The following is a 71,735-nucleotide window of genomic DNA, read 5'->3' as shown; positions in this document are numbered from 1 at the left end:
GGCTGGAGCAGCTCTGCTGTGAGCACAGGCTGAGGGAGCTGGGGGGGTGCAGCCTGCAGAGGAGAAGGCTCCAAGAGGACCTCAGAGCTGCCTGCCAGTGCCTGAAAGGATCCTGCAGGAAGGCTGCAAGGGCACTTTTGCTGAGGGAGTCTGGAGACAGGCCAAGGGGGAATGGTTTGGAGCTGAGGCAGAGCAGGGTTAGAATGGAGCTGAGGAAGAAGTTGTTCTGCAGTGTGAGGGTGCTGAGAGTCTGTCCCAGGCTGCCCAGGGAGGCTGTGGCTGCCTCCTTGCTGGGGGTGTTTCAGGCCAGTTTGGATGAGTCCTTGAGCAGTTGAGTCTAGCTGAGAGGTGTCCCTGGGCATGGTGTGGAGGTTGGGATTGGATGAGCTCTGAGGTCCCTTTTCAAACTGAGCCATTCTGTGATTCTTTGATTATACAGTAAAAAAGAAAACTCCAAGCCATAGCTTAAGGTGGCCTTAACCTTCCAGATCTACTGAACTGGACAGGAATGCAGCAAAAGACTCCTAACAATCATTTCAATACTCACATCTCCATGATGCACATCTCCATTAACAGAAGAAGTGGATAACAAGAGGCACACACACATCACTGCAAGCCATTTCCATAGAGACACTTCAGTCCCTCTAAGAAGCAGCAATCCACAACTTCTGCTGATGTCTACATTTCCATGACATTGCTTACCACGACCAGCAAGTGACTTTTGGATCAGGTTATTTGTGTCTGCTGAACCCAAAGTGCAATCAGCTTACAGAGGACATGGAGTGATTCGTTCTTCTAAACTTCATTTCACCTCCTCCAGAGGATGGCACCTCATTTGGAGCTGCATTAATTATTTTCCTCTATGAAATGCCTTCCACTTGACTTTCCTTCCCTTTCTTGCTGACACACCAAAGGCCCTTTGATGTGACCATGGTTAAGAGTTGCAGCTGTGCAGGAGACCCAGTGGGCTTGGAACCCTACTGCACTGTGATGCTTGGCAGTGGCAATGTAACTTCATAGAGCAAAATACAAAAGTTATGGGGAGAGGATCACAGAATCATTCCAGCTGTAAAAGAGCTTTACAATCACCCACTGCAACCATTCTCTAACTCTACCAATTTGGGTGCTAAGTCATGTCCCTCAGCACCGCATCTCTGCCTCTTGGAAACACCTCCAGGGATGGGGATGCAATCACCTTCCTGGGAAGACTGGGCCAGGCTTTCAGAACCATTTCAGTGAAGAACTTTCTACAAATGTCCAACTTAAACCTCCTCTGGCACAACCTGAGACTATTTCACTTCTCCTATCATTTGTTACTAGGGAGAAAAGACCAACCCCTACTTGGGTGAGACCTCCTTTCAGTGAGGTGTAGGGAGCCAGAAGGTCTCTTCACCTCTTTTCCCTCAGACTATATATTTCAGGTGATTTTAAGTCAAAATCACATCTGGAACGAGGAAATTTCTGCCTTAAAATCATAGAATGGTTTAGGTTGGAAGTGACCTCAAAGCTCAGCCAGTTCCAACCCCCTGCCATAGGCAGGGACACCTCCCACTAGAACAGGTCGCTCAAGGCCTCATCCAACCTGGACCTGAACACCTCCAGGGAGGTTGTGGATCACAGAATCACTGAATGTGATCTTTGATCTTTGGTCACATTCAGTGATTCTGTGATCCACAGCTTCCCTGGGCAACCTGTGCCAGTGTCTCACCACCCTCACTGCAAAGAACTTCTTCCTAACATCCAGTTTCCATCTCCCCTCTGCCAGTTTAAACCCATTACTTGCAATGACAGGACAAGGAGACCTTATCAATAGTCCCTCCCCAGCCCTCCTGTAGCTCCCTTCAGATACTGGAAAGCCACTCCATGGTCTCCTCAAAGCTTATTTCATCTTGGATTATGCTCTGATGCATTTCCTAGTTACTTCTCAGAGAGAAGATCTGAGGCTTTAAACAAAACCACAGTTAAAATAAAATACCCAATGTGAAAGATTCTTCCAGCTTTAGAGAAAACCACTAAGGGAGAAGGAAGAAGCTCTGCTGGGTTTCTCAGTTCCAGCCATATCTCCAAGATCCCCTTTTATTTGCTTGTTGATCACCTTTTCCTTCCTCCGTTCAGAGAGCAGCTTGCCCAGCAGGATCTGCATCCATAGCTAAGGTTCCTAGACAGTAATACAGCACAAGCAAAGTCATCAGATCGAGGAGTCCAGCCCTGCAGCAGGACCGAGGACAGCAGTATGCCTGCATTTACTTCTGTTTCTCATCCCACCTTGGTTTTCATTTGACACTTGTCAAGGCATCTTGGCACTTCCTTCCTATCCATCTTTTGGGACACAACAGCTGACACATGGTGAATCATGGGGAAACTAAACTCTAATACTAATCTTAAGCAGCAAAGCAGCAACATTTCTGGAGCTCTCAGCATTTCATCTGTTCACTCTGGTCACCAGCATCTCCACAGAGATGCTGGTGAGAGGCCAGAGTAGGACACAAATGTGATGCTAGGGCTGGAGCAGCTCTGCTGTGAGCACAGGCTGAGGGAGCTGGGGGGGTGCAGCCTGCAGAGGAGAAGGCTCCAGGGGGACCTCAGAGCTGCCTGCCAGTGCCTGAAGGGATCCTGCAGGAAGGCTGCAGAGGAACTTTTGCTGAGGGTGTCTGGAGACAGGCCGAGGGGGAATGGTTTGGAGCTGAGGAAGAAGTTGTTCTGCAGTGTGAGGGTGCTGAGAGTCTGTCCCAGGCTGCCCAGGGAGGCTGTGGCTGCCTTCTTGCTGGGGGTGTTGCAACCCAGGCTGGATGAAGCCTTGAGCAGCTGAGTCTAGCTGAGAAGTGTGCCTGGGCATGGTGTGGAGGTTGGTATTGGATGAGTTCTGAGGTCCCTTCCATCCTGAGCCATTCTGGGATTCTTTGATTATACAGTAAGAAAAAAAAAAAAACCAACCTCTGAGCCATAGCTTAAGGTGGCCTTAACCTTCCAGATCTACTGAACTGGACAGGAAGGCAGTAACAACCATTTCAATACTTCACATCTCCATTAACAACAGGTGTGGATAACACTGTGGGGAAGCTGGAGTTACGTAGTCTCAAGTTCACTTCCAACCTGAGCTGGTCTAGTTGACTGGATAGAGCTGGGGGATAGGTTGGACTGGATGATCTTGGAGGTCTCTTCCAACCTGGTTGATTCTATGATTCTATGAATCTACATCTTAGAATGTCTAAAACTGCTCTAGGTTAATTAAGCAAATTAAAACTACCACTCAGTTAAACATTCAGGCAAAGCTGAACCTGTTGATTCAGTCCCCTCCAAGGCTTTTGTCACCCACTGTCTGCTAAAAACGTGTTTCATAAAGGAGAGATTGATAAGATACTCTGAGGAGAATGTTCCTCTGCTTTCCTAGAACTCAGGATGTTGTTAGGAATTTATCCATGGCTATAACAGGAATTATTTTACCAGAACAAAACATCCAACTCCAATAGACCTTTCATAGAATAAAGAAGATTCTTCAAAGAAGCCCTAAGAGAAACTTGAATATGACTTTTGCAAGCCTACTTCTTACTTTCTCTAGTTACTTCGGTTTTTTTTGAGGTATAGACTCTCCAGATCTTCCTTTCTGTCTTCAAACCCTATGGTGTGCCTGTGCACAAAGGCACAGCAAACAGCATGGCACAGCCATGTCAGTCCTACTGCAGGAGCTGTTGATTTGTGCTACAGGCAGGAGGTTTTCCCTTTCACACACAGCATCTGCTACTCACCAAACTGATTTCACAATAGCAAAAAGCAGCTTTAGCATGAAGAGAGGAGAAAATAAAGGGAAGGAAAACACATAAAAACTATCTTTTGTTGTTGTTTTGAATATTAGCTACACAGGACTCTGCACTTCATCTTCTCTACCCTTCTACAGAGGCTCCATTGGTAGCAAAGGTCACTCGAGGAGGGTAGAAAAGTAAATAACATTTGCAGCTGTTCTCTTGGTTTTGAAAGTCCTGCTGCCTGTGGACACAAAGGACATACCTCAGTGATGCACCAAGAAAGGCCCTGATTATCCTGAAATTCTCTTTCAATTAAGAGGCTGTTTGGGTGAAACTTCCAAAGGTATGAAAGCAGTGAAGGCATCCAAATCTCCCTGGAAATTAATGAGAAGAGGAAAGCTTCAGATACATCTGTGGCTTTGTTACAGCTTTCACCAGCTGACTTCTGTCTCTATAGTGATGTAAGAAAATTAAGCCAGAGCACTAGGGCTGGACAGCAGCTTTACTTACTGAGGGACCCAAGCAGCTTTCACAGAATAAGGATTGCTCACAACTTTCTCTCCATTTTGGGCTGTGCTGCAACTTGGAAGGCAAACCAGATTTTGCTGCAGCATTTACTAATCAGATGAAGCTTCAGTGAACATAGAACTAGAGGTAAACCAACCTCCATTAATTAACAGCAAGGAAAAACATGCATGAAAATCTCAACTGAAACTCAATAAGTTAAGAGAAGGGCAGCTGCTTGCTTTGACCATCCATTTAGATTCTCATCATGTAAACAGAGCAGGCAATCAGCTTATGCAGCTCAGTGAGCACTGGCTGTGACCAGACCTGCCTTAGACAAGTGGAGGAAGCAGCTGGCTGGGTTTAATCTAAAGGATCCCAAATAAGAGTCTGGTAGATGCAAGGATGGCCATGAGCCACCAGTGTGCCCTTGTGGCCAGGAGGTCCAGTGCCATTCTGGGGTGTATTAGAAGGGCTGTGGTTAGTAGGTCAAGGGAGGTTCTCCTGCCCCTCTGCCCTGGTGAGGCCTCATCTGAGGTATTGTGTCCAGTCCTGGGCCCCCCAGATCAAGAGGGACATAGAACTGCTTGAGAGAGTCCAGTGCAGAGCCACAGAAATGATGAAGGAAGTAGAACATCTTCCTTATGAGGAGAGCCTGAGGGAGCTGGGGCTTGTTAGCTTGGAGAGAAGGGGACAAAGAGGTGACCTCTTTCATGTTTATCAATATGTGCAGGGTGAGTGCCAGGAGGCTGGAGCCAGCTCTGCTGGGTGATGCTCAGTGACAGGACAAGGGGCAATGGGTAGAAGTTGAGGCATAGGAGGCTCCATGTGAACCTGAGGAAGATAGGGTGACAGAGCACCGGAACAGGTTGCCCAGAGAGAGTCTCTCCCTCTGGAGATATTCAAATCCCACCTGTGTCATCTGCTCTAGGTGACCCTGCTCTGGCAGGGGAGTTGAATTGGATGAGCTTTGGAGGCCTCTTCCAGCTCCTGACATTCTGTGATTTTAAGACTTCCATTCTCAAGACTGATTTTGTTCATGTAAGACTCCAATTCAGGAGCTCACTCTTTGACTACAGAGGAAAAGGTTTGGCTTAGGATGACGCAAAGATGTTTTCTACAGCCACAGTGACTTTGTAAGTAACGATAACATCCTACCATACAAGTGCATCATGTGCTCATTTTAAGTTCAGCTAAACCAGGTGAACAATGCTTCAGGTCTCCAAGAAGAGTCTTAACTGCTAAATTCAGTTTAATGATGATTTACAGAAGCACAGAATCACACAGGCTGCCATTGGCTCTCTTGGCCATGAAGACTCAGAGGTCTTTTCCAGCCAAACCAATTGGATATGGTGTGTTGGCTTATGTACCAGCAGCTATGTTTTGGGGGCCTGGCTGAAGGCTCTGAATGACTCTACCAATCAAACATAAGACATTTTCACATCATCAACTCTTTTACAGAAAGTTTCAACAGCACAATGTAAAGGGTTTGGTGCTGCTGCTTGTGGTGTGCAGTACTGTAACTACAACTTCAGTGCTCCATCCTGTTACTAGGGGGTGTTGGCCATCAGCATCAGGAGGTCTCAAAGAGGGAGAAGCTCAGAGGGAGGACAATAAGCTGGAAGGGGGTTGGATTAGCTCCTGATTAACTGATCTTCTGGGAGAGAATAAAGCTTGGTGAGAGGCTACAGATTACATGGGGCAAACAAAAGGAGGAGCAGTGCAAAAGCTGAGATTATTTTCCTGTTCTTGTTGAAGAAGTGCTTAAAAATGAACTCATTAGAGGCCTGCACATAAACTGATCGAAGCTCTCTTGTATGTTGAGCTAATCTGCCAAGAAAAGGGTCCAGAGTTAAGCTGTCTTGCAATGGGCCATGTTTCCAACGGGCTAAGACAACCATTGCAGGGTAAAGCTCAGCAGAGACATCAAACATCAAATCCTTTTGAAAATGAGCTAAAGGCAAAAAAAATCTCTTTACCTTTCTGAGTGGTGCACATCATCAGCTTTGCTAATGCCTTACACAAGTTCAGTCTTTGGGAGCCAAGTTATAAATGAATACAATGCAGCAATGTGTTGAGTTAGTGTCAGAAAGTAATAGCAGGGGGAGAAAAAAATCAATTTGAAAAGGGATTTTTTTTCCTGTGTCTAACTTGCCAGTTTTGCAAAACTGTGAGTTCTCTTGTGGGAAATGCTTTATGTTGTGAAAATGCTACTGGAGGTGCTGGCTGCTTCTCCATGCACTCCACCCAGGCTTTCATGCCAGAGACTGGCATTTTGCAGAAGCAAGGCTCTAGTGGTGCATCAAGTCTGTGATAGCACAGAGTGATAGAATGGCAGGGATTGGAAAGAGCCTTTGGAGATCATCCAGTCCAACCCATCTGCCACAGTAGAGCACCCACAGAAGCTTGCCCAGCATCACAAGGCTCAGGGAGGTTTGGAAGCTCAGCAGAGAAAAAGACTCCATGACCTTTCTGGGCAGCCTGCTCCAGGTCTCCAGCATCCTCACACCAAACAAGTTTCTCCTCCTCTTCAGATGGAGCCTCCTGGGTTCCAGTTTGTGCTCATTGCTCCTTGTCCTGTCCCTAGGCACCACTGACAAGAGTTTGGCTGCAGCCTCTTGCCCCCCCAGCTACTTTAGCTCTTGCTAAGCATTGCTCAGATGCTCTCTGGGGCTGCTCTTCTACAGGCTCTCAGCCCCAGGGCTCTCAGCCTTTGCTGCTACCAGAGCTGCTCCAGGCCCCTTGGCAGCTTCATAGCCTTCACTGGACTCTCTCCAGTCATTCCTTGTCTCTCTTGAATTTGGGATCCCAGAAGTGGATCCAGTACTCCTGATGTGGGCTCACTAGAGTAGAGTAGAGTGGAAGGAGCAACTCTCTTGACCTTCTGGCCACGATTTTCCTGATGTAACTTCTTCCTCTCATCGTTAACTGCTCATCTGGGTTTGGCACTGCTGGCACCGAAGGCTGAGGATGTAAAAGAGCAGATGCATTGCCTCACACTGACTCCTGCAGGGAAAGCAGGTCTCTGTCAGAACAGAAGGACTGAAAAAGCTCTCAGTATGTAAAAGACTGATCTGGGCTGACACCAACATCACTACATTGCCTGTAAACACTGCCCCTATACTTTGAATCACACTACAGATCCCTTGCTAAGCAGTTCTCTTTATTTCAGGTTTGCTTTCTTCTGCAGAAGAGGAAGGTGAACTCCTCTTGGGGAAAATATCTGTCCTGGGGGCATTCCACACTGAATGACTTGGCTGGCTCCCTGGAAGTGCTTGTGCTGAGCACTGGATGCAGAGTGGGGCAGTTACCAGCAGCTCCTTCTCCTGCAATTTCCGAAATGGAGCTCCTCATGTTTCAGAGAGAAATTGATTTCTTTTAAATAGCTTTCCTGTAGCTACACTGCTCATTCTACTCTGGAACTTTTCCTTTTATGTTTTGGATTTTTTTTCCCTCTTTTATTTTTTTTCTCCTCTCTTTATTAATTATTTCCCCCTCTCCTCTCATATACTTCATCATCCTTTGCAATAGTACACACAATCTTTTTACACAGCTGCTAGATAGGTAGTTTACTGGTACCCATCAGCATTCACAAAAGAAAGGAGTGCTTTGATAACTGTGTCAGACACTACAGGTATTTTTCTTTCCCTCCTCCATTATCTTATCATTATTTTATCTTTCTTTTTTTTTCTGCCAATGAGAGTGCTAAAACAATGTGAAATCTCACTCTTGGCTTACCAGCCAAACATTGCACTCAGAATATAAACCTTCTTTGCATTCCAGTCCCTTTGCTATTAGGTGCTTCACACAGAATCATTGAACAAGAGAGAATGGCTCAGGCTGGAAGAGACCTCAGAGCTCATCTGCTCCAACCTCCACACCATGCCCAGGGACACCTCTCAGATAGATTTAGCTGATCATGGCCTCATCCATCCTGCCCTGCAACACCCCCAACAAGGAGGCAGCCACAGCCTCCTTGGGCAGCCTGGGACAGAATCTCACCACCCTCAGCACTGAACAACTTCTTCCTCAACTCCACTCTAACCCTGCTCTGCCTCTGTTCCAAACCATTCCCTCTTGGCCTGGCTCCAGACACCCTGAGCAAAAGTCTCTCTGCAGCCTTCCTGCAGCATCCTTTCTGGCGCTGCCAGGCTCTAAGGTTCCCCTGGAGCCTTCTCCTCCAAGCTGCACACCCCCAGCTCCCTCAGCCTGTGCTCACAGCAAAGCTGCTGCAGCCCTTGGAGCATCTTTGTGCCCTCCTCTAGACTCTCTGCAGCAGCTCTGTGTCCTTCTTTGGCTGGGGACAGGAGAGCTGGAGGTAGGATTGGAGGTGAGGTCTGAGGAGAGCAGAGCCAAGGGGCAGAAATTCCCTCTCCTGACTAGAGTCACCAGAGTCATGATGTATAGCTGTAGCACAACACAAGAACCATTCTGGACCAAGCTGGGAATTTCTGTTCATACACAGGAGTTTACACTCAGTAGCTGATAGACATTAATATGGGTACACAGAGTCCCAAAAGAGTTTAGAGTTGGAAGGGACCTCCAGAGATCATCCAGTTCAAGCCCCCTGCCAGAGCAGGGGCACTCAGGGCAGGGCACACAGGACCACATCTGAGAGGGGTTGGAAAGGCTCCAGAGAAGGACACTCCACAACCTGGGCAGCCTAATCCAGGCTCCAGCACCCTCACACTGACCTCAGCCTGGCCTCACAGGAGATGTTCCACTCTTGCAGTACAACCTCTACAGCAGTTGACCTTTAAAACAAAACCCCAAGGCAGAACTATCCCTTGTGAGCCCAATCTTGAACAGGATGGTGCAGAATCCCCTCCAGCCACAGCACAAACCCTTCAAGTGCAAACAAAGTTGATGATGTAAATCCCTCCAGACTACTGCAAGCAGGTTTTTGGTAATATTTCTGACATCACTTCTATTGTTTCTCCTCATAATGCACTGACCTAGATCTGTTGGTGTAATTTTTCAGCTTCTAATACTGATAATATTGCTTTTAGACAGTGGTTTCAGGGCCCTTTGGAGATGAGTTCTTCAAAGCTGTAGCTTAATCCATTCTTTATTAGCTTCTGTAAAGTGATTACTTCTCCAGGGCTGGATGGAAGTACTTAAAGGAAATGAGCATTCTGTTACCACACATCCCTGCTCCATTTCCAGAGCTTTTGCTGGGATTTGAACGCTTTAGGGCTGACTGATGGGGATATAAAACAAGAGCAGACACTAACAGCAAAGTTTCCCATGGTAAATGTCTTGCCACTGAAATATTTTTTGGTCAGAAAATCCCAGGCTGTGACAGGTGCTGAGGAACTGATGGGTTGTGACTGGCAGGCTGGAGGGCACCGGAGCCAGCACTGCTGGGGAGGTGTCAGCCTGGTTCTTAGGTCCAGATGAAGAATTGCTCCCTGCATCTAGTTTATGAGAGTCCTGTTGCAACCAGAGGTTAGGGGAAAGTCACACCACTGATTCCCTTCCACAGCTGAGGGAATAAAAGACATGACCTGCATCTGTCACGTTGCAATTAGGTGGGGACTTCCTTCTTCCCCTGTGAGCTCATTCTGCTAGTTCCATCAAATTTGTGCTAATTACCAGCAGGCCAGGATGAATCCAGGGGATGCTTGACTAAGAGCTACAGAAATGAAGTGCCTGCTATCACAGAGAAGGATCTGCTCCAAGGGCAAAGCATGTCTGCCAGCTTGACCCCAGCTCTGTCATTTCAGATGCTCTGGTTTGGCTGGGGCCTCTGGAGCAGGAGCTCACTTTGTGTTTGTACACTGCCAGCCACAACGGGAGCTCGATGCTGGTTGGGACCCTGCTGTGGCTGTCCTGCTGGTCACTTTCTGGGGACCCTGGGCAGGATCTTCTCCTGCTGGTGCCACAGTGGGATGTGAAAAGTGCTGTGTCTGTTGGCTTGCTTGCTCATGAGTTTGCTGCTTCTCAGCCTTCCAGGGCTGCATGTGAAGTCTGTAAATTCAGCCTGGCCACACTTTAGCAGATACCCACTGCGTGTTTAGTCATGGTTTGGTTCTTAGCTAAGCCAGGACCGCGTCAGGAGAAGGAAGAGAAGTGCACATTGCATGCCCTGGGGATGCCACGAGGGGCACAAGGCAGCCAAGCACACACTGCTGCAGGCAGCTGAGTAGTGGGTGGACACCACAATCACCACGCCCTCAAGGGGTGGCATGAAGGAGGAGCTCTCAGAAGTGATACTAAAGTTCTGCTTCAATTAAACGCATTCTCCTCTACTTCTGTCTCACAATGTAACAGTCTGAAGTGGAAGCCCAATCTTCTGGGAGGATAGGAGCCATGAAAAGGCTGGAAGAGAGCTGGATTTGTTCCATCTTGGAAGCAAGAAGCAGTTGGCACTGCTCCAGCTTCCTCTCATTCCAAAATATTTTGCTCCTCACCACAGCCCTTGGGTACTGGAGTCAATATCAATCACATGCAGCCAATCCTACAATATTAAATCTAAATGTGCTCTTAATAGTACCTGAGCCACTGAGGAATGCTCCAGCAGAAACACTCTTCTAAGGCTGATATGAAAAATGGCTCCATCTGGGTTTACTTTGCACAGCCTCAGCACTCTTCAGTGTTCCCCAAGGGAACAGTTTTAAGACATCTCCCCTTTGTTATTGTCCTCTCTCACTTTCTTTAAGGGAATGCTGCCTAAGGGCAGGCTGCATTTCAAACCTTTCAGCATCTCTTTGGACAAAGTTAAGAACAGAATGTCCCAAGACTGCAAATGTCCAGCTGTGCCACACTGCACTGGCAAGGAGCTCTCAGAGTTGTCACTAAAGCACACACACAGAGGCAAAGGCTGCAAATACTGACACATTTGTGCTGTTTCCTTGGGAAAGCCCTCAGGGTCAGGTGTATATCAGAGTCACAACACGGCAGGGCTGGAAGAGACCTCAAAAGATCATCCAGGCCAACCCACTGCCAGAGCAGGAGCACAGGGCAGGGCACACAGGAACACATCCAGGAGGGGTTGGAAAGGCTTCAGAGAAGGAGACTCCACAGCCTCTCTGGGGAACCTGTTCCAGTGCTCTGTGACCCTTGCAGTAAAGAAGTTCCCCCTTGTGTTGAGGTGAAACCTCTTTTGCTGCAGCTTGCACCCATTGCTCCTTGTTCTGTCTCAGGGAGCAAGTGAGCAGAGCCTGCCCCCCCCCCTCCTGACCCCCAGCCCCCAGATAATTATAAACATTTATCTATTTATTTTATTTAAATCTACTCTGATGTCTTCTGACCTCCACCATCTCTGCTCTAGTCATGAACCAAATCTGCTGCAGCTGATTAGCATTCAGCACTTGTAATATTTATTGCAGAGTCACAGAATGGTGAGGGTTGGAAGGCACATCTGGAGAGCACCTAGCCCAAGCCCCCTGCAAGCAGAGGCACTCAGAGCAGGTTGCCTGTGATCAATGACACCTATTTAATTGGTTACCATGGCAAAATTCTTTGTCATATAAAGCAGGCATGGAAAAAAAAGGACAGAACAGAATGAACAGATTTCAAGCCAAAGTTGTTAAGCAAGATAACTCTCTGACATCCTGTAGCAAAACAAAACCAAACCAACCCAACACCATGATTGCCTGGTGGCTGCTACTATGAGCACGATGCCTTGGGTCCCTCACACCCTCCAAACCCTCCATCCCCAGCAGGACTGAGTGCAGTTCCCTCTGGTATTAGCAGACCTGCCCACAGCAGCTTTCAGCACTGCTGCTCACTCCAAGTCCTCAGGAATGAAGATCTGCATCCATGCTTTTCAAGTGACACACACTCATGTTTAGGGCAACTGCTCAGATGCTTTCCCAAAGTGGTTTGTTTGGTTTTGAGTACTTATTGCTGATACCTCACTGGGAGACTTAGGTTTAGATCCTACTCAAGAGCTCTGCCTGGTCTATGTCAACAGTGTGAAATGAATTCTGCTGTGCTAAGCTGTGCAAGAGCTGTAAGCAGAGCTGTGTAAGCTGCTTTCCAGCAGCTGGTTTACACACAGACTAACACTAAACCTGACCATTCTTTGAGGCTATCTCAGAATATTGTTTTACTAATCTGCTTGACTTCCATGGCACAGGAAATTATGGGAACCCTTGTGAGGGGCAAAAGTTGTTGTGAAATGAAAAACAGTGATTTGATTTGAGGTTGCTGAAACAAGGAGAAGATAATGACTAATCTGTTTGCTACGTTTAGGAGGTTACAAATAAGGAGCTCACATGATGCCAGAGATGGGAATCATCACAAAGCCATCAATGTTTGACATGGCAGGTGCCAGCTCCCCTTGATGAAAAACCTCAGAGTGATCACAGAATCACAGACTGGTTTGGGTTAAAATGGATCCCCAGAAATCACCAGGCCAACCTCCCTGCCAGAGCAGGGGCACTCAGGGCAGGTCACACAAGAACACACCCAGGGAGAGCTTGAAAAGCTCCAGAGAAGGAGACTCCACAACCTCTCTGGGCAGGCTGCTCCAGGCTCCAGCACCCTCACACTGACAAAGTTTCCCCTCCTGTTCCCATGGCACCTCCTCTGCTCTGGCTTGCCCCCAGTGCCCCTTGTGCTACCCTTGGCCACTCCTGTGCAGAGCCTGGCTGCGTCCTCCTGACACTGCCCTGCACATCTTTAGCAGAGCACTGAGGGCAGCCCTCAGGCTCCTCTGTTCCCAGCTGCCAGCCCCAGCTCCCTCAGCCTGGCCTCACAGGAGATGTGCATAAGGGATGTTGTGCCATGGTCTGGTTGATTGGCTAGGGCAGGGTGATAGGATGGACTGGATGAGCTTGGAGGTCTCTTCCAATCTGGTTGATTCTGTGATTCTGTGTTGTCATCTTAAGGTCTTTCAAGCTGAATAAAGCCCTGAGCAGACCTGCTATGGCCTCTTGAACCTCTGCACCCTCACACACACTCTTCTTCCTCCAGTGGTGTCCGTTGCAATATTTATGGTTGTTTTTCTGTGTGTTCTTCAAGGGCAAGAACAAAAGTTTTATGTTCCCAAACTTACTACACGTTGCCAGCAAATATCAATGCAAAGCAAATGCAGCACCACATCAGGGAAGAGGCTCAGGCAGAAATGAGAGGCTTTTATAGGATCAGTGATGGTGTTTGAAAAACCAACCCCCACATGGTGATGAGAGGAGCTGCCATTACCACTGGAGCGCTCATATGCCATTTAAATGGCTTGGAGAGCACTCAGTGTAAGTGCTGTACTTTAAGGAGCAATGATATTTCAGTTCTGTACACAGCATGTTGCAGCCCAGCCTTGTGCTTCTCACCAGCTTCTGCTAGCTGCACTTCTCAACTTCTGCTTGTAATGCATTGAAGAGTGGAACTCCTCTTTTACATCGATCCTTCACATGCTGCCTTCCTCTCTGCCTCTTCAGCCCTTGACAGTGCATTTCTGACCAGAGACAGGAAAGTACTGCAGCAGTCAGAGAAACTTAGAATCCACCAGGTTGGAAGAGACCTCCAAGATCATCCAGGCCAACCTAGCACCCAGCCCTAGCCAGTCATCTAGACCATGGCACTAAGTGCCTCAGCCAGGCTTTGCTTGAACACCTCCAGGGACAGTGACTCCACCACCTCCCTGGGTAGCCCATTCCAATGCCAATCACTCTCCCTGTGAAGAAATGTAATGAAAAATCACAGTCATTAGTGAGACACTGACACAGGTTGCCCAGGGAGGCTGTGGCTCCTCCTTCCCTGGAGGTTTTCGAGGCCAGGTTGGATGAGGCCTTGAGTGACCTGTTCCAGTGGGAGGTGTCCCTGCCTATGGTGGGAGGTTGGAACTGGATGAGCCCTTTTAATGCACTCCAGGATGCCCTTGGCCTTCTTGGCCTCAAGGTCACATTAGTGGCTGATGGCCATCCTTCTGTCCACCAGCACTCTGTGGTCCTTTTCCCCAGAGCTGCTCTCCAATACATCAACCCCCAGCTTGTTCTGGTGAATGAAGTTATTCTTCCCCAGATCATCTCCCACTTCATCATCTGAGGTGGACCATGCAGCTCTAATCTTAACCAGGTCATACCCACCCTACTCAGAGAAAGGGCAAACTGAAGTTTCATCCATTTGCCTGGTTCTTTTCCTATGCTTCCAGAATGGTTCTTTCCCTGTTACTCCAGAATGCCCTCTGGAGTAATAACTGTGCCACATCAGAACAAAGCAACCTTTTGTCCATTGCCCACGGTTGTTGGTTTATGTTTCCTGCCTATTGTGGGGCAAGATCTCTTCAGTAGGTCACCATCCAACAAACACAAATGATCATAACTTTATTGCAGCAAATTGTCAAAAGTGAGAAGCATGAAAGCTCAAAACTAGCAAGTGAGGAAGATAAATGGAAAGCTGATAGGCTGGACACAGGTCTGTGAGACTGAGTGATGCTTTCTGTTATCAGGCCCACTTTGACCATTTCAAATGCCTGTGCTTTAATGACTTTGGGCTGACAGTTTCCTGATGAGTAAGCTCCAAGAACCTGCTTGGGTAGCTGTTCTTTGCTTCAGGCCTTTGCAAACAGTTTCTCTGCAGCGTTCTTGTAGTCCCTTCTGGCACTGGTAGGTTGCTATTAGGTCTCTCTGGAGCCTTATCTTTTCCAGGTCAAATACCCCCAGCTCCCTCAGCCTGTCCTCATAGCAGAGCTGCTCCAACACCTGATCATTTTGGTGGCCTCCTCTGGACCTTTTCTACCACCTCCACGTTCTTCCTGTGTTGAGGGCTCCAGAGTCAGGATCCCCTCTCTGGCTCTGCTGGCAGTGCTGCTTTGGATGCAGCCCAGGCTGCCCTTGGCCTTCTGTGCTGCAGGCTCACACTGCCTGCTCCTGCCCAGCTTCTCCTTCACCAGCACCCCCAAGTCCTCCTCCTCAGGGCTGCTTTCTGTCCCCCCCTCCTCTAGCCTGCACTGACAGTGAGGATGCAGGCTAGGGGAGGTCCTGCTTAGCTGCAGGACCCTGCACTTGCTCCTGTTAGAAGGGACAAAACCATTTTTCTTCTTGGCTGTTGCAGTGATGACATCTAAAGAAAGCTGTCTTTCCAGAAATCCTGAGATGCTGGAAATGCAAGGATTCATGGAATGGCTTGGGTTGGAAGGGGCCTTAAAGATCATCCTCTTCTAACCCCTGTGCCACAGGCAGGGGCACCTCCCACCAGCCCCAGATGCTCAGGGTCTCATGACATCAGCCCCTGTGCTTTGTCTGTGATTTCCTGCTCCTAGGCTGCAACAAGAGCTCATTGTGTGAGACTTGTGGGACCTCCAAGCCACGGAGCCATGGAACTCTCTTTCCCTCCCACAAACAGCTGCTCTTACACTGTAGCCTAATTTAGCCTCATTCTCCTCATGCTGCTCTAGAGAGTGGGGCACCGAGGACCCACCCCACACAGAATGGTGCATGAGGGTCCCCCGTGCTCCCACTCAATGCAGACCAGCAGACCAAGCACCAGCAGCAGGGAAAAAGCTTTGGTTTGTAAGTCTTTGGTGCAAAGTGGTAGCTGGCATCCAAATGTCACTTATCTTCCACTCCCAAAAATGATGAATCAGGACTCAGAAGTGGTTTTTTTTCTGTCCCTTTTCACTTTCAGTGGTTCTAACTGGGATCAAGAATACTTTTACAATTTAAACAGGGTTCCTCACACAGTTCCCAGCTGGGCTTTATAAAATGCTTTATTGCACTTAGACAATCACAGTGACTGAACCAAGCTTTTCCAGGAAAGAGTCTTTTCTGCTTTTGCTTTTCTGTTAGAACAGCAAATAGCTTGTGAGAACTGCAGTGAATTCACTGCAGGGATGGCGAGTGCAGGCAGCAAGGCAGTGCATGCTAAAGCTGGCTTAGGAGAAAGGAATCTCATCAGGGAATGGAAGGAGCATAGAAGCTTTTCAATTGGAAAAGCCCTCTAAGATCATCCAGTCCAACCACAGATCATAGAATCATAGAATGGTTTAGGTGGGAAGGGACCTCAAAGCTCAGCCAGTTCCAAGCCCCCAACATAGGCAGGGACACCTCCCACTAGAACAGGTTGCTCAAGGCCTCATCCAACCTGGCCTTGAACATCTCCAGAGAGGTTGTGGATCTTTGATCATATTCTGTGATTCTGTGATCCACAACCTCCCTGGGCAACCTGTGCCAGTGTCTCACCACCCTCACTGCAAAGAACTTCTTCCTAACATCCAGTTTCAATCTCCCCTCTGCCAGTTTAAACCCATTCCTCCTCATCCTGTCATTACAAGACCTTGCCAATAGTCACTTCTCAGCCCTCCTGCAGCCCCTTTTAGATACTGGAAGGCTGCTACAAGGTCTCCATTGACCACAGCCATCAAACCACGTCCTCAGGTTCCCTCCACACCTCCAAGGATGGGGACACCTACCTCCCTGGGCAGCCTGTTTCAAGCCCTGACCAGTCTTGCAGCAAAGAAATCCTTCCTAAGCTCCAACATAAATCTCCACTGGCAGAAACTTAGGCCATTTCCTTTCACCACACTTCTGGTTACTTGTGAGAAGAGATCAACCCCCATCAGTTGCAGACAGCAATGAGGGTAGTTACAGACAGCAATGAGGTCTCCCCTCAAGCTTCTCCTCTCCAGACTAAACAACCCAAGTTCCCACAGCCGTTCTTCATCAGACCGGCTCTCCAGACCTTCCAATCATATCCCAGAACAGAACTGCCATGGCTTTGGATGCTCATTCTGGTTCCTCACACCCTGCTCTTGGCCAAGGTGGGAATGTGAATCGCTCTGAAGAGCATTTGCCAGTGCCTGAGGAAGGCTCTGTGCACTCAAGCCCATGCCAGATATGTGCTTGCCTTGCTAAGAGCATTTGTTGAGCAGATCATTTCCTCTGCAAGAACCACACCTATCAGCACGATCAGGTAAATCTCAGCTTCCAGCACTGCAATATGTGGGTTTTTTTACACCCCTGTGTCTCCTCCACACAACAATCTGCCACACTGACAGCTCCAATCTCTTATTTAATTTGCTTCTGACCTTCAAGGTAATGCTGCCTGTTATCTGCCTGTGTTTGTTCCTCAGCTACAATAGCAACGTTATCCTGTAAAAAAAGCCCTTGCATTTGACCCTCTTGGAGATGTGAATATTGAATTCAGACACAACTCCTTCAAGGGTTGTTCCTAGAAATGATGAGGCTGCATATCTCTAGTTACATATTTCCATGCTCAACTCCAAGATGTGATTTTCATCCAGCCGCGCCAGCAGGCTGCTGCTCTGTTCTCCAGCAAACACTTCCCCACAGCTTACTTTGTAGTTTCAGTGTAGAAGCAGAGAACTGGATGGGTTGGAAAAGCCCTCTAAGATCATCCAGCCCAGTCACTAACCCATCACCACCATGCCTACTAATCCATGTCCCTAGGTGTTGTGGCCATACACCTCTTGAATCCCTCCAGGGATGAGGACTCCATCACCTCCCTGGGCAGCCTCTTCCAAACCCTGACCACTCTTGTACCAAAGACATTGTTCCTAATCTCTAACCTAAACCTCCCCTGGTGCAACTTGAGGCCACTTTCTCTCCTTCTGTCACCTGAGACTAGGCAGAGGAGACCAACACCCACCTCACTACAACCTCCTCCATCAGCCTCCTCTTCTCCAGACTAAACAATCCCAATTCCCAGTGCCAAGTGCAGTTCTATCACCTGATAACTGGGAGACCCTCATCTGGCTCCAACCTCTTTTCAAGTAGTTGCAGAGAGCCAGGAAATCTTTCCTCAGCCTCCTCTTCTCCAGACTAAACACCCCACAGCTCCTTTGGCTGTTCCTCCCCAGTCCTGATCTCCAGACCCTTCCCCAACTTTTTGCCCTTCTCTGGACCTGCTCCAGCAACTCAATGTCATGAGGGGCCCAAAATCAAACACACTCCAGCATAACAGAAATCCTGTTAAGACATTTCCATCATGGTCAGAAGTCCACCAGTTACATGGGGAGGAATCCTACTTCTTCATGGAAAGACAGCAATTTAAGACAAGGGAGACAGGAGAAGAGATGTTCCCACAGAAAGCTATTCCTGTGCATTAGAAAGAGAGAGGCTGAGGGAGCTGGGGATGTGCAGAACAGGAGGCTCAGGGCAGAGCTCATTGCTGTCTACAACTACCTGAAGGGAGGCTGTAGCCAGGTGGGGTTGGTCTCGTCTCCCAGACAACCAGCAACAGAACAAGGGGACACAGTCTCAAGTTGTACTGGGGGAGGTCTAGGCTGGATGTTAGGAGGAAGTTGTTGCCAGAGAGAGTGATTGGCATTGGAATGGGCTGCCCAGGGAGGTGGTGGAGTCGCCGCCCCTTGAGGTGTTGAAACAAAGCCTGGCTGAGGCACTTAGTGCCATGGTCTGGTTGATTGGACAGGGCTGAGTGCTAGGTTGGCCTGGATGATCTTGGAGGTCTCTTCCACCCTGGTTGATTCTATGATTCTATGAACTAAACCATATTCTCCAGGCCATTCTAAGGGGTCATTTAGTCTTTTTATTTGTCATTTATAGTTCAGAGCAGAATCCTGAGGTGGTGCTCTTTTGGTTTGTACTTCATGGGCCAGCATATGAACCAGGGAGGGTTTGATTTCACTTGTTAACCATCATCAAAACCTGACACTCTCCTGGGCTGTCTAAGCACAACATTTTTAGAAGGCTTCTTTATGGTCTCTAGAGAAGAAGTGACCTTTCCTGCAGCTCTGCTTTACTGATGTTTCCTCTGCATATTGCAAAGTGGGCTTTGCTCTCATCACTCACCAGTGCTTCCATTTACATCATGGAGCTGGTAGGAAGGGGGTTAGGGGAATGTAAACCTCAGATCATTGTATTCACCACTGTATGTTTTTAATGCCCTTCACTGCCTTGCACAGAGTGAGGGGAAATGACATCTCATTGTGTTTTACTGCAGACTGCACTCAGGAGGGAAACACCACAGCTAAAAGCTTGGACTCAGGAGCATTACAGCTGCCAGGCTTCATCCTTCACTACACTGGCTTTAAATTATTTTCATCATCTTATGCCTGGCTGGAGGTTTGGTCTGTGTGCATGGCTGGGTTAAAAACACTTGGAAGGAGAGATGCATCTTTGAATCTGACACTGAGCTGGTGCCTTTGGCTGGCTATTTAACATTATTTGCCTGTGCTGTCTGCTCAGTTTGAAGAAGTTTCCAGCTGGAGGCACCAAATTCTTTGTGTCCAGGTGCATGGGAAAATTATTTCACAGAATCACAGAACTTCAGAGGTGGGAAGGGACCTCCAGAGATCACCCAGTCCACCCCCCTGCCAAGAAGAATCACCCAGGGCAGTCTGCACAGGAGTGCATCCAGGCAGGTTTCAAAAGGCTCCAGAGAAGGAGACTCCACAATCTCTCTGGGCAGCCTGCTCTAGGCTCACTGCACAGGAGTTTCTCCTCATGTTGACCTGAAACTTCTGTTGCAGGATGTAGCTATTGAGCCTTGGCCTATTGCTGTGCACCACCCAAAAGAGATTGGCCCCAAACACTTGACTCCTACCCCTCAGATATTTGTACACATTGATCAGATCTCCTCTCAGCCTTCTCCTCTCCATTAAACAGCCCCAGGACTCTCAGTCTCTCTCCATAAGGGAGATGCTCAAGTCCCCCACTCATCTTCATAGCTCTCTGCTGGACTCTCTCCAGCAGGTCCCTGTCCCTCTTGAACTGGGGAGCCCGAAATTTGACACAGTATTGCAGGTGTGGTGTCAGGAGGGCAGAGTCGAGGAGAAGAACCTCCCTAGTCCTGCTGGCCACACTTTTCCTGCTGCCCCCCAGGCTGCCATTGGTTCTACTGCCTGCAAGGGCACACTGCTGCCCATGCAGAACTTGCTGCCCACCAGCACTCCAAGGGCTTTCTCCACAGAGCTGCTTTCCAGCAGGGCAGCCTCAACCTATACTGTGCCTGCTGTTGTTATTCCCCCACCCCAGATTTCCTTAGCATGGACTGAAACTCCTACTGATTTACGAGTATTGTAATGCTTGGATGGGTGAGGGACCAAGGCAGAGACTGTTTCTACCCCACGCTGTTGTATCAATAATCACACATATTATAAATCACAGTGGGAGAACTCAGCACAAAGCAGCACTGTCAAGACTGAGAGCTGCCCACACATCTCTTGGCTAGCACTTAGAAATGTTGCTGTTTAATAAACCCCAAATCACAGCCGCCTTGCTCTGAAGATGGATGCCTGCTGGCCCCAAAGTCCTGGTTTTGACTGAGGCTTTCAGCATTTGAAGGACCACGATGTGGCAAGACTAAACACAAACCAGGAGTATCAACAGAGCATCAGAATGGATTCTGCTCTTACCTTTAGCAAGCAAACACTTTCTACCTTGCCAATAATCCATGCAGTATTGAATTCAAAGCATGAACGTGTAAGGTTTATTTCAAGCAATACTTCACTTAGCCAGACTTTTGATATTAAACCAGAAGCTACCATGAGGCTGCAGGAGCTGTTCAATAGCAGAGCTCACTCAAATCCAATATAAATATCAAATTGCAGCTGGGCCATAGGGATGGGTCTGGTTTTCCATTTTACTGGCAACTTTATTTGACTTTAGAGAACTCTGGAAAACAAACAAAAGCAAGAGTGCAAGATTTTCAAGCTTAAATGGATGCCTCTTGCCAAGAAAACTTGAGGGATGATTTTTTTTTTTTTCCTTTTCACATTCATGAAGTTTATTAAAATGTTCTCATGAAAAGTAAATTGTTTTTTTTTCTATTGAGATGTCCTGAGGAGGACAGAGCAGGCCTGCAAGCTCTCCTCCTGCTTTGGTCTGAAGACTTCAGTCACTAAGACACAGCAGCTGCTCTTGTGCAGGGTTCTGCACTCTGGCCTCAACAACCCCAAGCAGGAGACAGAGTGGCTGGAGAGCAGTTTAGCATTGCAGCAGAAACTGTCCTGCTGCAGGTGTCAGTGCATCTGCCTACACATTCAACACATCTCAAAGGCAGGGCAGGAACTGCCTGACAGTAAGAGTCACCAAAGGGGTAATAAAGAAGAAGGAGGTAGTTAGGAACAGCTATGGTTGCATTCTTCAGAACCATCTATGAAGTGAAAGGATGAAACTGTGTGGCCAGCAGCAGCAGGAAAGTGATCACTCCCTCGTACTCAACATTGGAATCCTGGAGTCAGTTTTGGGTCCTTCACTCCAGCAAGGACATTGAGGTGCTGGAGGTGTCCAGAGAAGGGCAACAACGCCTGGGAAGTGTCTGGAGAACAGGGCCAGGGAGGAGCAGCTGAGGGAGCTAGGGGTGTTCAGTGTGGAGGAGGCTGATGGAGGAGGCTGCAGTGAGGTGGAGGTTGGGCTCTCCTGCCTAGTCTCAGGTGATAGAAGAAGAGGAACTGGCCTGAAGTTGTGACAGGGGAGGGTTATGTTGGAGATGGCACTGGTGGGACTCAAGTGCTGTGTGTGCTGTAGAAGTTTAGATGCAGCTTCTCTCTCTGCCATTCACTTTCTAAAATGTGCCCTGGGAAGTTAAAAGCTCAGCCTCTTTTCACGAGATAATACTGCTCAGGGAGCAGTGGAAGAGAGCCTGGGGGCGCTAGTCAGCCCCTGGCTGAAGATGAACCAGCAACATGCCCAATGTGGCCACCAGCATCCCAGGCTAGACCAGTAACAGTGTGGCCAGCAGGAGCAGGGCAGGGATTGTCTCTCCGTACTGGGCACTGGTGACTCAGATTGATTTCACTACTATACACTAGCAAGTCTCTCACTGCGTTTTGCTCCTTTCCAGCCAAAATCACAGCATCACAGGGGTGGGAAGGGACCTCTGCAGGGCTTCCAGTCCAACCCCTGCCAGAGCAGGACCAGAGAATACAGCACAGGTTGCATGGCAACACGGCCAGACAGGGCTGGGCTCCAGAGCAGAAGACTCTACAACCTCTCTGGGCAGCCTGTGCCAGGGCTCTGGGATCCTTACAGTCAAGAACTTCCTCATGTTGAGGTGGAACTTCCTATGCTGCACTTTCCATCCATTGCTCCTTGTCCTATACCAGGGCACAAGTAAGCAGAGGCTGTCCCTGTCCCTCCCTTCCTGACCCCCAGCCCTCAGCTATTGACAGACATTGCTCAGATCCCCTCTCAGCCTTCTCCTCTCCAGACTAAGCAGCCCCCATATATTGTCACAGTCAGAAGAGCCATCCCTGTCCTGAAGGGCTGCTGCACACACAGCCATGAGGATGCTGCTGCAGGTGAGCAGGGCCTGTAGCAGGGCACAATGTGCTGTCAGCTCACACAGCTCATCCACAAGGAACTGAGTGACAATATTTACCTCTGCATGTCATAAGTCACAAAGTGTAGAGGTTGAATGAGAGCTGCAGTAATCTCTCTATAAATCAAACTCATTCTCAAGCAGCAGTAGGGAGGAACAGGAAAAGCTCTCTCACTCCCTGCCCTGCTCCAGGATGGAAGATGCTGTTTGGCAGGGCTGAAACCCAGTGAATGAGTTCCTGTACCTGGGAAATGTGGCTGATTTCCAATTCACCTGGGCTTCCACAGCTCCTTCTGTAATATAAACATATCCCCCAAGATTACTATTCCTAAATTATCAAAACAAATCATTTCCATTCTTTTAAGCTGAAACCAACAGAGCCTGGAATCTGGCTTCATTATTATTATTATTATCTCATGAGCATGCACAGTTCCTGAGCTTCTCAGAATAGGGTCCATAAAAGCTCTTTCACACCAATGTCTCATTTAATTTGAGCTGGAATACTCATGGCAACTAAGTTTCCAAAAGGAAGTTTCCTGAAGGATAGAAGTAAAAAAAAAAAGAAAGGAAAAAAGGAAGAGAAGGAAAGGAGAGAAGAAAGGAAGGGAGAGAAGGAAAGAAGGGAGAGAAGGGAGAGAAGGAGGGGAGAGAAGGAAGGGAGAGAAGGAAGGAAGGAAGGAAGGAAGGAAGGAAGGAAGGAAGGAAGGAAGGAAGGAAGGAAGGAAGGAAGGAAGGAAGGAAGGAAGGAAGGAAGGAAGGAAGGAAGGAAGGAAGGAAGGAAGAGAAGGAAGGAAGAGAAGGAAGGAAGAGAAGGAAGGAAGAGAAGGAAGGAAGGAAGGAAGGAAGGAAGGAAGGAAGGAAGGAAGGAAGGAAGGAAGGAAGGAAGGAAGGAAGGAAGGAAGGAAGGAAGGAAGGAAGGAAGGAAGAGAAGGAAGAGAAGGAAAGAAAGAAGGAAAGAGAGGAGGAGAGAGAGGAGAGAGAGAAGGAGAGAAGGAGAGAAGGAGAGAAGGAGAGAAGGAGAGAAGGAGAGAAGGAGAGAAGGAGAGAAGGAGAGGAAGAAAGGAAGAAAGGAAGAAAGGAAGAAAGAAAGAAAGAAAGAAAGAAAGAAAGAAAGAAAGAAAGAACCAAAGAAAGACAGAAAGAAAGAAAGAAAGAAAGAAAGAAAGAGAAAGAAAGAAAGAAAGAAAGAAAGAAAGAAAGAAAGAAAGAAAGAAAGAAAGAAAAGAAGCTGAGGGAGATGGGGGTGTGCAGCCTGGAGAAGAGGAGGCAGTGGAGTCCCCACCCCTGGAGGTGTTTAAAAGGAGGCTGGATGAGGCACTTAGTGCCATGGGTTAGTTCATTAGAAGGTGTTAGGTGATAGGTTGGACTCAATGATCTTGAAGGTCTTTTCCAACCTTAATTAATTCTGGTTAATTCTGTGACTCTTTGATTCACATCCCACCAGGGAATGTTTGCACCACGCACTCAGGTTTGGATATTTAAGTTCAGATGAGGGAATAGAGGGTTCCTGAAATGTCACATCTGTCTGCCTAAAAGCAAACCAAACACCAAGTTAATCTGGAGCTGTTTTCATGCCCTTAGCCTTTTCCTGGCCCCTGAGGAGCTACAAAATTTGAGCACCAGCAGACTTCTCTGAGTGGGACAGAATTTTGGCTGAATTGGTAACATTTGTAATAGAATGACAGAACTGCCAGGATTGGAAAGGACCTCCAGAATCATCCAGTTCCAGCCCCTCTGTCACAGGCAGGGACACCTCACACTAGATCAGGTTGCCCAGAGCCGCATCCAGCCTGGCCTTAAAGACCTACAGGGATGAGGCTTCCACCACCTCCCTGGGCAACCTGTGCCAGTCTCTCACCACCCTTACAGTGAAAAACTTCTTCCTAACACCCAGTTTGAATCTGCCCACTGATAGTTTTGCTCCGTTCCCCCAGCCCTGTCACAACCTGACACCCTAAAAAGTCTCTCCCCAGCTTTCTTGTAGCTTCCTTCAGACACTGGCAGGCCACAATAAGGTCTCCTGGGAGCCTTCTCCTCTCCACGATGAACACCCCTAAATCTCTCAGCCTGTCCTCACAGCAGAGCAATTCCAGCCCTTTGATCATCTTTGTGGCCCTTCTCTGGACACCTTCCAGCACCTCCAGATCTTTCCTGTCCCAGGGGCTCCATAACTGGGCACAGTGCTCCTGCTGGAGTCTCAGCAGAAGGTGCAGAGGGACAGAATCCCCTCCCTCACCCTGCTGCCCACACCTCTCTGGATGCAGCCCAGGCACTGGTTGGCTCTCTGGGCTGCCAGTGCACACTGCTGGCTCATCTTTAGCTTCCTGTCCACTGACAGAAGCATGTCCACAGAGTTAAGAGTCTGAGTCTACTCTGTGGTGTTTTCTGTGTTCATATTGAAGCAGATCATTTTGCATTGATCATGCAGAATTCACAGGTCAGAGCATTTCATGTTCTCCTGTCAATGATACCTGAATTACTGCCTCTAAAGAAAAAAGGAAGTGCTCTTCTTGACTGAATTCCTCTGATGTTCCATTCACATCCCTCCAAAAGGAAAGACACCAAAGAAGCTCTCACTTACATAAAATTGAGTTTAAGAAACAGATTTTGGTCAGCCACTAGACAACCACATAGTGGTAATGACCTTCCAGCTAGCTAAAGGCATCAAACCAGTGCACAGCAGTGCTGCCATTTCATCTGGATGGTCTGGGCACAGCCAATATACTGGGAAGTGACTTCAGCTCTTTATACCAGAACTGAGACACAAGACCCTCTCATCCTCATTTAACTCTCATGTCCCCATCTGCTCTGCTTCACTCCCACACACATCAGAAACCTGGAAGACACCATGGTGAAAGGTGATGAAAAGAGTAGAAGCTGATTAGGAAAATTAGTAAGCATCATTAAGGTAAGGCTTTGATATCAAAGTGCTCTACAGATCTGCAGCTGCAGCCCAGACACCATGTGGAATTAAAGGGAAAAATCCCAAACCCTGATGTTAACTTCAGCTCTCTGTGGGTTTTCTTCTTCTGCCTGCAAGCTGCAGGATGTTCAGATCAGCAGGCTGAGCTGGGTGACCTCACAGTGAATTCATTCTTAGCAGAAGACTAATTGCTGCTGTCATTCTTACAGTTGTATGCCTGACCTTGGGGCTGCAGCCAGTGGAAGCAGACTGAAGGAGAGATGTCTGAGAGGGAATCTTCTTAGTGCTGATAAAAAGGCATGAGGATAGGGTCAGACTCTTTTCAGAGGTGCCCAGTGACAGGAAAGGGGCAACAGCCATGCCTGAAGGGCTGGGTTCAGTTCTGGGCTTCCCAGTTCAAGACAGATAAGAAACTACTGGAGAGATTCCAATGGAGGCTGCAAAGCTGCAGAGGAGTCTGGCACAACTGTGTGAGGAGCAAAGGCTGAGAGCCCTGGGGTGGAGAGTCTGCAGAAGAGCAGCCCCAGAGGGCATCTGAGCGATGCTCAGCAAGAGCTAAAGGAGCTGTGGGGGGCAAGAGGCTGGGACCAGACTTTTCTCAGTGGTCCCCGGGGACAGGACAAGGGACAATTGGCACAAACTAGCACCCAGGAAATTCCATCTGAACAAAAGGAGAAACTTGTTTAGTGTTAGAGTGCTGGAGGCCTGGAGCAGGCTGCCCATTGAGACTGTGGATCCTGTTTCTCTACAGGGATTCCAAAGCCACTTAGACACTGTGTTCCCGGGCAAGCTGCTGTGGGTGCCCTGCTTTGGCAGGGGGGTAGGACAAGATGACCTCCAGAAGTCATAGAATCATAGAATCAGTCAGGGCTGGAAGGGATCACAAAGATCATCCAATCATTCCAATCCCCTGCGATGGGCAGGGATACCCTACCTTAGTTCAGGCTGGCCAGAGCCTCCCAACTACTATCATTCTATGATTCTACAATACAGGGTGGGGGAAAGAAGTGTTATGGCCTCTAGTTAAATATAAAAGAAATGTCTTTTTCATAATTCTTCAACCTTTGGCACTTTGGCGTTTTGTGGAACACCAGCAGCAGCAGGTGGGATGTCAGAGTTGCTGTGGAGCTGGACCCCTTCAGCCACTTGAGCGTTTTAGAGCTAAACTTCCTGCAGTCCCTTGTGTGCAGTGGAAGCCTGGCCTGGGTCAGGAACAGTGTGGCCAGCAGGACAAGGGAGGTTCTTCTGCCCCTCTGCTCAGCACTGCTCAGGCCACACCTTGAGTGCTGTGTCCAGTTCTGGGCCACTCAATTCAAGAGAGATGTTGAGGTGCTGGAAGGTGTCCAGAGGGTGACAAAGCTGGGGAGGGACCTGGAGCACAGCCCTGTGAGGAGAGGCTGAGGGAGCTGGGGGTGTGCAGCCTGCAGAAGAGGAGGCTCAGGGCAGACCTCATTGCTGTCTACAACTACCTGAAGGGAGGCTGTAGCCAGGTGGAGGTTGGTTTCTTCTCCCAGGCACCCAGCAACAGAACAAGGAGACAGAGTCTCAAGTTGTGCCAGGGGAGGTCTAGGCTGGATGTTAGGATGAAGTTGTTGTCAGAGAGAGTGATTTGCCATTGGAATGGGCTGCCCAGGGAGGTGCTGGAGTCACCATCTCTGGAGATGTTGAAGCAAAGCCTGGCTGAGGCACTTAGTGCCATGGTCTAGCTGATTGGCTAGGGCTGGGTGCTAGATTGGCCTGGATGATCTTGGAGGTCTCTTCCAGCCTGGTTGATTCTGTGATTCTATGATTCTAGGTGCCATCTGAAACGGAGGACAACCCACAGCCCTCTGGGTTACTGCTGAGATGTGAGGAAGACCTCTTGTTCTTTGTACTGCAAAGAGAAGGGCGAGGAACAGGCACTGCCAGAGGCTGCGCCAAGGGGTGGGGAAATGCAGCAGCAGCTAAAGGCAGTTCAGTGCAATTACTGCTGCAGGAACACCTCACAGGCAGCATTGCTCACCAATTACCTGGGTAGCCCAAACTCCTAGCGACCTTTTAACTTGCGTGGGGATCATTTCCGCAGCAGCCCTTTTTAGTCTCGGTAATTAAAGTCGTTTGAAAGTGGTTTTTAAGAAGAAAGCACAGGCAAAGCACACAAACTGATAAAGGCAAACACAGCTCCAGAGCTTTTTGTGTTCTCTCCTTCCCCCCTCTCCTGTGCAGAGCTCCTACTGTGCCAGAAAATTACAGAATGTCCACCTTTCAATTTGGCTCCACAACAAAGGATTTCCAGCTCTTCACTCCATGCTTTTCATATTTTTGCTATTTTAAAATCTGGATAATTTAATGAGGGGGTAAGGAAAGGAGAGGAGAGGAGAGGAGAGGAGAGGAGAGGAGAGGAGAGGAGAGGAGAGGAGAGGAGAGGAGAGGAGAGGAGAGGAGAGGAGAGGAGAGGAGAGGAGAGGAGAGGAGAGGAGAGGAGAGGAGAGGAGAGGAGAGGAGAGGAGAGGAGAAGAAAAAGAAATATTCTGCTGTTGTGGCCAAGAGGAGCAATGCTGTTCTGGGATGTATTAAAAGGGCTGTGGTGAGCAGGTTGAGAGAGGTTCTCCTGCCCATCTACTCTGCACTGGTGAGGTCACATCTGGAGTACTGTGTGCAGTTCTGCCCCCCACCCAGTTCAAGAGGGATATAGAACTGCTTGAGAGAGTCCAGCACAGAGCCACAGAGATGATGAAGGGAATGGAACATCTCTGTTAGGAGGAGAGCCTGAGGGAGCTGAGGCTGTGCTGCTGGGAGAAGAGGAGCCTGAGAGGTGACCTCAGCAATGGTTATAAAGATGTAAAGCTGAATGCACAGAGGCTGGAGCCAGCTCTGCTGGGTGGTGCCCAGTGCCAGCACAAGGGGCTATGGTGCAAGCTGAGGCGTGGAAAGTTTCATGGAAACATGAGGAGGATTTTTTTGCCTGTGAGGGTAACAGAACAATGAAACAGGCTGCCCAGGGGGCTTGTGGAATCTCCCTCTCTGGAGATGTTCAAGACCCACCTGGATGTGTTCCTGTGTGATCTGCTCTAGGTGACCCTGCTGTGGACTGGATGAGCTTTGAAGATCCTTCCAGCCCCTGGCATTCTGTGACTCTGTGATTCTGTGTCAGATTTAAATAGGAACAGATCAATGGAAGAAAGTTTGGAGTGCAAGGAAGCCAAGAAACCATCCAGGGCCGTTCTCCTGGCTCAAGTGGTGAAGCATGTGCATGCTCCAGAGTCCTTCCTTTTGTTTCATTTGTGTGCATTATGCTGCTCCAGCTTTTAAGGATGCTCTATTTGTTGTGCCCATTTTCCAATTGATTTGGGTATCGACTCTTTGACACACAGGGATCCATATGCCACTTGAACTGCAATTCTTCCTGGTGAACAAGACATGGAAAACATCTAAAGGAGAAGGTTTTAAAGACACTGGAGCAGTGAAATAGAAAAGGCATATGGCAGGAATGGCTTTGAAGCTCCAATTCTTTACAGACACTATGGGAGCAAAGCGCTCTTGCGTGATGGTAACAGGACTAAATTCCTGCAGGCCAAGTGTCTTTACAGAAGTGCCCCAAAGAGCTGAGAGATGATATTTGTGTGATGCTCATTGTAGATGCCCATTTCTGTGGCACGTTGTAGATGCTAACCAACCCCTTGTCACTGTGGAAACTCTCTAGATGGCAGAACAAGCATTCGTACACAGGCTTGTGGTAGAACAGAATACATCCAGTTGGAAAATGCCTCCAGGATCATCCAGTCTGAGCCCTAACCCAGTTTAGGGTCAATCCTAAAACATGCCCCTAAGCATTAGCTCCATAGGCTGCTGGAACACCTCTAGGGATGGTGACTCCAGCACTGCCCTGGGCAGACAATTCCAGTGTCTAAGAACCCTTCCAGTGAAGAAATATTTCCTAGCATCCAGCCTGAGCCTCCCCTGGGGCAGCTTGGAACCACATCCTCTGCTCCTGCCTCTTGCCACTAAGGAGCAGAGGCTGCCCCCTTCTTGCTCCAACCTCCCTGTAGGTAGCTTCAGGGAGCAATGAGCTCTGCCCTCAGCCTCCTCTTCTGCAGCCTGCACACCTCCAGCTCCCTCAGCCTCTCCTCACAGCCCAGCTGCTCCAGGCCTTTCTCCAGCCTCTCTGCCCTGCTCTGGACAGGCTGCAGCCCCTCAGTGTCCTTCCTGCAATGAGGGGCCCAGAGCTGAACGCAGCACTCAAGCTCTGGCCTCAGCAGTGCTGAACACAAGAGGATGATCCTCTCCTGCCCCTGCTGCCCACCCTGCTTCTGACCCAAGCCAGGCTGCCATTGGCTTTCTTGACCACCTGCACACTGCTGGCTCATGTTCAGTCACTGCCAACCAACACCTCCAGGGCCCTCTCCCACTCACAGCTTTCCAACCACACATCCCCAAGTTTGTAACTTACCATGAGCATCCCAGGCAAAGAAAACACACAACATAAATATTTATAGTTCTTGAAAGGCCACTGTCAAGTTTTTATTTCTTAACTTGATGCATGTGAGAGAAAATAATAAGCAAGAGAGAAAGGCAATAAAGAAAAAGGAGACATCAAAGAGCTTCGAGAGATTAATCCTCCAAGCAAGACAAAGCAGTGTCTGGGGCACAGAGCTGGGCTGGTGGCAAATCTCTCTGAGGTTATAAAGGAGCCGAGTGGGCAGATGGATTGGGCAATCATTTGATACCAATCAGTTTACAACAAGCATAAAACAGAAGAGGAGAAAAGGAAAGAGATGTGTTGTGCCCAAAGTCAGCAGGTTCAGGAGCAGAGAGCTGCCAGCTGGCTTTACTAAAGCCACTGCTCTGAGACAAATGAGTGACACATGGGGATGGACAGGACAAGCCACCTGAAATTCAGAAGATGCAAGGGAGGTCAACACTCTGCTCTGTGGCATGTCACTGAAAAGACAAGCAGGATGCACTGAGGAGCAGGAGGTGGAAGAGCTGACACACAGACAGGGCAGCCAACAGAAAATGGGGAATAAATGAAGTGACAGACTTCATAGGGTCGTTCTAGTTAGAAGAGAGCTCAAGGATCATCGAGTCCATCCACCAAACCAAAACCCCCAGGGCCACTGGAGACAGAACAAGGGGGAATGGCCTCAAGCTGAGGCTGGGGAGGTTTAGATTGAACATTAGGAAAAAGTTTTTCATGGAAAGAGTGGTCAGGCACCAGAATGAGCTGCCCAGAGAGGTAGTGGAGTCCCCCACCCTGGATGTGTTTAAAGGTCATTTGGATGTGGTGCTTGGGGATATGGTTTAAGGTGAATCTTGTAGAGTAGGGTTATAGGTTGGGCTTGGTGATTCTGAGAGGCTTTTCCAACCTGGGTGTTTCTGTGATTCTATGATTAAACCATGTCCCTGTGTACCATGCTGACTTGTGATCATCCAAGCTCCCAATGCCTCCTAGGCCCTAGAAAAACAAAGCAGTCAGAGAGCAAAGCACTCTGCCTATCCATGTCTCCAGCTCAGGCTTCTCTTTTCACCTTGTGCAGGACGGGTATTAATGATTAGCATCACAAAACCTTGCAATGTGCTGGAGCCTTTGCTGCAGGAACCAGCATCTGAATCCTAGACAAAGCAACCTGAATGAGGTCCTCTGCAAGTTGTGTGCTGTGAAGCTTGGCCATGTCCTGGGTGACACAGGCAAGGATGCAGCTCTAACTCACACAAGCCACCATCACTTTACTCACTTGGTATCAGCTGAGGATCTGGGAATGGGACCCTTTTCATCCAAACACACAACCCCACCTCCCAACCCCCCTAGTCCTCTGGAGCATTTCACAGCCTGATCTTCATGTGTGCTTTGATTTCAGCATTTTCAGGCCCACTGAGTAAGCCCAGATTGTGTCATTTCATTGTGCATGGAACCCACTATTGTGTTCTGTTATTTGGTTGCCCTCTACTCCGAGCTTATCATTCACAGTCAATGGCTTGCCAGAGGTGTCTGAATGGCTAGCTAAGTGTCTGAAGACCACCTGTTGGCACTTGCAGAAGCAAGCAGAGAAGGATAACATGCAATTTGCTTGTGAAAAGCTGGGGCATTGTTTTTTCTCCATTTCACCTGCTATGTGGTATTTGACTCCACAACTATACCCACTGAACAAACTACCCCAGGGGCACATCCTCGTTAGGTTTTGCTCCTTCATAGGAATGCACCTGATCAGTCTCACACAGCAGTTAATGCCCAGCCTTCCTGTTTATTATACTGATAAAAAACCTTTCTTGACCTTCATTCACTAGAGATGAATGGCAGAACACCAAAGCCGTCTCCGCTTTTAGTGATCCTCACCTGAATGCAAAGGGTCTGCTGTAGCACCTAAACACAGGCATTGCTTGGGTTGAGAGGTGCCCTGGAGAAAGAGCCTTGAGGGTGTTGGTTGCTGAGCAGCTCCCCAGGAGCCAGCAGTGCTTTCCTGCAGCCCAGCAGGCAGCTGTGTGCTGGCTGCAGCCAGAGGAGTGTGGGCAGAGGGCAAGAGAGGCGATTGTGCCCCTTGGCTCTGATCTGCTCAGAACTCACCTCCAATCCTGCCTCCAGCTCTGCTATCCCCAGCAGAAGGCCACAGAGCTGCTGGGGAGAGTCCAGAGGCAGCCACAAAGATGCTCCAAGGGCTGCAGCAGCTCTGCTGTGAGCACAGTCTGAGAGAGCTGGGGGTGTGCAGCCTGCAGAGGAGAAGGCTCCAGGGGGACCTCAGAGCTGCCTGCCACTGCCTGAAGGGATCCTGCAGGAAGGCTGTAGAGGACTTCTGCTGAGGGTGTCCAGAGACAGGTCAAGGGAGAATGGTTTGGAGCTGAGGAAGAGCAGGGTTAGAGTGGAGCTGAGGAAGTTCTGCAGTGTGAGAGTACTGAAACTCTGAAATATCTCCAGCTTGCCCCCAGTGCCCCTTGTGCTATCCTTGGCCACTCCTGAGCAGAGCCTGGCTGTGTCCTCCCAGCACTGCCCTGCACATCTTTAGCAGAGCACTGAGCGCAGCCCTCAGGCTCTTCTGCTGCCAGCTGCCAGCCCCAGCTCCCTCAGCCTGGCCTCACAGGAGATGTTCACTGCCTGCAGCAGCTTGGGGGCTCTGGGCTGGACTCTCTCAAGCAGTTCCTTGAAGTCCTTCTTGAACTGTCAGGCCCAGAACCAGGCACAATATTCCAGCTGTGGCCTCAGCAGAGCAGAGTAGAGAGAGAGGAGAACCCAGAGAATTGGGATGTTGCAGCAGCAATAATGGCCAAGAAAGAGCTACAAATACCTCTGTTATTTGCTTCCAGACACCATGAGAGCAGAACAGATAAAAGTTACACTGGAGGATTTCAAATGAGTGGTCAAAATGCTGGAAGTGTTTGAAGATGGAGCTGAGCAAACATTTACTTTCCACAAGCTAACACTGAAATCCTGCTGGGGGTTTTGAACTGCCTGCTTAGAGCCAGGGAAAATTTATTTCTGCACCACACAAGACACAGATATTTTTTTGTTGCTGCTGTTAATTCAGCTTTCCACTTGTATTCCAATTCTTCTCATCTCATTTTTGACACAGAGAGCTGCCAGCAAAGGCTGTGGTGCCTGATTCAGGGCAGATTGGAAAGGTTCAGATGTCTTCTTTGCTCGTGACTTCTGTAGAAAATTGAGGTGTTCGTGGCAAAAAGAAACCTCCACAGATTTTGTAGCTGTTCTGGTTTATTCTTACTGCTAATCAAAATGTTCTCTTTCCAGCAGAAACTTCCTCCTTTCCTTAAGGTAATTAATGTATTGCTCAGCTTCTTGTAAAGAAAGCATTGAGAGATTTCCTTTCCCCATGCTGAGTCTCAAGAGTTCATGACTTTTAGCTGCTAAGGGAGAAGCAGAAAGAAATAGGAGAAGGAAATCTCATTAATGTTGATGGAGTTGCATTGACTGCTGGGGACATTCAACGTGGCCAATTTCAGCACCAGCATTCCTGTCAGGTTTTGTCCCTAGTATTGGAATGGTTGGTAAAAGTCATCTGATTCATAGATACATAGAATGGTTTAGGTTGGAAGGAACCTCAAGGATCATCCAGTTCCAACCCTCTGCCATAGGCAGAAACTCTGATTACAGAAACTCTGAGTACTGAAAAGAGCTTAAAGAGCTTTTGATGTCTGTTGAACCACTTAATCAGCAAGTCAGTGCCTGAGTTTTGAAAGGTAAGCATCACAAAGATATCAGAGCTGGAGCTGAGAAAGGGAGACAGTGTCTGTCCTGTGCCATCACTGCTGTACAGCACCAAACAGAGCACCTGGGGGCTGTATTTTCACACATAATGCAACTTTGCTTAGAGCTAAGCACAGAATCACAGAGTTGTTTGGGTTGGAAAAGATCTCCAAGATCACCCAGTCCAACCAGCAACCCAGCCCCACCATGGCCACTAAGCCATGTCTCCAAATGCCATGGCCACAGATTTCTTGAACACCTCCAGGGTGTTCTTGAACACCCTCAGGGAGCCCATCTGCCAGAGGGACTCCACCACCTCCCTGGGCAGCCTCTTCCAATCCCTGACCACTCTTGCAGCAAAGAAATTCTTCCTAACATCCAGCCTAAACCTCCTCTTGCACAGTTTCAGGCCATTTTTTCTTATCCTATGTGCAAAGAGGCACCAAAGTTCCACAAAACTGTCTGTGCCAAACAACAGTCACCGAAACCCATCCCAAATGTCAGCACATTCAAGGGCGTCTTCAAGAGCCCTTCTTCTGCACCTGCTCTCTTGCTTCCCTGAAGGAATTCCTTGAATTCAGCATCTGGTTTAGCTGAGCCCCATTTAAACTTCCACAGCACACACAGCACTGGAGTCCCACCAGTGCCACACTGCCACAGCAACACCCCCACCCTCTGCACCTGGTGTTCCTGAGGGTAGCCCCCAGGAGCCACCCAGGAGCCATTTGTGCTGAATTAGAAGGCTGCTTCTCTGCCTTCTCCTGGCCCCATGGGGATGTGTTTGTATCCTATCAACACAACAAATGCAACCACCTCTGACTGCAGAGGCTTTTCCTCTCCCTGCTCTGGCTGCTGCCAGCTGTCATCTGCTAAAGGCTTGTGTATGGTGGGTGGCTGTGGATGTGAGAGAGGATTTGTTCCAAATGAATATAGTTTATTAATTTTGATAGTTAGGAGTCTTGCTACCTGCCCTGTAATCTGTAATAAGAACTAGTCCTTTGCCTGGTATGGAAAACATTATCCAAAGGAAGGGAGCTCAGAGCTTGCATTCTCCAACCTTCCCACCATGCCCAGGGGCACCTCTCAAACAGACTCAGATGCTCAAGGCTTCACCCAGCCTGGACTGCAACATCCCCAGTAAGGAGGCAGCCACAGCCTCCCTGGGCAGCCTGGGACAGACTCTCAGCACCTCACACTCAACAACTTCTTCCTCAGCTCCACTCTAACCCTGCTCTACCTCAGCTCCAAACCATTCCCCCTTGACCTGTCTCTGGACACCCTCAGCAGAAGTCTCTCTGCAGCCTTCCTGCAGGATCCCTTCAGGCACTGGCAGGCAGCTCTGAGGTTCCCCTGGAGCCTTCTCTGCAGGCTGCACACCCCCAGCTCCCTCAGCCTGTGCTCACAGCAGAGCTGCTCCAGCCCTTGGAGCATCTTTGTGGCCTCCTCTGACCTCACTCCAGCAGCTCTGTGTCCTTCTGCTGGGGATATCAGAGCTGGAGGCAGGATTGGAGATGAGCTCTGAGCAGAGCAGAGCCAAGGGGCAGAATCCCCTCTCTTGGCTTGCTGCCCACAGTCTGGCTGCAGCCCAGTATCTGACTCCCAGAGAGCTTCTCAAGACATACAGCACAGCAACGTAGTCCTGAGGAGGAAGCAGCACTCTGTTACCAACAGCAAGATTGACACAGAGGTAGATTTTCCAAGACCCCAGCACATCCTGCCAACCCATCCTGCCTCTCAGAGCAGTGTAGATGATTTACTGGGGACATACTTCAGGAAGCATGCGTGGAAGTTGCCTGAGATGCCCTGAACTCCAGTGCTCCATCTTTCAGGCAACTGCCACAGCTGAAGTTGGCCTCATAACAGCAGTTCTAGAGGTTTAAGCAAATCCTAGGCAAAAGCCTCAATCAAGGAGGCTAAGAAACACAAATGTGGGCTTGTTAAAGACACCCAGCAGCTACAGACTGACAATTAATGGCTCAAGCCCTAGTTCTGTGCACATGATTGGAAATTCTTGGGATTTTGCCTCTCCACACTGTGATTGGTCTTGGAAAGCTTCAGAGCTCCATTTTACTGTGGTGTGTATGAGAAAGATTAAATGGTCTTGAACATCCCTCTGTGAAACACAGAGCTCCAGACCTTTCCTCAGGCTGTTTTTGATGGGTTAGTTAAGAGTCATGGTGCTGAGATTTTGTTCTTTGATCAAAAATCATTTATCTACCTGTTAAACCAAGGGAACCTGGCACTTCTTGCCTTCTGGTCACTGAAATTGGCTGGCAAGACACTTGTGCTGTTTGCTTTCTTATCATGTAGCTGCTGCCATGGCAGACAACCATTGTTATGAAGGATTTAGCAAGGGAACACTGCCAGCTGTCTGGGGGATACATCTTGTCTGCTCCCAGGGTTATCTAAGCCTACCTGGCCTTTGACCCTCTTATCCCACTATTAGGTTAATGATAAGATACAGCTAGAGATCGGAGAATCCCAGCACGGTAGGGTTGGAAGAGACCTCTGGAGATCATCCAGTGCAACCCCTCTGCTAAAGCAGGACACCCACAGCAACTTGCCCAGGAGCACAATGCTCAGGAGGGTTTGGAATCTTTCCAGATAAGGAGACTCCACAACCTCTGTGGGCAGCCTGCTCCAGGACTCCAGCACCCTCACATCAGTCCTCAAACTGGCAACCTCCTGGGTGCCAGTTTGTGCCTGTTGCTCCTTGTCCTGTCCCTGGGCACCACTGAGAGGAGTCTGGCCCCACATAATCCTTTAGCTCTTGCTGAGTATTGCTCAGATGCCCTCTGGGGCTGCTCTTCTGCAGGCTCTCAGCTCCAGGGCTCTCAGCCTTTGTTCCTTAAAGATGTTCCAAGCCCCAGGAAGGAAGGAAGGAATTCAGAAAGTAATTTGGGAGGGAATTCAGGAAGAAAGGAATGAAGGAACACAGGAAGGAGTGGAGAAAGACAGCAGTGGAAGAAAGGAATGCAGGAACACAGGAAGGAGTTGAGAAGGAAAGCAGAGGAAGGAAGGAAGGAAGGAAGGAAGGAAGGAAGGAAGGAAGGAAGGAAGGAAGGAAGGAAGGAAGGAAGGAAGGAAGGAAGGAAGGAAGGAAGGAAGGAAGGAAGGAAGGAAGGAAGGAAGGAAGGGAGGGAAATGTGCCTTTTATCAGCATATGTGGGATGATTTGGCCTAGATCACTGCCTCTGCTGCTTGAATTTTCCTTCTGCCACCTGCACAACCACAGTGACTTTGGAAAGTGTTTGAGCTCTAGGGCAAAACCCAGGTGAAACAGAAGCCCAGTACTATTCTTTTCACAGAATCAGAATGGCAGAAGCTGCAGGCTGGCAAAGCTCCTCAGGATCACTAAGTCCAATCTAGAACCCTACTCTACAAGATTCACATTAAATTATATCCCTAAGCACCACATCCACATGATCCTTGAGCACATCCAGGATTGGTGACTCCACCACCTCTCTGGGCAGCTCATTCCAGTCCCTGACCACTCTCTCCATGAAAAACTTTCTCCTAATGTCCAATCTAAACAACTTCCCCTTGTTCTGTCTCCAATTACCTGTGAGAAGAGACCAGCAGCAGGCTCTCCACAATGTGCCTTCACATGGCATCCCTGATGGTTACGAGGAAGGGGGATTTCATTCTCTGATTGGGGATGGAGGAACTGGTGATAGGTTGGACTGGATGATCTTGGAGATCTTTTGCAACCTAGTTGATTCTATGATTTTAAGTCATGAGACCCTCCCCTCAGCAGCAAACCATTGCCTGTGCTGTGAGTCCATCACTTCTGAGCCTGCCTTTCCCACACCACCCTTTATCCTGCACCAGACTAAGGCAGTGCCATGACCGATGAGTTGTGTCAGCACATACCGGCTCATATTTAACCCAGCTCAGAACATCTGTCCACTTAATGTGGTCTGCAATAAAGAAAAAAGAGCTTTTCTGCCTTGTGAAGAATGCAGTGAGTCCCCAATTAATAAAAGCTGGGAGCTAATTTTAGAGTGGTTGAAATGAACAATTACAAGGCCCATAAAGGCGTTTCTGCATGTGGCATTAACCATAGTGGGAATTAATTTGCTGGAGTGGTGAGACTGGACGTGACATGGGTTTAGTGGGGAAAAGAAATTAATGCCATGCAAATCAAAATCTCATCAGAAGAGTGGGAAGAAAGCACAATTTGTGGCTACAGACTCTGCTTGCCAAATGGCGTGCTAGCAAAAGGGGTCTCAATTAAATGCACTGCATAAAACCAGAGCAGCAGGAGGATCCCTGTTAGCCTCATAAAAAAATGTGTTTAAACGAATCAAAACTCATTAAAAAGCTTTATAATTACAGTTAACTAGAAGGGAAAAGGGAGGGGGGGAAGTGAAGGAGAAAGTCTGAATGTAAAGAATAGGATGTCTAAAAAAAAACTGAGACAGATACAGTGTCTGCAGCTGGAAAGGAAGGGAAAGATAGGTGATGGGAGCAGAGAATTGAGCCTATAGAGGATGAGTGTGACGAAGCAGAGTAGCAAGAAGGTGCTACTGAGCATCTCATTAGTGGGAAGTGTGCCCCAGCAGGAGGGGTTGCATGCCTAGGGGGCTTTGATCAGGTGTCACTGCATTATATTGTGTGTTTGATCTCCCTGGTAGAGGATAGTAGCCAGATCATTAGCAAGGGAGAGCAGAGAGTGCTGGGCAGCAGCCTGTGCTCCATGACCTCCTGAGCTCCCTTCCAGCCTCAATTATTTCATGAGCCTGTACATACCATCAGTGCCTCCTTCCCGAGTCAGTTTAGCTGAACACATCTGGGAGAAGCACCTGCTCAGAGGAGCTCAGCCCCCTCATGCTGCTGGGACACAGGCCTCCTTTGCTCCAGGGCATGGGCATGCTTGCCCATAAGGGAAGGATGACTTCATGGAATCACAGGATGTTAGCAGTGGCAAGGGACCTCTGGAGAGCTTCCAGTCCAACCCCTGCCCAATAAGGACCAGAGAATCCAACACAGGTCACACAGGACACATCCAGCTGGAGCTGGAAAGGCTCCACAGAAGGAGACTCCACAGCCTCTCTGGGCAGCCTGTGCCAGGGCTCTGGGACCCTTACAGTCAACAACTTCTTCCTCATGTTGAGGTGCAACTTCCTCTGCTGCAGTTTCCATCCCTTGCCCTTGTCCTATGCCAGGGCACAAGTGAGCAGAGGCTGTCCCTGTCCCTTCCTTCCTGACCCCCAGCCCTCAGCTATTGACAGGCATTGCTCAGATCCCCTCTCAGCCTTCTCTGCAGACTAAGCAGCCCCAGGGCTCTCAGCCTCTCCTCATCAGGCAGTGCTGCAGTCCCTGCAGCATCCTTGCAGCCCTCCCTTGGACTCTCTCCAGCAGATCCCTGTCCCTCTTGAACTGGGGAGCCCAGAACTGGATGCAATATTCCAGGTGTGGTCTCAGCAGGGCAGAATAGAGGGAAAGGAGAACCTGCCTCTATTTCCTGGACTCAATCTTCTTAATGCCCCCCAGGACATCATTAGCCTTCTGCCCACCAGGGCACATTGCTGTCCCACACAGACCTTGGTGTCTTCAGTTGCACACCCCCAGCAGCAGACCTTTACACCAAGCAGCAGCAGCAGCAGAGGTCCACTCACAGCAGTACCCCAGGTGTACATGACCCGGAGCTCCCAGTACCTTTGCTGCTGTCTGCAGCCCAAATGACTCATCCAGGAGCCCTCCACCACGCACCATGAAGAAGCTGGGGCTGCTTGAGCTGTCACAAACAGGCTGGCCTCAGCCACTGGGCTTCCCATGCTGGATCCTGCACCTGCCTTCTCAGCAGGCTTGGAGCCCCAGCACCTATGGCAGCGCAGGGTGCAGGGCAGCTGGCGTGAGATGCCCCCGGATAAAAGGCAGAGCTGCTCTCTGCCAAGGCTTCTCCCGTGCTGGAGGGCTTGCACGGGAACGGCACCCAGAGCAGCTCTCAAGGTCACTGCAAGTCTCCCTGGCAAAGACGAATTTGCCTTCTGCCCCTGCTTCAAACTCATTTTTCCCTTAGTTAACTTCATGCTTTTACTTAGCTCTATCTTTCTGGTCCAGCAGCCAATTCCCCACTTAATAAAACTTGTGGTGTAGATCTCATTTCCCTCTATTTATCTGTGTTACTCAATTCCTCTGCCTCTTCTCCTCTTCTTCCAGAGACCCAGCACCACGGCTCAGAATGAGCTGTACACAACACATCTGACATTCCTGCCTTCGGGCAAAGCAGTTCTTCCATATTGTGCCTGGAAAGCATAGTATCAGAGAGTATCACAGTATCATCAGGGTTGGAAGAGACCTCACAGATCATCAAGTCCAACCCTTTACCACAGAGCTCAAGGCTAGACCATGGCACCAAGTGCCACGTCCAATCCTGCCTTGAACAGCCCCAGGGACGGCGACTCCACCACCTCCCCGGGCAGCCCATTCCAGTGTCCAATGACTCTCTCAGTGAAGAACTTTCTCCTCACCTCCAGCCTAAATCTCCCCTGGTGCAGCCTGAGGCTGTGTCCTCTTGTTCTGGTGCTGGCCATCTGAGAGAAGAGAGCAACCTCCTCCTGGCCACAACCACCCCTCAGGTAGTTGTAGACAGCAATAAGGTCACCCCTGAGCCTCCTCTTCTCCAGGCTAACCAATCCCAGCTCCCCCAGCCTCTCCTCATAGGGCTTTGCTCAAGGCCTCTCACCAGTCTCGTCGCCCTTCTCTGGACATGCTCAAGCATCTCAGCATCCCTTTTAAACTGGGGGGCCCAGCATCACCGAGCCGAAGTGCCCCATTTGCTCTGATCTGCAGCACAGAGCCCAGCCCCCTCGCTAATCTTTGCTTTGACGTCTCGAAGACACTGGATGCCTCCTGGAGAGCCCCACTGCCGATGGCAGCTCCTGCCCCGAATGGACCTTCTCAGAGCTCTGCCTCATCTCCTCCTCTTTCTCTGCTCTCACCCTGCAGCCGCACTCCCCTGCTTCTCAACGACCTGCTGCAGTGCTGCACACCTTCTGCCTGGCATCGTGATGGGATCGCAGGCTCACAGGATGCTAGGAGTTGGGAGGGACTCAAGGAGCTCACCGAGTCCAACCCCCCCCCCTGCCAAAGCAGGACCACACAATCTAGCTCAGGTCACACAGGACCACATCCAGACAGGTCTTGAGAGTCTCCAGAGAAGGACACTCCACAACTTCTCTGAAGAGCCTGTTCCAGTGCTCTGGGACCCTTACAGCAAAGAAGTTCCCCCTTATGTTGAGGCAGAACCTCCTGTGCTGCAGCTTATATTCATTTTAACATGTCCAGGGAGCAAGTGAGAAGAGACAGTCCCCTGCCTCCTGACCCCCACCCCTCAGATACTTGTACACATTGCTCAGACCTCCTCGCAGCCTTCTCCTCTTCAGATTAAACAGCTCCAGAGCTTTCAGTCTCTCTCCACAGGGGAGATGCTCAAGTTCCCCAGTCATCATCATGGCTCTCCACTGGACTCTCTCCAGCAGGTCCCTGTCTCTCCTGAACTGGGGAGCCCAAAACTGGACACAGAAGTGCAGGTGTGATCTCAGCAGGGCAGAATAGAGAGGGAGAAGAACCTCCCTAGCCCTGCTGGATACATTTTTCCTGGTGTCCCCCAGGAGGCCATTTGCCTTCTTGGGCACAAGGGCACATTGCTGTCCCATGGACAATTTGTTCTCCACCAGATAACACAGATAAAACAGATCACAGAGGTGCTGAGGCTCTGGCCATTCATTCTGGGGGAATTCAGGTCTGGCCCATGAGCATTCCTCTGCCTGCAGTGCTTTTTTTCCTCCCTCACTGCCAGCATGGCCATTATTACTGAGTAACCCCAGTGCAATATCTGTCTGCCCTGGAGGATGGACTCTGAGCTGCGTGGCACTTCAGCAGAGGACATCAATTGAGGCAGGTGCACCAGGAGTCACCCTGAATTTATGAAACTGGGAGTCACTTCCTCACTACAGCTCACAGCAATTCATCCCCCACTTGCTTTTGCTTGGAAATTGCTTCAGCTGCTGCCTTTACTTCCATTCTTTTGTATCTGTCAAGTCGTTCAGAAGAAGGTGCATGAGTTAAAACAAACCAGAATGAGGTCTGCTATAAAAATACCAAAAAACACCCAGATTTGCAGGAGTCTCTGGGAGCTTTGCAAGTGGACCACAAGACACAATCCCCATAGAATCACAGATTTCCCCAGGGTTGAGACACCTCCCCCCCCCCAAGTAATCTCACACTGAGTTTATTTATTTTCCTTTGTGAAGCTGGGCAGTGGGTTTGGGGCTGCCCAGGGAGGTGGTGGAGTCACTGTCCCTGGAGGTGTACAAGAAAAGCCTGGATGAGGCAGTTAGTGCCATGGTCTGGTTGATTGGCTAGGGCTGGGTGCTAGGTTGGACTGGATGAGCTTGGAGGTCTCTACCAATTCTGTGATTCCACGGTTCTGTGATGGCTGTGGTGGTCTGTTAACAAAGTGACAGTTCCATGTCTTGGGAAAGAGTGACCTCTTTGACCTGCTGTAGCTTCTAGTCAGGCTTCACTTCTAGCAGAGCTGAGCTGGAAGTGAAAGCTGAGTGTGCTGGTTTGAGGCTGATTGGAATATTTTAATGAGAGGAATTAGATCATTGGTTGTGAAAAGAAAACAGTGATGAAGTCTGTATCATTCGTTGGTTTGCTGAGAGGGACTAAAAAGCCAAAGCATAAACAATGTCACAGAATCACAGAATGTCAGAGGTTGGAAGGGACCTCCAGAGATCATCCAGTCCAACCTCCCTGCCAAGGCAGCACCACCCAGGGTAGCCCACACAGGAATGAATCCAGATGGGTTTGGAAAGTCTTCTGAGAAGGAGACTCCACAACTTCTCTGGGCAGCCTGCTCCCCAGTCTCTGTCAGCCTCACTGTACAGAAGTTTCTCTTCTTGTTGAGCTGAAACCTTCTCTGTTCCAGTTTGTATCCATCGCTCCTTGGCTTATTGCTGTGCACCACCCAAAAGAGCCTGGCCCCAGCCACTTGCCTCTGGATATTTGTACACATGGACCAGATCTCCTCTCAACCCTCTCTCCAGACTAAACAGCCCCTCTCTTTCCACAGGGGAGCTGCTCAAGTCCCCCAGTCATCCTCACAGCTCTCCACTGGACTATCCCCAGCAGGTCTCTGTCTCTCCTGAACTGGGGAGCCCCAAACTGAGCACAGCATTGCAGGTGTGGCCTCAGCAAGGCAGAGCAGAGGGAATTCACCTCACTTTTTCCTGGGAGTTTGCCCTGTTCGTTTCTCTGTCTGGTCTGTGTTGCTAGATTTAATCACTTCATTTTTAACCCCCATCTGCTTTGATACCTCACCTCCAATCTCAGCACAGCTGCTGGCCCTGCCTGTTCACTCCTGTCCTCCCCCAAGCTCTGGAGCAGATGAGACCCTGGAGAAAGCCAGGAGTATCACATCCCCCTGTGGGAGGGACACCTCACACTAGACCAGGTTGGCCACAGCCTCATCCAGCCTGGCCTTAAACACCTCCAGCCATGGGGCCTCAACCACCTTCCTGGGCAACCCATTCCAGGCTCTCACCACTCTCATGCTCAACAACTTCCTCCTCACATCCAGTCTGAACCTACCCATCTCCAGCTTCTCTCCATTTCCCCTAGTCCTGTCACTACCTGAGAGCCTAAAAAGTCCCTCCCCAGCTTTTTTTTATTACCCTCCCTTCAGACACTGGAGGGCCACAATAAGGTCAGAAATTCCTTCTGTTCACACTTCCATTTATCTTACCTACCATCTACACCCAGAAGTACCCATCGTTTCATCAGTACTGAGCTGAAATCTGGCATTCCCCTATGACACCGAGAGGGAAACTGGGGTGATGGGAGCACTGGGCACTTCCTGTGATTCTGGCCTGAGATGTAGCTATATTGAAACACATCCTGGAGAAGAGGAAGTCACTTGCTCTGCAGAACAGCTTATCAGACTGATCCCTAGCACTTTTGGATAACCTGGAAGCAGAAAGCAATATACCTAAAAACTAATCAAGATACCATTGAATCATACCAGTTGCTTTAATTTCCTTTTACACAAGGTGGAAGCTTCAGTGGAAATGTGTCCAGATCAGTATCACCTCTCTTCTTTATCTGCTCTGTATTCTCTGCCACTGCCAGGCAGATCTGCAAGTTTGTGGCTTCACTGCTTTTCTGTGCCAAAAGGAATATCACAGGATCCTAGGATGGCTCAAGCTGGAAGGGACCTCAGAGCTCATCTGCTACAACCTCCACACCATGCCCAGGGACACCTCTCAGCTACACTCAGCTCCTCAAGCCCTCATCCAGACTGGACTGCAACACCCTCAGCAAGGAGGCAGCCACAGCTTCCATGGGCAGCCTGGGACAGACTCTCACCACCCTCACACTGAACAACATCTTCCTCAGCTCCACTCTAACCCTGCTCTGCCTCAGCTCCAAACCATTCCCCGTTGGCCTGGCTCCAGACACCCTCAGCAGAAGTCTCTCTGCAGCCTTCCTGCAGGATCATGTTTGACCAACCTGATAGCCTTTTGTAAGGATGGAACCAGGTGGACAGATGATGGTAGAGCAGTGGATGTGGTTTATCTTGATTACAGTAAAGCATTTGGCACATCTGCCACAGCATCCTTCTGGCTAAACTGAGGCAGTATGGTCTGGATGATCAGAGAGTGAGGTGGGTGAGAACTGGCTGAAAGAAAACAGTCAGAGAGTTGTGGTCAATGAGATGGAGTCCAGTTAGAGGCCTGTAATAAGTGGACTCCCTCAGGAGTCAGTACTGGGACCAGCTCTGTTCAATGATTTCATCAATGACTGCATGAAGGTACAGAGGCACTGCCAGCAAGTTTGCTGCTGGCACAGAACTGAGCGTCTGAGACACACCAGAGGCTGTGCTGCAATTCAGCCAGACTGAGACAGGCTGAGAGCTGGGCAGGGAGAAACAGAACAAGGGCAAAGGAAGAGTTTGGCACCTGGGACAGAACAGCCCCTGGGATCAGTATAGGTCGGGGACTGAGCTGCTGGAGAGCAGTGAAGGCGAAAAGGATCTGGGAGTCCTGGTGGTTGGGAGGCTGACCATGAGCCATCAGTGTGCAATGTTGGCCAAGGGCACCCTGGGGTGCCCAGGGTAGTTGTGGAGCCTCCCTCTCTGGAAACATTCACAGGAAACATTCCTGTGTGCTCTGGTCTAGGTGATCCTGCTCTGGCAGGGGGGTTGGACTGGATGAGCTTTGGAGGTCCCTTCCAGCCCCTGACATGCTGATTCTGTGATCCCTTCAGGCACTGGCAGGCAGCTCTAAGGTCTCTCTGTAGTATTCTCTTCTCCAGGCTGAGCACTCCCAGCTCCTTCAGCCTGACCTCATAGCAGAGGTGCTGCAGCCCTTGGATCGTCTTTTTGCCCTCTTCTGGAGTCCCCCCAACAGCTCTGTGGCCTTCTTTCACTGAGGACACCAGAACTAGAGGCAGTACCTGAGGTGGGGTCTCACAAGAGCAGTACTTATGAAAGATTTGCAACTAATTTTCACAGCAGGGAGTGAGATTCGTTCCTCTCCTTCCTGTGCAATCCTCCGAGGCAGGAGCAGCTGTACAAGTTCATGTCCCCACCTTGGTTTTGCCTGTAGCCAAGACTATGCAAAAAGGCATTTGAACACTCATTGTGTAGGTGCAAGTCCTACACAAAATGGTATTAGACTTGCATGAGAGGTGTACCTAGAGAGGTGGTTATCAAGGCAGACAGACACTGACCTTATTCTGCATGCACAGTTGAGCTCATCAAGAACTTCCCAAGCATCACTTTGTGCAGAGGTCTTGCCCTCCACTTTAAGAACCGGTCTGTTATGACAAAGGCTGTTCCCACTCAGAGCTTCTTCCTTTCCAGCAGCTGACATTAGGAACAAGGATTTTGATGGATCTCCCTTTTTTCAGCCTTGCCTGCACTTTGGATGGCACAAAACCTGCTGTCTGTAATGGCAATCCTTCCAGTGGCACCAGCCTTTGGAGAAACACTGCTGAGAGGGAAGGAGATCAGAACAGCAAGGCCTGAGAGCATAATCCCATTTAAAAATGACGTTAGAATCTTTACTAGTCACCAAAACAAACCTTCTTCACAGCCTCCCCTGCCTTTATGTGCAAAAGAACTCTTAGTAGTTTTCATCTCAGTTCTTTCTGTCTTTTAAGCACTCCTTTCCTCACTGTGATCTCCACCTGCTTGTCCTTTGCTTCTTTAGACAATGGAAAGTGACCTTTTAGCCCAAAGGAATGTCACCTACAGCTTCAGCAGAGACCTTCCCAATAGTGATGGAGTTATTTAAAGCCTCAGCCCTGGCCAAGTAAAGATGTCCCACCTGTGCTTGGTTTGTGAAGGCTGCATGTGGTCAAGGTCTGACAAATCCAGGTTGCCACCAGGTAACAAACCATCATCCTTCATGTCCCATCAGGCTGGAAGGTGGAGAAGCTGTTGTGCAGTTTTCAGACTGTAGCTGAGATATAAGGCAAATGGTTAAAGAGGGTCAAGTCTGACACTAAGTGCTGAAACACAGAGGTGAACCCAAGTGAACCCACAGAATCCCCACCAGGAGCCTCTCCCAACCACCCCTGCCCAGCACTCTGCATAAAGACTGAAGCTGTCGACAGCTGGATCCAGAAGGATGTTGGAGGGGTCTGACACCAGAAATACAGAGAGCTTTTTTTACTTACCAGCTTCAAGTATATTGTTGCTAAGGTTTTTGTATCAACTGTGGGTGTCAGCACTATTTTAGCTGGACTCAAAGTGACCACTACACCTTGAAAGCCAGGGCGGACACATGGTGCTGAAGCCAACACTGGTTCCCTCCAACCACCTCTGCAAATAACAACAGAAAATACAAAGTGGTGACAAATGTTGTGTGAGTTCATTTACTCCCTGGCAGTAAATACCTCCCGTGTGGAACAGCCTCTGAAGCAGACGGAGGAAGGGGAAGTGTCAACACAAGGCAGAGACAGGAGGAAAATGTGATCGGACACAAACCAAATAAATTGTTTGGCCTGTCCTACAGAGTCTGAGCTTTCAAACGATGATGGCTGCTTAGCCAAGGCATTATTGGCACCTCCCTGACAGAGGATGCCTGTTATTAGATGTGATCAAACAAGAGGCTGCAGGTGGAGAGTGCCGCAGTGATGCTGCCCATGGCTCGCAGAGAGCGCTGCCAGAAAGGCTTCTGCTGCGTCAGTGGGAGAGGGGATGCTGAGCATTTGGAGCCCCATCAGATGACATTCAGCAGATGATAATGGCTTTGTGTCTCTAGTGTCCTAGACTGGCTTTGGAGCTTTACCTGGAGGTAAAACACTCTATAAGGCATTACTGCCAGCCAAGGCATTGTCATCAAGCTTCACTGCTGCTTAAAGCCCTTCCTTCAGACGTCTGCCCACACTCTGAGGAGCTCTGTGCTCTGCACGGTGTTTGCAAAAGAGGCTGGGATTAGTCTCAGTGTATTCAAGGCCTTTGGTTCCAAGAGAAGCAGATCTAAGCCACTAGGATTAATCTCAGTGTATTCAGTGTCTTTGGTTTCAAGAGGAGCAGATCTAAGCCTCTGGGATTAAGCTCAGTGTATTCAGTGCCTTTGGTTTCAAGAGGAGCAGATCTAAACCACTGATCAGCATAGCCATCAGCACCTTCTCCTTACCCTTCTCTGTGCTGAACTTTTCTGTCACCTTACTGATGGAGGGACCCCTCAAGACAGCATATTTTATGGTCTGCTGTACTTGCACTTTTTGCTGCTGACAGCATGGGAAGTGAAATAAACAATCTGGTCTAATTAAATCTCTGTATTACATTAATAGAGAGGGGAAATCTCTGTCAAGAGCAAGTGAAGGGCAATCTCTGGTGATCTCTTGGCTGGAATGAAGAGATGATGAATCCTCTTACTCTGTTGTCTTCTTACTCATGCTTCTCCTTAGGACTCTGCAATGTTTCATTGTGTCACAAAAATGGCTGTTTTGTAACACAGCCTGAGAAGGGAAAAGTCACAATTTTAGACTCCTAGAATGGCTCAGGGTGGAAGAGACCTCAGAGCTCATCTGCTCCAACCTCCACACCATGCCCAGGGACACCTCTCAACTAGACTCAGCTGCTCAAGACCTCATCCAACCTGGTCTAAATCATTGGTACCACTGATGCTGGGACAGGCACTGGGCAAGTCCTAGACTGGGCTCAGCAGCAGATGGGCACTGAATTCAGGACAGAAGGCATCAGGGACAAAGGGACTGCAGGGACTATGCAAAACTGAAGGGTTGATGAGTGCACTCTTGTGCCATTTATCACTGTGGAACATAATCACAGAATCCCAGCATGGAAGGAGTTAAAAGTGACCTCTGGACATCATCCAGTCCAACCCCCCTGCTAAAGCAGGGCACCCACAGCAGCTTGTCCAGGAACACAGTGCCCAGGAGGGTTTGGGATCTATCCAGACAAGGAGAATCCACAATCTCTCTGGGTAGCCTGCTCCAGACCCCCAGCACCCTCATACCAAAAAAGTTTCTCTTCCTATTCAGATGGAACCTTCTGGCTTCCAGTTTGTGTTTCTTGTCCTATTGCTTGGCACCACTGACAAGAGTCTGGCCCCAGCCTCTTTCCCCCAGCCTTTATCTCTTGCTGAACATTGTTCAGATCCCTCTCAGGCTGCTGTTCTCCAGGCTTAAAGGCTGCAGGGCTCTCAGCCTTTGCTCCTCACAGAGATGCTCCAACCCAACTATCACTGTGTTTCACTGAGTAACCTCTTGCCCACCTCCAGACGAGTGATTTCAGGGAAGGATTAGATGAGATAATTACTTCTAATCCATCTTTTCTGCAGGAATCTCTGAAGCCCTAGATCTTGATATTGTCTCTAGAAAGCCAGCTCAGCCACAGCCTCACCTTGTCAGAGGAGCATCTCTCGCAGACGTCAGCCTTAAAGAGGTTACCTGGAGAAATGACCTCTCTCGTGGCGCTGTAAGCTGGAGTGACCCTGCTGAGATGTGAGCTCTGAAACCATTCAGTGGTGCAGAAGGCAAATGGAGCATGAAAACCTCACACAAAAGGTGCTGGTGGGAAAATTCCTGCAGGATAGCAGTGATCCTTATCATTCATGTAACCTTTGTAGCAAGGAACCTGTAATCTTTTTGCAGGCAATTTCCCCTGTGTAGGCAGAAGCCCTTGTCTGGCAGGCATGGAGAACAAGAGTCACTCTCTGGATGGGAGCAGCAGCTGGGGAAGTAGCAGCTTTCCTTCACAGACACCCACTGAACAGCAGGATCTCTTTGCTTCCCTCAGTCTGCCAAACCAGAGGAGTAACCTCTTTATTTTCAGCCTTTCCTCCCTACCACAGACTTAGCACTGAAGGAAAAATTGTGCTCACACGCTACAGAGAGCAATTTCCATCAGCTAATTTGCTTTTATTGCTTTCCAAGGTGCCCTAGCTGGCTGTTTGCACTCCAAGGCAGGCATGGGGAAAGCTAAGGCTGTTCTCATTACCACCTTTCATGTTGCTGAAGTGTCTGCCTCAATGTTCTGTTTCAGTGATAACAGTTTGGAATATTCCTCATGTTCCTCAGGAAGAGAATTTCATCTAGCAGCACACCACAAAGTGAATGCTGGTCATAGAATAGACTGGGTTGGAAGAGACCTGAAAAGATCATCTAGTTCCAAATCCCTGTCACTAGACCAGGTTGCTGAAGGCCTCATCCAACTTGGACTTTGTGCTAGTTTGAAGCTAGCTAGGGCTTCAAACTACAAGAGAGCAGGTTGAGAACGGATATGAGGAACAAGTTCTGCACCAGGAGGCTGCTAAAACACTGCAACAGGCTGCCCAGGGACCTCCCTGGGCCCAATATCTAGAGATATTGAAGGTGAGGTTGGACAGGGCTGTGGGCAACCTGCTCTCGTGCAGGATGTCCCTGCTGAGTGCAGGCGGTTGGGCTGGATGAGTGTTGGAGGTCTCTTCCAGCCCAGGCCACTCTATGGTTCTATGCCTTGGCTGGAGCACTCACTCAACTGCATCACTGAGCTACTTCTGAAAGGACTTGGAGCTTACCCTTCCAGCCCAGACCAATCTGTGGCTCTGTGACTGCCTTACACAGACAGTGGCAGAGGATGATTTGAGTGTTGCCAGTGGGTGCAGAGCACTCCTCTGGTCTTCCTCCACCAGAACTACCTCCTCCACGACCTACAGATTCACAGCAGAACAGCTACCCCAGCAGATGTCACAGCAAGGACTCTTGTGCCTCCCCAGGCAATACTTCTTGCTGCAGCCAACTGAATCTGGTCATGCTTCTGCTTCTCCCTTTCTCACCTACTGCTCTCCAGATAAATTAATTTTTCCATGAGGAAAAATCATAGACTCACAGACTGGCTCAGGTTGGAGGGGACCTCAGAGCTCATCTGCTCTGACCTCCAAACCATGCCCAGGGACACCTCTCAAACAGACACAGCTGCTCAAGGCCTCATCCAGTCTGGCCTGCAACACTCCCAGCAAGGAGGCAGCCACAGCCTCCCTGGGCAGCCTGTGCCAGAGTCTCAACAGAGACAGAACAGAGTCTCAACAACACAACAGAAGGCTTAGTAACAAGGAAACATAGTGCTGCAATTTACACTGTAGAGCTGTAAACTGCATTCTAAAACCTGAGGACGAGACCAACTTCCCTACAAAGCTTAGTGATGTGTGCTGCTCTGCTGCCTTCAGGTTGGTTATCATTGCCTCTTTCACAGTGCAGCTCCAAGAGGCATCTGAAGAGCAGCAGCCTCCAGCCCAAGCACTGTAACTGCAGGTCCCAGTGACTGGAGGAGCATCCAGTTCTGCTCTTAGCAGAATTATCTCATCTGCCTTCATTACAGATTGATCTGCACCCTCTGCTATCGACGCAGCTGACAAGGCAATCGGCCTGAGATGTCTCTGAAGGAGCTGCCACAATGCAGCTTTCAGATGGAAATTTCTAAGTGTCCTGCCTTGTCAGTTTTCCCATTACAAATCTTCTTTGGCAGGGGATAAGGGGAAGCAGCTAGACATAATTTAGCCATGAAAGTGTTCTTATTGACTGAATTCTGCTGGATTTAGAAATGAGGTTCAGTCACCAAATTGCATGTGAAAGAGAATCTGAAACCAGAAGTTCCTTAACATCTAAGGGGCATTGGTTTGGCTTGATAGTAAAACCTAATTATTGGATTAGAAAATTAAAGACTGCTGTTAAGAAACACAGTAAGAAGAGATACAGCAGAAAGGTTTCACCATTTCCAACTGAATGGTCTTTAAGTTCCCTTCCAACTCAAATCATTCTATGTGTCTATGAAGAGCAGGTGACGCAATAAAGTCAGAGCCTTCCAACCCTGTGTGGCTGTTGGATGTAAATAAGCTCTGATGAGCAAAGGATGTGGAAGCACTTTGTGCTATAGATTCTGAGTAACTCAAAGGCAGAATTAAAGCAATAGCCCAGACCACAAATCATTAATGGAAATGCCCAAGTTAGCAATTTTGGACACAGCTCTGGGCACAGCCATTAGTATTCACAGCAAAGGCTTCACAAACAGAGCAGCAGAGCAATTAAAAAAATAAAAAAAGAAGAAAGAGAAACCCAACCAAAAAATCCCTCTGCAGATTGCAGCTGCTCAATATAGGTCAGCTCTCCATTTCGATTTGAATCATCATCTTCCCAAGTCAAATTGACTAATACCAGGGTACCTCATCCAAGAGTCATGTGGTCCAATCAAAGATCAATTTAAAATGTGTTCAGTGAGATTGATTCTTCTAATTCATGGACATAAGAAGCTTTAAGCTCTGCAAGCATTGCCAAGACCTGACTAGAGCATCTTTGCAGCCGCAAAAACACACAGGCAGAATTCAGCAGATGCAGTCACTGAAATGAGTTTTTCATAACTGACCTGGAAGCAGATATCAGAGGTAAATCACTCACAGCTTGTCCTTCCTTGGGCAGCCATGCTTCAACTTTCCTTACTCACTGGGACCTCCCCAGCTTTCTTTCATAAAGGTCCTCTGGACCTGACTCCTCACAAATCACAGGATGTTAGGGGTTGGAAAAGGCCCCCAGAGGTCATCCAGTCCAACATCCCTGCTAGAGCAGGATCACCTAGAGCAGGTCACACAGGAACACATCCAGGTGGGTTTACTGCCCTGGTTTATGGTGCTCACACCCATCACAAAGCCATCAGAAAATACTTCGCCTGATCATGCCCTGCTCAGCTCCATGGCTTCAGCTTGGAGCCCTCAAGTCCCTCCTTCCTGCCCAGCACCAAAACAGCTCCTCTGACATCAAGGGCACAAACTCAGGGTCATAAGGTGCCAAGATATTTTCAACCATCTGCAGAAAAATGTGAGCATCTCCTGCTCACTAAACCAAACTTTTCTCAATCTTTACAGCCTGATAGCTTCCCAAAAGGTTCTTTACTGGAGCACATGGGAATAAATTATAGGTAACTCCTCTCTGGGGGTGTTGAAGGCAAGGACGAATGAGGCCTTGAGCAGCTGAGTCTAGTTGAGAGGTGTCCCTGGACATGATGTGGATGTTGGAGCAGACAAGCTTTGAGGTCACAGAATCACAGAATCAACCAGGTTGGAAAAGACCTTCAAAATAATTGAGTCCAACCTGTCACCTAACACCTTCTAATTAACTAAACCATGTCACTAAGTGCCTCATCCAGCCTCCTTTTAAACACCTCCAGGCATGGGGACTTCACCACCTCCTCGGGCAGCCCATTCCAATGCCAATCACTCTTGCTGGGAAGAACTTCCTCCTAATATCCAGCCTAAACCTGCCCAGGCACAGCTTGAGGCTGTGTCCTCTTCTGTCCCTGGGTGCCTGGCAGAAGAGACCAACCCCACCTGGCTACAATCTCCCTTCAGGTAGCTGTAGGCAGCAATGAGGTCTGCCCTGAGCCTCCTCTTCTGCAGGCTGCAGACCCCTATCTTCCTCAGCCTCTCCTCACAGGGCTGTGCTCCAGCCCTCTCCAGCCTTGCTGCCCTTCTCTGGACACCTTCCAGCACCTCAACATCTTTCTTCAACTGAGGTGCCCAGAACTGGACACAGCACTCAAGGTGTGGCCTAACCAGTGCTGAGTACATGGGCAGAAGGACTGCCCTGGTCCTTGCTGGCCACAGTATTCCTGATACAGGCCAGGATGCCATTGGCCATCTTGGTCACCTGGGCACACTGCTGGCTCCTGTTCAACTGTCAACCAGCATCCCCAGCTCCCTCTCTGCCTGGCTGCTCTCCAGCCACTCTGTCCCCAGCCTGTAGCTCTGCATGGGGTTGTTATGGCCAAAGTGAAGAACCTGGCACTTGGATTTGTTAAAACGCCTGGCATTGGGCTGTATCCATCTGCCCAGCCTGTGCAGGTGCCTCTGAAGAGCCCTCCTGACCTCTAACAGATCCACAATTGCTCCCAACTTGATGTCCCCTGCAAACTTACTGATGCTGGGCTTAATCATCTCCTCTAGATCATCAATGAAGATGTTAAACAGGACTGAGCCCCTTCCAGCCTCACTTATTCTTGGATTCTATGAACTCCTCAGGAAAGATGAGAGGTGCACAGCCTGTGAGGTTGAGGAACACCTGAGGCAGTCGTTTTTCTCTCTTATTTATGGTCTCCAAAAAGTCTAGAAAGCTGTCTCTTAAAATGTGTGTTCAGGGATGATTTATCACACTTCAGCAAATGGCAACGGAGCCCTCAAAGGAGAGAGAGGTGACAGCAGAATAAGCAAACGTGCCACTGACAATGCCAACTGCTTAGGCAGGGCCAGGGCATGCTGAAGTGCTAAAAAATGCTGTGCCACATGAGCCTCGTGTGAAGAGAGATATTTAAAGAGGAGAATCTGCTGAATGACACACGGGCATTCAGCCTCCACCCTTCTAACCCACCGGGGGCTGCATGCACAGCAAAGCTGGAAACGGATAGATTCAGACTGGATGTTAGGAAGAAGTTCTGCAGCATGAAGGTGGTGAGAGCCTGGAATGGGTTGTCCAGGGAGGTGTTAGAAGCCTCATCCCAGGGGGTGTTTAAGGCCACGCTGGATGAAGCTCTGGGCAGCCTGATCTAGTGTGAGGTGTCCTTACCCATGACAGGGGCTTTGGAACTAGGTGATCCTTGTGGTCCCTTCCAACCCTGACCGATTCTATGTTTGTGTGATTGTATTATTCTATGTTTCTATGAAGAGAGCACACCTAAAGGATTTGCTCTAGGTCAGGAGCAGTCAGAAAGCACTGCTGAGCATTGCAAGGCCTGAATATTAAGCCCAAATGTAAATATTGCCCTGCTTAAATATTTACCTCAAGTATGATGCTCAGAATAAATGAAAGCAGCAATAAGTACTATGTGGAGTAGGATCAGGGTATCTGTGACCTGCTCATTAGCAAGTTGTAAGCAGATACCACTGGTTGTAAGCACTCCTTGTGAATTTCTAATTACCTTGTACCACTCTCCTTAATGAGAGCAAGCACATTGAGATGTGCCATACTTTCTAATAACCTGCATTATTTATGCTCCTGAACACGTGGAGATGTTTCCAGCCATTCAGAATCCTTGCAGGTTCTGAGCAGCTGACATAAGCCCTAGTGCAGGAAAGCATTTCAGAGGTTGTGCTATCAAAAGGGGCTGTAGTTGCTTTAAAAACACTGAATGGTGATCACACAGACACTGTCCACTGGCACAAACCTTTCTGAGAGAGTTGCTGGGTCAGAATTTGACATTTTAGGGTCAGATCTGAAATTTTGGTTAAATGCATTCACTCTTTCTCTCTAGTCTTCATTAAGTTGCTTGTAATAGGAACAGAGCAGAACAGTTTGGGTTGGGAGAAGCCTCTAAGATCATCAGGGCCAATTGTTATTCCAGCACTGCCAGGTCACCAGTAACCACATCTCTATTTGGGAGGTTGGTGCTGGTCTCTTCCCACAGGGTTTTTGCTGGCATGAGTGGTCAGGCACTGGAATGTGCTGCCCAGAGAGGAGCTGAATTCAACATCCCTGGCAGTGTTTAAGAGCCATTTGGATGTGATGCTTGGGGCTATGGTTTAAGATGCACCTTGTAGGGTAGGGTTCTGATTTGGACTTGGTGATCCTGAGGGGGCTTTGCCAGCCTAAATGATTCTATGATTCTGTGATTCCACAACTTCGGAACCCCTCCAGGGATAGGGTCTCCATCACTGCCCTGGACAGCCTGGGCCAGGGCTTGAGAGCCCTCTTGGGGAAGAAATTGTTCCTTACATCCAACCTAAACCTCCCCAGATGCAACTTGAAGCTGTGCCCTCTTGTTCTCTCACTTGTTATCTGAGAGAAGAGACCAACTGCCCATCTGGCTCCAACCCCATTCCTGGGAGCTGCTGAGAGGTCTCCCAGAGGGTGCTAAGGTTTGTTACTATAAATCATATTTGTTACTCTACTGGTTGTGCTCAGCTGCTGCAGAGGTTGCTAATTATGTGCCTTAATAAGGATCATAATGCATGCTAAAATTAACAATTCGTTTATGTTTGATGAGCTGATAAATAATTTCTTCCTCAGCCATTATGGAATCGCTTTGCACGAAGACCCTTGATGTACTCCTGCCAAGGCCTCCGCTTGCAAGCCCCTCCAGGTAATCATTTGTTATGTATTTTTAATCACCTCTGGAGCATGGCACAGCTCTGATGGCTCAAACACACCTCTGCTGTTTTCCTGTTGCCAGTGCCACTGTGCACCAAGGGCTTCAGCTGGCAGCTGGATCACTTGTGTTTTGCTGCCAAGCACAGGGCACCTCTTACCACCCAGAACGAGTGAGCCCACACTGCTCGTTCCCTTCACAGCTCTCCCTGGTGAGTTTGATCCTCTCTCTCTTGCCAAGCTGAAGAAATTATCCAGAGATCATAAATGATTTGGCTTGGAAGAGACCTTTCAAGCTTATGCAGACAGCAGGGACATCTCCAACTGGAGCAGATTGATCAGAGCCCCAAATAACCTCACCTGGAATAGTTCTAGGGATGGGGCAGCTCCTACCTCTCTGACTACCCAGGCCAGTGTCTCACCACCCTCAGGGGAAAATATTTCTTCCTTCTCTGTAGTTTGGATCTCCCTCTTAACTTAAATCCATTACCCTTTCTCCTGTCCTGTCCCAACAGGTCCTGCTAAAAACTCTGTCTCCAGCTGTGCTAGTTTGAAGCAAGCTGGAATGTTTTGGTAGAAGAACTAGATAACGGGCAGTGAAATGAAAAACAATTGTGTCTACTTCTCTCACAGTCACGCTGAGAACTCTGGGAAGAAGAAAGACTTTTTCTCCATTTTGTTTTTCACTCTTGCTTTTGCCTTAGACCTGGTCACATCTCATTAACCCTGCTCCTACTAACCCTGCTCCTTAACCTCTTGGCTGCACCTCTATTCTTCCTGAGAACTGGGGTAAGGTTGAGAGGGGCCGGGGGAGGTGTTGGGGTGGTTTTGAGAGCCCCTCCTGGGGACTCAGGTTTCTGGGAGGGGAGTTGTGCTTTTGTATTGTTTATCCTTTGTATATTTCTGTATATAATTGTATATAACTGTATATATTGTAAATAGCTGCTTGTAAATTCTGCTAGCTGTAAATAAATTGCTTCATCTATATTCCCAGGGTCCGTCTGAGTTAGCTGGGGCAAATACAAAGTGTGGGAGGGGCGGGGTAACCCCCAAACCATCACTCAAATAACTAGCCCCACGTTGGGCGCCAATTAAAATGATGATGGTTTGGGACAGTCTGTGCCTTCTGGCCAGTTGGTGATCACCTCCACTAGACCAGGTCGGTCAAGATTACCCATTCGTGCTCGTTGGGTTATCAAAGCCATCCATTTAGACCAGGTTGCATCTGTGGCATGATGCGGTGATGAACCTTTGCCCTTGAACATCCAGTTAAGAACTGGCAGTCTAGGAGCTAAAAGCAATTGTGACTCAGTTCCAATCACTTCAGAAGCTGCTTTCACTCCCTCATAGGCTGCTAGAATCTCTTTCTCAGTTGCAGTGTAATTTGTCTCTGAACCTCTGTAACAACGTCCCCAGAAACCAAGAGGACGACCACGTGTCTCATTTGGAGCTCTCTGCCAAAGACTCCAAGTTGGACCATTGTCACTGGCAGCCGTGTACAGAATGTTCTTAATGTCCGGACCAGATCTCACAGGTCCTAAGCCCACTGCATGGACTATTTCTCGCTTAATCTGATCAAAGGCTGCTTGTTGTTCAGGTCCCCACTCGAAATTGTTTCTCTTACGAGTCACATCATGCAGAGGTTTGACAATCTGACTGAAACCAGGAATGTGTAGTCTCCAAAATCCCACCACACCAAGAAAAGAAAGTGTGTCCTTCTTACTGGTGGGAACTGCCATGGTAGAGACTTTGTTGATCACATCCTGAGGAATGTAACGGCGACCATCCTGCCACCGCACTCCCAGAAACTGAATTTCTTTGGCAGGTCCTTTGACCTTGTCTCTCTTAATGGCAAAACCTGCTTGTAACAGAATGTCAATGATTTTGTTACCTTTCTCGAAGACTTCCTCAGCAGTTTGGCCCCACACAATGATGTCGTCGATGTACTGGATGTGCTCTGGAGCTTTACCTTTCTCCAGTGCATTGTGGATGACTGAGTGACAGATGGTTGAGCTATGTTTCCACCCCTGAGGCAAACGATTGAACTGGTACTGGATTCCTCTCCAGGTGAATGCAAACTGAGGCCTGCACTCCTTTGCTACGGGAATAGAGAAGAAAGCATTAGCAATGTCTATGGTTGCATACCATTTAGCCTCCTTCGATTCCAGCTCGTACTGGAGTTCCAGCATGTCTGGCACAGCTGCACTCATGGGTGGCGTCACCTCGTTGAGGGCACGAAAGTCAACTGTCAGTCTCCAGTCGCCCGTAGGTTTGCGCACAGGCCAGATGGGACTGTTGAAAGGTGAATGAGCTTTCTCGATGACAGCCTGACTCTCCAATTGACGAATCAGCTGATGAATGGGCAACAAAGAGTCACGGTTAGTTCTGTACTGCCTATGATGAACAGTTTGAGTTGCAATTGGCACTTCCAGGTCCTCTATGTCATGATGTCCCACAACTGCAGATTCATCAGAAAGTTCAGGTCTAATGGACAATTTCAATTTATCATCCTCAATCTCTACAGATGCTATTCCAAAAGCCCATTTGTGACCCTTAGGATCTTTGAAACAACCTTGTCTCAAAAAGTCAATTCCCAAAATGCAAGGCGCATCAGGACCAGTTACAATAGTATGTGTCTTCCACTCTTTACCAGTTAAACTGATCTCAGCCTGTACTTTAGTTAACTCTTGAGATCCACCAGTGATTCCAAAGATAGAAATGGACTCTGTCCCTTTGCAGTTAGATGGCAATAAGGTACACTGAGCACCTGTGTCAACTAAAGCCCTGTATTTCCGAACTCTTGAACTGCCAGGCCACCTAATGAATACATTCCAATAGATTCGGTTCTCTCCACTATCCCTTTCCTCCTCCTGGCTGGAGGCAGGGCACCCCTAATGCTGAACATGGCATGTAGGGTGTACACAATGATTGGTGGTGTTGCGAGAGGAACTGCAACTGTTGGAACAATTGCAGTTGCTCTCAGGAGGTGAAGAAGTGACAGCTACTTTTCTGGCATTATTGCCTCTGTTTCTGCCACTCTGCAGATCCCTGACCCTCTTTGAAAGAGCTGAAGTAGGTTTACCATCCCATTTGTTCATGTTCTCCCCGTATGTGTCACGCAGAAGTATCCACAGTGACGCACGTGATTGCTGCTGTCTGGGTGGAATTTGTCTCCTCCTGGGCTGGAATTGCCTTGCAGGAGGTGGGCGTCTGTTCCTGACTGCAGAAACATGCACCCATTCAGATGATGCAGGAATGGTATCTTTTACCAGATTTTTGAGATCCTCCTTCAGTTCTTTCATGGTATTCTCAAAACCATCTTTCATGCTCTTTATTTCAGAAGTCATAGTTTTTATGGCACAGATTATACCAGAATGGGACAAGCTATCCTCAATCTGCCTGAGCTGGTCAGTGAATTCACCAACAGTGAAAGACCTTCCATTATCACTCCTTGCTAGGGACTTACTGGCCAAGATGTTAGCATAGGATGAAGGAGCAAGCTTAATCAGCTTCTTCATGAGACCTGTTCCCAAAGGAATATCGTCAGGCTCATGAGTGCCATGATCTCCATAAAGCACTTCCTTCACAGCAAACTCCTTCAGAAGCTTAATTCCCTGCTCAACGGTGTTCCACTTCTTGGCAGCCCATGGCAAATCATCTCGGGAAGGATATCTCATAGCCACAGCCAACAGAAGGCGTGTCCACAAGCTAACCCTACCAAGAGGACTTGCTAGGTGTTTGTCCACTCCACTCTCCTTAGTGAGTGGTCCCAGCTGCTTGGCAGACTTGTCTCCTACCTGCAGAGCATTAGCACCAATGCCACGGCATCTCACTAGCCAGCTTAAGATTGGCTCACCTGATTCCCTTGTGTATTCCTTCCTAACTTCCCTGACCTCTCTGAGTGGATCCTTGGAGCCTTGGATGTCATCTTCCTCCTCTTCCTCCTGTTGTTCTGGTGGTGCCTGGCCTAACACAATCTTCCTCATAGCATTCCTAAACTCATTGGAACCATCCTCTCTCCTGGCAGCTAACCTCACAGCACTCCTCTCACTTGAGTATTGTTGTCTCAGCACATCTACAAGGTCTCGCAGACTAACTGCCTCCTCTTCCTCCTCTTGCTGCTGATCACCAGAGGTCCCCTGTCTTACATCCTCCTGCGAATCACTCTTTGTCTTAGCTTTTGCCTTAGCAGGTGCCAGAAGGGCCTGAGCAGCAACAGACTTGGATGTGTCTGCTGGAGCATTTGAATCCTTAGGGGTCTGACCTGGAGCATTTGAATTATTGGAGGTCTGACTTGGAGCATTTGTATCCTTAGGGGTCTGACTTGGAGCTTGTGAGTTCAAATCTGCCTTGCTTTTAACAGGAGGATTTTGGTTCTGGTCTGCTGGCTGGGGGTTTGAATTGGCTGAGCTGGTGTCATTAGGATTTGGACTGACTGGGCTAGCGTTACCAGCATTAGTGGGATTGTTTGCCTGTCCTCCTGGGATGCCTGCCAACCCTGAGGTGTTATCATTTTTGCTAGGAACATTCTGATTTTGGGTACCTGCCTGTGCTCCTGGGGCTCCTACCGAATTCTGCCCGTTTTTGTTTTTGTTTTTGTTATCATTGTTTACGTTAGTGGCGGGAACATTGGCTGTGTTCCCAGCACTTGGAGAAGGAGGGGCAGAGGCTGGCAAGGGGGAAGCCGATAACTGTGTTCCCTTGTTTTGCTGTGAAAGAGACTGCTTCTGAGACACAGAATTTTTCCTAGCTCTTACAGAACCTGGTTTTGAATTTTTCACCAATAATGCCAAAATTAATATGAATATTAAAATCATGAGGCAAATATTAAAAACTGTGAGAAGAAAAACAGTTTTACACGAGCATGTGCCTATGCAAACAGTTGGAATTCCTGTCTTAGGCTGAATAACTCTCATTAGAGCCATATTTAAAGCAGAATTTCCATTGATTGTCACATTATTGACCAGAGCTCCTGTAATGTCCTTGGTAATATTCTCAGAGATATTAAAACCAGCATAACCAAGAATAAAATCACCCCAGCTCCAGAACATATCTGAAACCTTAGCTTTAGCCTTATTATAAGCCAGATCAATGAAATAAGCAACAATTTGGCCTTTTAACCAACTAAATGCCAAGAAAACAAAACCAGACCAGAGCAATGCACCAACCAAATACAATAGCTGCTTGATTAGCTTCATCTTAATTCCCAGAGCTAATTTCCACTCACTCAAATAACTAGCCCCACGTTGGGCGCCAATTAAAAATGTGATGGTTTGGGGGTTACCCCGCCCCTCCCACACTTTGTATTTGCCCCAGCTAACTCAGACGGACCCTGGGAATATAGATGAAGCAATTTATTTACAGCTAGCAGAATTTACAAGCAGCTATTTACAATATATACAGTTATATACAATTATATACAGAAATATACAAAGGATAAACAATACAAAAGCACAACTCCCCTCCCAGAAACCTGAGTCCCCAGGAGGGGCTCTCAAAACCACCCCAACACCTCCCCCGGCCCCTCTCAACCTTACCCCAGTTCTCAGGAAGAATAGAGGTGCAGCCAAGAGGTTAAGGAGCAGGGTTAGTAGGAGCAGGGTTAATGAGATGTGACCAGGTCTAAGGCAAAAGCAAGAGTGAAAAACAAAATGGAGAAAAAGTCTTTCTTCTTCCCAGAGTTCTCAGCGTGACTGTGAGAGAAGTAGACACAATTGTTTTTCATTTCACTGCCCGTTATCTAGTTCTTCTACCAAAACATTCCAGCTTGCTTCAAACTAGCACACCAGCTCCTTTAAGCACTGCAAGGCTACCGGAAGGTCTCCCTGAAGCCTTCTCCTCTCCAGGCTGAACACCCCCACTCTTTCAGCCTGGTCACACAGCAGAGGGCTTCCAGCTCTGCCAGTATTGATGTGACATCCTCTGGCCCTGCTCCAACAGGTCCCTGTCTGTGCTGAGGACACCCGAGTTGCCCCGGCACTGCAGGAGGGGTCTCAGCAGAAGGTCAGAATCCAGCTCCAAGGCATCTATGTGCACCAACCAGAATGGCAGTGGACATCAGGTGCAGAAGAAGGCTGTTGACACTGCCTTGTGGCAACATCTTAAGGCCAAGAGCTACTGAACAATGATGAGTGATACATATCCACATCACCTGGTGGAAATGCACAGGGCTGCCTCAGGCACCTCCATTTTGGCAGAAGCCATAGAGCAAAGCCTGCTCCAGCCATTCCAGTGTGCCCCCAAGGCAAACAATACCTCTGCTCCACATCTCCCCCATGAGAGAGCAGACAATGCCTCTGCCCCACACCCCCACCATGACAGAGCAGATGGTGCCTCTGCTGCACATCTTCCCCATGACCTCACCCTTCACTGATTCATGCCCTGAACCCCCACGCTGCTCCCAAGAACCTGTGGTGTTGTTTGCAGTGATTTCATCTGCAGTCCCAAGAAAGAGAGGTTTCCTGCCTCAACACTTGCTTCTCTTTTGAGACTGGAGCTAACCTAGCAAATCCCCTGGATAAGCACAACAGTGTCCTGCTCCCATTCAAATGCTTTTCCTTCCCACAAGAGTGAAGATAGCGCAACTAAGGCACTGGCTCCAGCGTGAAATCAATTCTGTGTGCTGTGTGCAAGCAAAATGTGAAATGTAAATATGACTGTGCTTGAGCTGCCCTAAACATTGTAGGGGTTTTGTACTAGCAGTGTTAGCTTATCTGGATTATATCCAAAAGCTTTCTGCAGCCGTAACAACTTGTTCCTTCAAAGAGGCAGGGCGATGCAACACAAGCAGAGAGACTTAAATGGTGGTGTCACAAATGAACTCCAGCTGCAGCTCTAGAGACACTTCTCAGGTTTCTTCTGTGAGCCATTGCACTTAGAGGATGTTTCAAAACTGGGGAAGCTAAGCAGCAAATCTGTGATGTTAAGAATGATGATTGCATTCCTTTGCACTCTGGTGGCAAGAAAGATTCCTGGTCGTAGAATCATAGAATCAGAGAATGATCCAGCTTGGAAGGGACATTTAAAGGTCACCCAGTCCAACTCCCTCTGCAGTAAGAAGAGTATCTTCATCTAGATCAGGTTGCCCACAGCCCCGTCCAGCCTCATCTGGAATATCTCCAGGGTGGGGCCTGAATCACATTCCTGGGCAACCTACTGCAGTGTTCCAGCAGCCTCCCGGTGCAGAACCTGTTCCTTACATCCAATTTCAATCTGCTCTCATCCTGTCCCTGCATGCCTTTGCAAACAGTCTCTCTGCAGCCTTCTTGTCGTTGCTTCTGCAAAATAGATAATTCTCAGGTCTACCTGGAGCCTTTTCTTCTCCAGGCTGAACACCCTCAGCTCCCTCAGCCTGTTCTTGTAGCAGAGTTGCTCCAGCCACCTGATCATTTTTGTGGCTTCCTCTGGACCTGCCATCAGCATGGCTCTCAGTATAAGCTGGGTGGACAGCATCTCAACCCAGTGACTGGACAGCTCAGTATCTCAACCCAGTGACTGGACAGCTCAGCATCACAACCCAGTGATCTTAGTGCTTTCTAAAATGCTACCAGAGAACCCCAGAGTGCAGAAGACCAAGCAAAATTATCTGGGAAAGAGGAAGAGATGGAAAGAAGTGCTGAGGCTGTCTCTCAGCAATGCAATATCCACACAATAAGCCTCACAAATAGAAACAGCTTTTTGTTGTTGTTGTTGTTAACTTCGTTTCAGTCCCCACAGTGTTGCTGCAAGCCTAGATTCTCATCTTTGCCTTTCAATAATTTAATGGTGCTCACTCTCACCCTAGGCTCATGAAGCTACACAGCCCAGAGGTACTTCTTTATTAGAGGTGCCTTGCCAAGAGTCCTTCCGAAGCAGGCAAAGGTCACAGGTCCCACTAGCCAGCTGCCTTCTTTATGCAGAATGTGCACTCAAACCCACAGCTATGAACCAAGTGATGCAGCTAAGCAGCCTATGGAATGTCCTGAGTTAACCCATAAACAGCAACCCCACACCCCCAGAGGATGGGACTCTGCCATTAGGGAAGGCAAGTTGGAGAACAGAGACACTGATGTTATTTTAGCAACATCTCAAGTGAAAATATTTGTTAAGTGCCCTGGTGGCCAATGGGGTCCTGGGGGACATTAAGAGGAGTGTGGCCAGCAGATGGAGGGAAGTTCTCCTCCCCCTCTGCTCTACCCTGCTGAGGCCCCACTTGGAACACTGCATCTAGTTCTGGGCTCCCCAGTTCAAGAGGGACAGGGATCTGCTGGAGAGAGTCCAAGGGAGGGCTACCAGGATGCTGAAGGGACTGCAGCACTGCCTGATGAGGAGAGGCTGAGAGCTCTGGGGCTGCTTAGTCTGTAGAGGAGAAGGCTGAGAGAGGATCTGAGCAATGCCTGTCAATAGCTGAGGGCTGGGGGTCAGGAAGGAAGGGACAGGGACAGCCTCTGCTCACTTGTGCCTTGGCACAGGACAAGGGCAATGGATGGAAACTGCAGCAGAGGAAGTTGCACCTCAACATGAGGAAGAAGTTGTTGACTGTAAGGGTCCCAGAGCCCTGGCACAGGCTGCTCAGAGAGGTTGTGGATTCTCCTTCTGTGGAGCCTTTCCAGCCCTGTCTGGCTGTGTTCCTGTTTGACCTGTGCTGGATTCTCTGGTCCTTATTGGGCAGGGGTTGGGACTGGGAGCTCTCCAGAGGCCCCTTCCAACCCCTAACATCCTGGGATTCTGTGACATGACAGAAGAGAGAGGAAAACCAGGAGAAGTGGAGTTTTACCCTCCCTTGATGACTTTCAAAGGGTTTGTCACAAAATGACAAGCTTGACTTTCCTTTAACCTCACATCATCTCTTCTGTTACCAGGGCAATTTTTAAATGCCTTTAATGCTGCAACTAAATGCTGGCAGGAACTGCCGAGGCTTCACTGGGGTCAGTGGGGCTCTGCCAACTACACCACTGGAGCAGCCACCTCTGCAAGAGGGAAATGCTGTGGAAGCAGTGGAGCCTACCAGCTAAGAGTGCTGTTGGGAGAGTTGCAGGAGTAGCTTCTCTCTGAATTATTAATAAACAATACACAGCTGAATTATTAACCCAATCAAGGCAGATACACGTTAAGGAATGTCTTCTGCAACGAGGTCTAAGTAGAATGTTTGGTGATTAAACAGAGTTTAATTAACAGCTACAATCAGCTACTGGTAAGAGAGCACTTCCGATTATTGCCTGGAAGGCAAATCAGGCACTAGGCTGCATCTGGAGAAGCGTGGCCAAAGGGCAAGAGAGGGGGTTCTGACCTGATCTGCTCAGACTTCACCTCCAATCCTGCCTCCAGCTCTGCGGTCCCCAGCAGAAGAAGGACACAGAGTTGCTGGAGAGAGGCCAGAGGAGGCCACAAAGATGATCCAAAGGCTGGAGCAGCTCTGCTGTGAGCACAGGATGAGGCAGCTGGGGGTGTGCAGCCTGCAGAGTAGGCTCCAGGGAGACCTCAGAGCTGCCTGCCACTGCCTGAAGGGATCCTGCAGGAAGACTGCAGAGAGACTTTTGCTGTGGGTGTCTGGAGCCAGGCCAAGTGGGAATGATTTGGAGCTGAGGCAGAGCTGGGTTAGAGTGGAGCTGAGGAAGAAGTTCTTCAGTAGGAGAGTGGTGAGGCTCTGGAATAGGCTGCCCAGGGAGGCTGTGGATGCTCAGGATACTGAGAAAGAAGGTTTGCCAAGAAACTGCTTAGGTGACTGGGCAGGACACATGAGCAATGAAATTCAGGTGTGAGAACTGGTAGGACAAGGGGAAGTGGTCTCACCTTACACTGAGGAAGGTTGGACATCAGAAGAAAACTCTTCACTGAAAGCATTCTCAAAGCCTGCTCAGGGAGGTGGCTGTATCTGAGTGCCAGGACGCTGGAGCCAGACTCTTCTTGGTGATGCCCAATGACAGGACAGGGGGCAATGGGTGGAAGTTCAGGCATAGGAGGTTCCATGTGAACCTGAGGAGGAATTTTTTCACTGTGAGGATGGCAGAGTACTGGAACAGGCTGCCCAGGGGGGTTGTGGTCTCCCTCACTGGAGATAATCAAGACCTGCCTGGATGTGTTCCTGTGTAATCTGCTCTACGTGATCCTGCTCTGGCAGGGGGGCTGTACCAGATGAGCTTTTGAGGTATTTTCCAGTCCCTGACATTCTATGATTCTGATTCCTGGTGGTATTCAAAAGTTACAGAGATGTGGTGCTGAGGGCCATGGTTGAGCCTTGGTAGAGTTAGAGGCTGTTTGGACTGAGTGAGCTTGAAGGTATTGTTGCAGCCAAAACCATTCTGAGTCTCATAGCTAAGCATCTGAACAACCTGGGGTTTAGGGTCACTGCAAGCTTGTTTAATAATATATCTGCCTGCATATCCACCCACATCTTTTCCATTCCAACCTCTTATCACCAGGATCTCAGCTTCAGAAAACTCAGTTCAATGCAAAAGCAAGGAAAAGAGGGACCCAAGAAATTAACTTTATGCTTGGAGACAGAAAAAAATACATCTCCCAATTACTTCTGCCATGCAAAGTGGGAAACACATATAATTAGGTTTTCTTTCTCTCTCCAAGAGCTGCAGCTTTGTGGGATTAAACAGCTGCTGGGCTTTATGTAGAGTTTATGTTGCTGCAAAAGATTTCCCAACACCATGGAGAAAATGAAGATTAGTCCTGCCATGCTCTGCTTTTTTGTTCCAGACCCATTCTGAGTGCACGGGGGGGAGGAGGAGGAAGCGCTCTGAGGCACCAACAGGAAGGCTTAGCCCCATTTCACACCACTTAATCACAGATTACAAATAGCAGGGGACAAGAAATCAGCTCTTTTCCCATTCCTGAACATTGTGGGGCTTGTTTGCATCATGGGGCTTTTTTTTTCTTAGGGGGAAACAGCTGATTTAACATGCCTATTAAGACAAAAGGATGAGTTTTATCCTGCTTTTAATTGGGTTATATAAAACCTTGATGGAAGAAATGTGTTTGTGGGCTTTTCCTACAGAGCAATTAATTTAATTTACTCTTTGCATTCTGCTCGTTAATAAATCCACTAAGAACTAACACCTAAATTAATTAATAACTAAAACAACCCTGGAGACAAAAGCAAAAAGCCCATGAAGTTAGAGACTGGACACCAAGGGTGGGGATTTGCACTGCTCCTTGAGTTCTTGTGGCATTTGCTTCTTTGCAAGACAAGAAACACAGCCTAGGGAGGGTGCAGTGCTACACACTGATGGGCAGCTTCACAGAGCAGCTGACTTTTGGGGAAGAATAACTCTGTGGGCCAGGATGGACTGGGGGTGATCGGTTGGAGAGCAGCCCTGGAGAACAGGACCTGGGAGTCCTGGTGGACAGAAGGATGGCCAGGAGCCAACAATGTGACCTTAGGGCCAGGAAAGCCAAGAGCATCCTGGGGTGGATTAGAAGGGCAGTGGTGAGTAGGTCCAGAGAAGCTCTTCTGCCCTTCTACTATGTCCTGCTGAGGCCACAGCTGAAATATTGTGTCCAGTTCTGGGCCACTCAGTTGAAAAAGGACCTCAGGGAACTGCTTGAGAGAGTCCAGCACAGAGCCCTGAAGATGCTGCAGGCAGTGAACATCTCCTGTGAGGCCAGGCTGAGGGAGCTGGGGATGGCAGCTGGCAGCAGAGGAGCCTGAGGGCTGCCCTCAGTGCTCTGCTAAAGATGTGCAGGGCAGTATCACACAGTATCACAGTATCATGGACGCAGCCAGACTCAGCTCAGGAGTGGCCAATGGCAGCACAAGGGGCACTGGGGGCAAGCTGGAGCAGAGGAGGTGCCAAGGGAACAGGAGTGGAACCTTTATCAGTGTGAGGGTGCTGGAGCCTGGAGCAGGCTGCCCAGAGAGGCTGGGGAGTCTCCTTCTCTGGAGCCTTTCCAACCCTCCCTGGTTGTGCTCCTGTGTGCCCTGCCCTGTGCTCCTGCTCTGGCAGGGGGCTGGCTTGGATGATCTCTGGAGGTTCCTTCCAACCCCTAACATTCTGTAATGTTGTGACTTCTCCTGAAAGAGGGATTTGAGCCTTCAGAGTCAGCCTCTCAACCACCTACCGCCACTCCTCAGAAAAGTGTAGAACTACTTAACACTTGGTATAAAACTACTCCTAACCTTCTGCTAACACTGCACATCCAGATGCAGAGAAGTGGAGTAACACATCATAAAAAACAAATCCTACATCCTTTATATGGAGGGAATTAGGTTTGAAGACAGGCAATGAGCTCTAGTTCTTTGAATACTGAAGCTTCTGCTGCTCAGGAAAATGAAGAACACTGAAGGGAACAATTCTTTAGAGCGAGAGAGGCTGAAAAGCTTTGCTACGGGTCAAGGTAAGACTGGGGCCTCACAAAAGATCTCTCCTGGCAGAAAAAGAGCCTGAGAAATGGCTTATGTGAGATGAAGACACTTCTCTCCTCAGACAATTAGCAGGCAGATAATGACTCTTCAGGCAAAGCCACGGGTTGAGTCTCTGATTTTTTTTCAGTGTCGCATGGGAGTTCGTGTGAGAAGAAAAAAAGTCCTTATCAAGGCAGATTACAGAGCACTTACACTGAATAAATGTTCAATTACCATTAACTAACCAATTAGACACATGAAAAAACTCCGTGGAGACTAAGCATAAGCTCCTGGAATGTCCTCTTCTGCTCTTCATTTTGGGTACGTGAAAAACCCTCCCGGTCGAGGCCAGCTAATGAGTCGCAGCAGCTTCTCTGCATGTGTGAAGTGTTTTAAGCACCTGATGGGTTTTATGGTGCCTTAATGCAACATTCTCACGAGCACACAAGAGGTCTAACATTCAGGAAGGGTTTGAAATGCTGATGTGCAAGCCTCCTTGGAAAGCCTTAGGGACAGGAGCCACAACTGGCTCAGGGTGGAAGCCACCTCAGAGGGCATCTTGTCCAACCTCCTGCCATGGGGGCAGGGACACCTTTCAGCTAGACTCAGCTACTCAAAGGCCTCATCCAGCCTGGCCTTGAACACTCTCAGGGAAGGAGTATCCACAACCTCCTTTGGCAGCCTGTTCCCCAAATGATGGACTCTGTACTTGTCCCTGTTGGCTGTGCTGCCACTCAGCAAGACTTGGACAGGCTGAGGGTTGGGCAGAGTGAAATTAAATCAAATTCAAGAAGGACAAGTGTAGAGTCTGGCACCTGGGAAGGAACAACCCCAGCAATCAGTATAGGCTGGGGACTGACCTGTTGGAAGACAGCAAAGGAGAAAAGGATTTGGGGGTCCTAGTGGATGGGAGGTTGACCGTGAGCCAGCAATGTGCTCTGGTGGCCAGGAGGGGCAATGCCATTCTGGGGTGGATTAGAAGGACTGTGGCTGGTAGGTCAAGAGAGGTTCTCCTGCCCCTCTACTCTGCCTGGTGGGGTCACATCTGGAGTACTGTGTCCAGTTCTGGGCCTCCCAGTTCAAGAGGGACATAGAATTGCTTGAGAAAGTTCAGCACAGAGGCACAAAGATGATGAAGAGAATGGAACATCTCTGTTATGAGGAGAGCCTGAGGGAGCTGGGGCTGTGCTGCTTGGAGAGGAGGAGACTGAGAGGTGACCTCAGCAATGGTTCTAAACATATAAATGTGTCAGAAGTCTGGAGCCAGCTCTGCTGGGTGATGCCCAATGACAGGACAAGGGGCAATGGTGGAAGCTGAGGCATAGAAAGTTTAATGGAAACATGAGGAGGATTTTTTTTTCCCCCTATGAGGGTGACAGAGCACTGGAACAGGCTGCCCAGGGGGGGGGTGGAGTCTTCCTCTCTGGAGATATTCAAAACCCACCTGGACATATTCCTGTGTGATGTGGTATAGGAGATCCTGCTGTGGCAGGGAGTTGGACTGGATGAGCTTTGGAGGCCCCTTCCAGCCCCTGACATTCTGTGACTCTTCACGAGATTCAGAACTTGCAGGACAGCAGCACAGCCTGTCAGGCTGTCAGCCACCCCTCACCCCCAGTTTCATACCATCAGCAAACATGCTGAGGGTCCACTCAATCCCCTCAACTTGGTCCCTACTTCTGCCTGACAAAACCATGACTCATTGCAGAAGCACTCTCCCAGCCAAGGTCAGCCACGCTCCTGCGGTTCAGGTTGTTCCTTTCCACAGGCTCCCTCTCTCCCATTGCCATTCATAGCCTTTGGCTCGCTCTGGCAGAATTGTGCTGAGTACTTGGTTTAAGGCCAAGCAACCCAATTTCATGGCATTCTTCCTGGCACCCAACCTGCCTCCGATTGTTTTCCCAGGCAGCAGCATGCCAGGTGATTAGATTAGGTGTGATTACATGGCAGGCTCCAGTGCTCTGGATATTCACCCCTGTGCTTCACATTGTTTGCTACAATGGCAGCCAAAAGCTCTCACAATCAAAATACATCAGGGGAACTTATCCACCAGCCACTCAGACCACCACAGTGCTCAAACAGCCTTTCACTTAGATATTTCCCCCACCTTCAGGAGCACAGATGTAGCAAAAAACAGAGAGGTTCTCCTGCCCCTCTACTCTGCCCTGGTGGGGCCACATCTGGAGTACTGTGTTCCATTCTGGGCCCCCAGTTCAAGAGGGACATAGAACTGCTTGAGGGAGTCCAGCACAGAGCCACAGAGACAATGAAGGGAATGGAACATCTCTGTTATGAAGAAAGCCTAAGGGAGCAGAGGCTGTGCTGCTTGGAGAGGAGGAGACTGAGAGGTGACCTCAGCAATGGTTATAAAGATGTGCAGGGTGAGTGCCAGGAGGCTGGAGCCAGCTCTGCTGGGTGATGCCCAGTGACAGCACAAGGGGTAATGGTGGAAGCTGAGGCATAGGAAGCTTCATTCAAACACAAGGAGGAATTTTTTCCCTGTGAGGGTGACAGAACCCTGGAATAGGCTGCCCAGGGGGGTTGTGGAGCCTCCCTCTCCAGAGATATTTAAGAGCTACCTGGATGTATTTTTGTGTGGTCTGGTGCAGGAGATCCTGCTCTGGCAGAGAGGTTAGACTGGATTAGCTTTGGAGGTCCCTTCCAGCCCCTGACATTGATTCTGTGATTCTGTGAAAAAACTCCCAAGCAACCACCCAGAAAAACCCCACCAGGATCTCAGTGGGAAGAGGAAGAGGAGAGGGAATTTGGGGGCTGTCCCTGAGCACAGGCAGCAGGATTAGTCAGCTCCAGGCAGTTTTGGCAGCATTAGCTACAGACCAGATTCATCACAGGGCTATGAAGGTGACATCAGTAATTCTCTAGCATTCATCTTATTTCAAGCTGCTATTTAACAGGTTCAGTTTAGGTTTTCACATCTTTCATTCCACACTCCACCTGCAGCTACTTGAGTGCAATCCATAGAACTTACAAAACATTGGGAGCCACCTCTTAGCAGACAGCTGAAGAGTTGGTTACACCTTCTGCAGGCACTGAGATCATTCAGAGCAGCAAGAAACAACCCAACTTCCAGCACTTGCAAGTTCAGCATCAGTTTGGGAAGAGTATCTCTTCAGGCTGACAGTTTACTTCTGATTTTAAAACACTGAACCCTCAAGCCCAAATTTAACTCCAGCAATAGCTCTTCAAGCTGAGAGGTTCCTTCTGGTTTTAAATCACTGACCCATCAAGCCCCAGTTTAGCTCCAACAACAGCTCTTCAGGACAAGAGTTTACTTCTGATTTTAGAACACTGAACCACCAAGCTCAAATTTAACTCCAACGACAGCTGTTCAAGCTGAGAGGTTTCTTCTGATTTTGAGACACTGAACCTTCTTCACAGAGAGAGTGATTTCCCATTGGAATGGGCTGCCCAGGGAGGTGGTGCAGGCACCGTCCCTGGAGGTGTTCAAGAAAAGACTGGATGAGGCACTCAGTGCCATGGTCTCGCTGACTGGCTAGGGCTGGGTGCTAGGTTGGACTGGATGATCTTGGGGGTCTCTTCCAACCTGGTTGATTCTATGATTCTATGATCAAGCCCAAATTTAACTCCAGCAACTAAATAATGAGCGTGGGTGTGGGACAGAGAGCTCTGTGATGTAACTCCAAAGTAGCAGTGGCTTTGTAGGAGAATGAAATCAAACTGAGTCCATGGCTGAACGCAGAGCGTTGTGCTGCGATCCACGAAGCAAAATCACAGGGCTCTTCTTGTTAGAGTTTAAAGAAAACACAAGAGAAGAAAGAGCCTTTTTTGCCTTCCAATTAAATCATCTCCAGCAAATATTTCCTTGCTCAGAAAAAGTCCACATCCTTCTAAAGGGAGGCAAAAGTGTGCTGGGAACAAACGAGGCTCTGTAGAGAGTTCCTGATACCTAACCTGGAGCAAGCTGCATTTCTAACAGACGATCAGCATATTCATACAGCAGCAGCTGGGGCACTGCTACCATAACCCTCGAATGTCAACAAATTACATAGCAGAAACCCTGTTAAAAGGCTTAGTGGGAGCCTCTTTTGTGGAACTGATACTAATTGGGAGCACTTCTCCTTCCTCTTAATGAGGGCACGGAGTTTAGAAGCGCCGACTGTCCGACATTTGCCTAATCCTTGGAACTCCATGGGAATTCTTGACAAACCTTCTATCACCCTTGGTCTAGAGGGCTTTCAACTAATACCTTCATTACAGGACTGTCTGGTTAATAGGCTGGGCATCAGCACTAGCCAAGTCAGC

The sequence above is a fragment of the Pogoniulus pusillus genome, chromosome 13, assembly GCF_015220805.1.
Source record: "Pogoniulus pusillus isolate bPogPus1 chromosome 13, bPogPus1.pri, whole genome shotgun sequence".
Taxonomy (NCBI): Eukaryota; Metazoa; Chordata; class Aves; order Piciformes; family Lybiidae; genus Pogoniulus; species Pogoniulus pusillus.
This window is presented reverse-complemented; position numbering follows the sequence as displayed.